We start from the raw sequence: 69468 nt of genomic DNA, 5'->3' as shown, positions 1-69468 counted from the left end.
CTTCAGTCTAGACTGAAATATCTCCACAACTACAGGGTAGGGCGCGGTGACATTTTGCACAGGCAGACATGGTTTCCAGACAATGAGCCCTGTTGACGTGATCATCAGATTTCTCCTGCTGCTCCATCATGGTGTGTGTGCTTGTCATTTAAAGGACAACGTTGAAATAAGTCACCAAATAGTGGATGAAGTTGGGCTCATTGGTGGCTCCCCCAGGATGAAATGTAATGACTTCAAAAGCCCTTTAACTTCTCATCTAAAATTCTAATCTAATCTAATGTTCACTACTCTGTGATAATTACTGCTAATTGGCAGATGTTAGCTTCATTTGCATAATTCTGAACATGCTAGTATGTAAATTTTCAGTGTTAATTCAGCTCAAGGCGCCACTTGCATGAATGCAGACTCCGTGTCTCCTCTGTTATACAGACTTTCCATGAGGGAGTTTTCTCCATCAAACCCTTTTAGCTTCAATGAGAACAGATGAAACCGACAGGGAAAAAAAAGAAGCTTTAATTAGAAATAACGAATATGGAAATACAGTTTAGAAGACAGATTTACTCGCTCTTGGTTTGAACTGCACTTTGTTTTTGAGACACAGCATCCTTCATGTTGTTATCTAACTGTGACCACACAGTTAGAAAAATAGCAACAGCATCATGCCATCTCTATGATTGAAATGTTCAACAGGGTCAGAAAGGGCATTTTCTACACAGGGAAGCATTGTTTGTCGTGGTCAAAGGAAAATGTGTCTCTCTATGCCGACATTTGTGGATCGGATTCATGGTTGAGGGAAAAACATGCTGTTTACAGAGATTAATGCCATTCCTCCTTCACTTTCAGTTACACTCACACACATCCATGCTATCAGCTCTTGATGGGAGGGAAAAGCGGGAAGCTCAGCGCTGAGGTGGGCGCAGTAGTTGAGTCATGAGGTCAAGCTGGGAAGGACTTTCCAGTGTTGCTGATTGTCTTAAATTTGGGGAAGTTTTTCTCAATGAGAGGAAGAAAATAGATCACATCAAAATCTGCAAACACCTCCCACATACACCAGCTCCAGTAAATAGTCCAAAGAAACCACACAGAGGTGCAGGGAGCTGCTGAGGAAGCAGGTGACATGAAGACAAGGACTCGGGTAAGAAGCTGAAGGAGACACAGCTGCGCTGAGACACTGCAGTGTGTGTTGGATTAACATAAAAGCATTCATTCAGGGAGCGAGAGATGCATTTAACATAAACATATAAGACACCAAAGGAAAGAAGGGACAGCAAGAGAGTAATGTTCTTAAAGTCAAGAGTTATATTTGTAATTTCATGAACATTTGAAAACTTAAAAGAATGTGTCCTGGGTGAAATTTGCTATTGTGTTTTGTTTTGTTTTTTTCAGTCTCACTGAACCATTGAGTCGGGCAGCTGCACTTTTTCAGCACACATTTGACTACTTTTTCTGTCCTCCCAGGATGGCCCAGCTCAGGGCCAGATGGGGAACGGAACCCTGAACCTGGATCAGGGAGCCTTCAGAGCTCCAGAAAAAACTGACCCACTGGCCAGGCGGCGCTCACGACCTCTGACCCGCAGCAGACCGCTGACCCGCTCGTCCCTATCGTCCCCCACACATCTCCACGCTAGACGGGCCAGGGTGAGCTGCACTGTGTGTGTGTGTGTGTGTGTGTCTTCAGGTCAGTTTAGCTTGTGGTGAACCTTTTCTGCACAATATAGATCACATGACGGAAAGCTAACTGAACAGTTGTGTGTCCATATGTCACAAAACCAACTTTCTGCATTTGTTTAGTCACAAATGCTACGAGACTATAGTCGACTCCAGCTTCTGCTGTGAGAAACCGCTGTGGTTTATCATATCATATCATCTGTGACATGTATGGAAAGTGATTTACAAATAAAGTTTGATTGAACATCAGGTTACCATCACCAGCTTTTCAGTGCAGACATAGCTCTGCTGTTTTTTGCAGTGTGTAACACTTTTCAGCTGCTCCTGCAGACAGAAGCTTTAGAGAAATGTCTGTTTGATATAAGCTGATCACCCAAGAAGAGCGTTTGACGTTGACCAAACTCAATTTAAAACATCTTTGAGTTGCTTCTGAAAAAGCTCAGGCGTGCTGTGAACTCTGCTGCGTGCCATCAGTAAACAGCCTTTCTCTTCCTAAGCATGTTGATCTCTCACTCCCCCTTTCCTCAGCCTGGTTATTTTTCATGTCACCCAAAGCTCTTTACAGGAAAATAAATGTTTTCTTCACTCACTCGCTCAGCTTTCTCTTAAAATAACCCCCAAAAAACTCAGTTTACTGGCACCCTTTCATCCGTCATCATCCTCCCTCTCTCTGAGCTTTTGGACTGTCTGCTTGTTTCCCGCTGTTGTGTAAATAAGGTGAAAGTAAAAGGATGAGCCAGCTCTGCTCCATCCAGCAGTGGCAAGGTCACGCTCTGCTGAGTCAGCATTGCGGCAAACAGCAGAAAAACATCACAAACGAACCAAAGATCAACAAGTACAAGTCAGACAAGAGATTAGGTAAAACAGACGAATGGGCTTAATCAGGCAGGGTTCAAAAGCCCACCAACCATCTTTTATTAGGAATGAATGAATGAATGAATGAATCCTGCAAAGCGAAAGCTGATCAACCAGCCTCAGCTCACATCTTTAACATCATGGAGTTAACTCCCTCGTCCTGGATGTGGATCCGCTTGGCTAGTTGTTATCAGTTTTCCTACTTATTTCCAAGTATTGAAAGTTAAGTTCATTCTTGATGTTGTTAATATTAATATGTGATGCAAAGCACTGGAGAATAATCTAGTAAGTCTATGTTTGCATATTGTTGAATCATAAATGAAAAACTGGGCTGAATGTAATTGAAAAGTTTTGATTTTATTTGTAAATGTCTGATACATAGTGTTGTTAAAAAAACAAAAAAAAAAAAAAAGGAGAAAAACAAAAAGAAAAATCTTTGAACTACCATTTTCAAATGTGCTAATCATCAAACAAGCTCTGATCTCTTTGAGAGCCGACTGTGTCGGGACGGTCGAGCCAGATCTCATGTTTCTCAATAGAGGCGAAGCAGCAGAGCCTCATTGTTCTGCTTCCACAAGAGACGGGACGCCTCTGCAGAATATAGTGGAACATGTCTTTGGTTGGTAGCTTGTCCCAAAGTGTCAGAATTATTTGTGTGTGTGTCAGTAGAGAGCAGCAGGGGCCGTGGGATCAGACTGATGCTGAGGGCTGGGTTTATTTTTCGCCTAACCATGACTGATAAAGCACAGCTGTCCAAACCGACATGGATACACACACACACACACACACACAGAAATAGGTAGCTGAATCTCTCCGAATTTAGAATATATATTTTGTCTCATGAATTTCTATAAGAAATGAAGTAAGTCAGACATATTTTATTGGCTGTCTTCTTATTTGTGTTACTGTGTGACCTGAACGTTTCACTGTTTGTGTTTCATAAGAACACTGTCCAGATCAAACAGTGAACCTGGACCTTAGTGAGATATATACTATATACAATATGTTACTTTTGCATCTCCAGCCTTTCAGTGGGATGTCTAAGAGGTAGAGTCATCAAATCTTTACAATATCAGGAAGTGACACATCTGGTAAGATTTTTGTAACTTGCCTTGTGTTACTGAACAATTGTAGTCATCCCCTATTTGACGTGAAACCATCGAACTAATCAGACTCCTGATGACACTATCTATTTAAAGACCCAGAATTTTTAGGCCTTTGTCTGGTTAAATATTCATACAGTTTGAAAAGTTAATGAGAACAAGACATTTCCTCATTCGCTGCTCTTTCAAAACCTTAAAATTACCACAGGAAGTTTCAGACTCGTGAGACTGAATGTAAATTCATCTTTTCCCGTAAGTCTGCGTTTGGCTGACATGAAACGACAGGTGATAGTTTGTGACCTTCAGCTTTTCTGTACAAGTGCAAAACTGCAAGTGGCTCATTTGGTAACTCCCGACCTCCTTGTGGGGATGTGGGGTTTTCCGATGACAGTGGTGGCTCTCATGATGCCATATCTGTCCTGAGACAAAGATTCATACTCAGTCTGGTTCAAACACAAGTTCCCTGACCTTTGACAACTCCTCTGGATTGTGGGACTTTTTCAGGGTATGTGTGCGTTCATAATGTACTCCTCATGATCAGCCTGAGCTTTAATTTCCTGTGTAGTTTTCAGTCATGTGTTTGCTGCTGATGAATGTTACTGTGCCTGCTCTGAGCCTCATTATCTTCCTTTCCTTTCTTCCTCTCGTTATTTATTATTTATTTTAGTCAGTTGTTTTTTTATCATCTATTTTGATTGACATATTATGTTACATCCAGATGTCACCTCATCTTCACATGCATATTTTTGTTATGGCCGATTCCAAGAAATTTGGTTAATATTCAAACTTATAAGCAAAACAGCTTTTGATATCATCATGTGGCATAAACACCATTTCTGTTTCTGTTTCTGTCAGCTGAGTGAGATTCAGAATTCAGTGTATCATTATCTTTGGCTAAATTTGAGCAGTGTTTATCGTCGTATGACCTGTCTGTTTAATGTCTTACTTTTATTTTGGTAATTCATGTTTTTTTTCTTTCTTCTGCTCTCTCTTCTTTTATTTCAGGCCACCGCAAGGATCGCCAGTGGATCAGCAGGTATGATAACCCTAAAGTGAAAGTGTGTGTGTGTGTATTAGTGTGTCAGGAGAAGTTTGTGTTCATTCAGTATCCTTTCTGTTGGATTGTTTGCATTCCCACTTTAGGATAAATCTGGACTTCTGGGAATGTCTCCCACAGGATTCTTAGCCTGAAAGTCAAACCTCAACCACCCAGAAGTAATGACATACTGTTTCTACTATAACACACACACATAAAGCCTTGCCTGGACACAAACATAACATATGCATATTCAGGTGCATAAACACAGATATTTGGCAAAGTTAAAGCAACAACACACACACACACACACACATTGTGGTTTGAAGTTATGACTTGGTGGAATGTGTTGTGTGATAATACACAGAAGCTTATCTTCTTTACCGGAACAAAATCAAAGCTACTCTGAGTTTCAATATCTCTCGTGTTAACAGGAACTTCAACGTCATTTTTCTCTTTTGGTTTTGAATTTCTGTCTGTCTTTTCTCTCATGTTCCCGCAGCATGTGACTGAGGAGTCTGAGAAGATGATTAATGAGTCCAACTCTAACCCCGGTCCATATCTCTTATCCTCCAAAGTGTGTCTCTTTTGATTGACACGCACAGGCGACTGTTAAGTGCATCCCAAGGAGATGTCTTGGTGACAGGGCTGCATTTGCTGCGTGGCAGGATTGTTTATTTTTGTATGTGTTGTCTGTGTATATGTGTGTGTGTGTGTGTCTACATACTGTGACAGTGGGGTGTGTCCAGTGTTGCACAACCTTCAGCAGCGGTCACATTACCGTCAGTGACAGTCCATAGTGAAGTGGTGCAGTATGGGAGTGGGGGGTAATGACCCCTAAGGGAGGTCAGAGGCGATGCCTTCAGTGTCGTAGGACAAAACGTAGTGCTTGTGTAAGAAACATTTCATTCAAACACGACAGCTCTGAAGGAGGAGTGGAGATTAGTTTCAGTGTTGGGGCTCTCGTGCTTCAGGTTTTGTTTTCTCACTTAAGTTTGTTTATTTTCTTCTCTGATATGAGCAAACACTTTGAAAGTGTGACGGGAATCCTGTCTAATCAATCAACGTTTCTCCGCCTGTGTGGTCTGCGTCTCAGCTGCAGAGCCACCAGATATGATATGCACATATCTCTGCCCACATAGTTGACATTCACTCTGCTCTCTGCCAGATAAACGCGGAATTCATACCTGCTTTGTGCTGGGGGGGTCTTCTTATTCTCATCTGACTGCATTTATCTAGTCACCATCAGCACATATATTTGATGTGCTTGTCTTTTTTTTTTTTCCCTCAAATGCGTGCGTCTCTGTGTGAAAACGCACATCAGGGGTCTTGTGTTTTACAAAACTAATCTGCCCTCCAACCACTAAGGAAAATGTTTTAATCCCCGTAAAGATCAAAGGATTTATTCTCAATTCATTTTTTTTTTTTGGGGGGGGAGAATTAATATGTAATCACAGATGAATATTTTTTTTATAGATGCTTAAACACTATTTGATGTCAAGTTTGTGCGCATTTCAGTGATTGCTTGACATGTAGGAGGTTGTACACGTGACTCTAGATTCATATTGCTGACAAGACAGACAAAAGGCAGCCTCCTCTTACATGCTGGGGAGCAGAACACCAGGGAAGATGCTGAACAACAATGACTGGTTTAATCACTATCACTGTAGTTTTTAGCTGTCAGCAGAACCAGCAATGTTTGGATTTATCAGCAAATAGCCTCCTGTTCAGGAATTCTTGCTGTTTGGTACATTAATACAGAAAAAAATGTAGATTTAAAAAAAAATAAATAAATTAGTATGTTAATGTTGTACATTAAATAGTATCAGCCTCCCAAATGTTCACCAGACACACACATCTCTGGGAGCAGGCGTAGCGACACATTTAACCAGAGAGGACGACCACAGATTATTTAAATCAGAAGTGATAAACATGACCTGCGGTTTGGACTCCAGTCAGATGACTTGGATCTGAGTCACATATCCAGTGACTTCAACTTGACTTTGGCTTTTTTTGCCACAGAGGCAAATTATTTCTGCATTTCAGTTTGAATATTTTGAAGGCAAAGAGATTGTTAATTAAGAAAGACAGTTTATGTCCTCCTGCCTCTAAATTAATCAACTATATGGGAAGTACATGGGCCACAGATTTAAGCTCTTCTCTTTGATTGAGACTTGGTTCTTCATTTGTTTGTCAAATTTAATTTTCTGTTTAATGACAGCGTTTCTACAGATGCAGCAGTCGTCTGAATCTCTGATTCAGTGGCGTGCAAACAGGGCGACTAGTCTCAGGCTTTTGGACTAACGTATCAGAAATTGTGGTTTCATCACGAAATTCCGATAAAAATGAAATTTGTTTGCCAAAATCGAAACAAACAAATGATTCTGTTGTCTGACTTTGTGTAGCTCTAAATCTCTTTTTATGCCCTTTAACCCATATTTATTGCATACATTTGCGCGGATGTCTCGTTGTTACATTTCATTATGGGGTCTTTTAAAGCTGGCATATGGATGTAGTTTTATTCCAGCTGTTCATTCCACGTCTGTTTTCAGAAAAAAACTGTATGTGTGCACTACAATAGCTTTGTTCTGGTAAACATGACCACCCATAAATATTTTAGATGTGTGCTGCTATCTTGGAGCAGCTGGTAAGCTAAAATGACCTTGGCCAGTACTGAACACACAGTTTCTCTACATTTTCACTCAAGTCCAGGATTATAAATATGATATAATCCCCCAGAATTTACACATTATTATAAAGTGCTCTGGGAGGCTGCGGCTCATCTCGACCTATAGCCTGTGAATCCCCTTGTATGTCTGTAATATTTTTTTAATATGTCTGCCTGGAGGGATTCAGCTGATTTATGGGTCCTGTTTTCCTAGAGGCAGCATCATGGATGACGATAAACCTATTTAAAGTCTTTCTCTTGTTTTAGTTGTTAATAAAGTTGCACAAAAGTACTCGAAAATTGTCTTTGGCTTCGTTCGGGCCACGTGTGACTGTGATTGTTGTGACTGTGAGGAAATCACGGCTACAGCCGCAGTGTGTTTCTGCAGAATATACCCAACACAGATATGCAGATCATGTAAATCTTTATAGCATCATAGTGGCGACTGGTGTGAAAATATGTGTGTGTAGCTGTGATGCGTGGACCCACCGGACTGTGGAAGTGGATTTGGCTGTGCTCCCAGTCTCTGCCTCGGTTTCTTCCTTCACATTTCTCTTTTCATTCTTCCTCTGTCTGTCTGCCCTCTGCCGTCTCTTCTGACCATCCAGACTGTAACTTAACCCTCCACAGATTTATTATTATTTTTGTTTCCATATCTGTTTTCCACTTTGATTGGTTTTACCGTAACTGCTTGCTGTATTCCAGTCTGCATCATGATTAATCATGTGTGGAAAATTCATGCAGCAAGATTGGTAAATTCATCAAACACACAATTAGTATTGACGCAATGACTTAACACCAGTTTCCTAAACCGTCGTCTTACTAAATCCTCAGTTTAGTACGAATCATGAACAAAATATGAAATAAGAAGACCCTTAATCTCGGGGAATCTGTTTTTATTTATTTATTTTTGGGGGTCAGTATTCTTGAACATCTACGATCATCAGTGTGCAACTATCTACCAAGTTCTAACCAAGTTCTACAATAAGAAATAAAAATATAGCTTAAAAATGTATGACAGCAGGTTTAGGATATTTTCTTAACATCAACAGGAACATCTAACATTGAAAAGACAACGCAGCAAAGGGGACGTCCATGCACATACAGGCTAGTGATGCCTTGATTCATCTCCGCAGCACAATATCAGCCAGTGCAGTGAAGCGGAGGAAAAAGACACAGTGAGTGAGGTTTCACTTGGTTACAACACTTAACTCCTCGGTCTTCATGCTTCGGTATAATTACACACTGATAATGGCTGCCATGTTGGGAGCATCATAATGATAGCTTGATTGTCACAAAACATCGTTATGTTTGCCGGCCTTTAAGCACCACAAATGTTCACATGAGACTGTAACGCTTGTGTGTTTGCCAATGCATGCATGAGTGCATATTCTTGTATCCTGTACACACGTGTGTTTGTGTGTGGTCCTGCAACCCAACACTAGCAACGAGAAGAGGCTGGAGGAAGGAAGTCAGCCTTTGAGGTTTTTCCAGCTAAAATGCTTATTTTAACAGCTAAAAACCTCATTATGTGTATCGCTCCTAAGTGCATTTAAAATGAGACACTCAGCAACGCGGCCTCCTATCAGCATGTGATCTGCACTCCCGTGACCTGTGGAGTTTCCTCTTGTCCATTAGCTATTGTTTCTCCTCCCGGTTCTGCCCCAGGTCCTCCTGCCTCCATACCAGAGGCTGAACCCCCGCAGGCCTCCACACTCAGCTTTCAAACCCCCACTTCTTCCCCCAAATACGAGGCCTACCCTGCCCCATTCAGTGCCGTACTTTGTACCTTTGGCTGTATCTTCTTTCCTCCACTTCCCATCTGTATCATCTCTCCGTTTTGGTCCTTGGGCTGAGACCTTTGCTTTGTGCCGTCTGGCCTGAGGCGGGCCGCTGTGATAGCCATCTCCTGCTGCAGAACCATCCAGTCTCCTGAGCAGGAGGTGGATGATGTCAGCAGAGTTTATCTTCACAGGCTCTCACAAGGAAAGTTGTTGTTGTTATTCCAGCATGTGGGGGACAGACATTCTGAATTAGCTCCTGACCCACTTTCCTCCTGGCACATTTCTCTTGAGGAATTGACACGAACAGCATTCCTCTTGGGCTCGTGCAGAAATATTGACAGACATGTTGATGCTCTTGATTCAAGCCTATGTGAGCAACATCTCTATGACACTGCTCTTTAGATTCAGAGCATTTTTTTGACCGTATGGATCCTAAAATAGTAAAAACATGTATTAGTTTTTCGCTCTACTGTGCTTAAGTGAATCCTGCTGATCAAACTCAAATGTCAGGCAGGAAAATCTGAATTGTTTCCACTCAGGCCTTTTTCCTTCTTCCATTGGAAAATCAAACGTGTTCAAACTTTTAACAAAAAATGACTTCAGGTTGTTGCGACCTTGGCTTCCTTCTTGTCTGATCCCCAGAGACACCATCACACATCCCACCTGCTTATCTGCTCCCTTGTCGAGTCTTCAGTGCCGTCAATCCAGACGTTTTATTTACCTCACTGTAAAAGTTTACAATCATATAGAAGGTTTGGTTTACTGTTAAATATGCATTTCTCAGTGAGCCACGTAGTGAGACGATTAGGTGTGTGCTCTCAGGGATCACTAAAAAGATAATATGAGTTAAGAATTTAGGTCAAGGTCACACGGTGCCATCTGTTCATCGGTTTCATTTAATCTGTCTTTTTTCCATTTTAAGCAGGTTGCTGCTGCTTACTGCAGGTTAACAAGCTTCTGCCGGTTTCTTTAACGCCCCTGGATCCTTCTTTTGCATGCGGACGATTCTCCGCCTCGGTTCCTCATTTGTTTGGCTTTGATTGGCCTGAATTGAGCAGTGGCTTGCTGTTTGGAGTTATGTATGCGTGTGTGTGTGTGTGTGAGATTCAAGCTTCGACAGTAGAGTCAAGTGAGCTGAGCAGCTTGGCCTGAATGAGTGTTGCTGAAAATAGAAGACAAGAGACCAGGGAGACAGTGGCAGGGATGAAGAGGAGGGAAAAAATGAGCAAGAGGAGGAAGAGAGGAAGGGAGGGTGCACGGTGGCTGAGCAGGAGGAAGCTGGGAGAAAGGAGCGGGTGGTCACATGACCTGTTAAATCATTAATTAGGATGAACTCGTTGATCCAGGCTCTTTCTGCAGTATAATTAGACATGTGAAAAACTGTGACATTTATTCCACCACAGAAATGTTTGGAAAATATCTGGGATTCGATTCTGGTTTTTTTTTTATTATTATTATTCATCTATCATTTTGAAGTAGAAATCCTGAAGTGGCAGGTGGTTCGGAGTGGGAGGGTTCACAGGCCAGTCGGTCCAAATCTGAGCACCTTTGTGACCATCACAACGAGCTTGTGAAATACAGATTTTTTTTTTTTCAATCTGGCTCATCATTCTGCTCATTTGACACAATTTCCTAACCTCAGATGACCTGGTGTTGGAGACAGGAAGGGAGGAAGAGAACTCGACCCCCTCCCCGCCCCGCCCCTGCTCCTCCTCCTCAGCCTCCACAGAGGACAGCAGCCTTCCACCCCTGTCCATTTCTGTAACCGCTGCAGGATCTGATTGCTCTCCCCGCGGAGACGCCCGTGCTCTGCTGTGTATTTGTTCTTAAAATCAGATCCCGGGTCTGTCCAGAACATGTCCATTGTGCTGCTTTGATTGGCCGTTTGAGCGCTGGAATGTGTTAAGTTGGTGTTTTGATTGGCTGCTGCCACTGCGAGACAGTTTTCCTGTGCTGTTCTCCGTCTCTTTTTCTCTGTTTCTGCCTGGAGTAGCGCTCTACCTCAGGCACCAGCTCACCATCTTTGTATCTCAGCCTTTAACATCACAGAGCAGAAACACTAAACCGACCCGAGCGTTTTCCAGTTTTCCCACAGAAATGTTTCACTTCCGACCTGGGGCCTCCTTCTACTTAGCTAGAATGAGATCTTTAGAGAATTTTTCCATTTATTTTAACATAATTAATTAATTATAGATTTAACTACTCATCAGACATATAGACAGATGTTTCCATCAACTGCTTGATGAGCGTTAGCAGGCAGTTTTTTTTTCTCCAGTTATTAAAGGCAAATTAAAAAAGCTAAAGAATTTGTTTGCTGCAGTGACTACACGTTTTTATATTTGTTGTTGGGTCACTGAGTGAACTGATTAGTCACGCTCTTTCCCTTTCAGAAAATAAGCAGAATATACAGACCAATCTGCAGACCATGCTGGTCCCCAATGATACAAAATCTGCTTCTTCCCACCTTTGCAGTTTAACAGCCTCGCGTGAAACTTTAAGCAGCGACCCAGCAAATGTTTCTCGCTTCCTTGAAAAGGAGGATCCATTTCCCCCTTTTGAATTTTTTTGAGTTGTAAATGTTCAAAGGGATTTAACACAACACAAAGAATGTCAGTGATACTTAATCCTCTGCTCCTCAGAGTTACATCAGTGATCTGATTATAAGCCAATTGTGTCTGTAGTTGGTTCGTGATAATGTGTTAAAATCCTTTAATCCCGCGGCCACATGAATGATAGTGTTTGCACAGAGAGCGCTGGTCACCAGGTCAGGCGTGAACTTTTCAGCACTTCCACACACATACATGAGAGTATCTGTGCTTGGTGTTGGGGTTTGTATTTCATTTTATGGGTTCTATGGTTAACACTTTGGTGTTTATTCTGTTTGGTTGTGAAATACCTTATGTTGTGTTAAAACCACATCTCTGTTCACATGCAATCTGTCAGAGTATATTTCTGTAGCAAACAATTTTTTATTGCTCAGACGTGCATACTTCTCCTTTCCGAGAACGTTTCTGCTAAAATAATATCCAACAGGTGATTTTGTTTCCATCTCTCTGCGCTCTGTGACATAGCTGCACTCCAAAACCTGGAACAGATTTATTCAATGGACAGCCTGACTATATTACAACCACAGTGATTCAAAGCAGCATCCCATCATGAATTTTGTTTAGTCGAATAAAGAGAGACAGGAAAATTACAATACAAGCAAAAGACGTTTTGAGAACTACACACTCAACCTTTCTAGCATCAGCTGCTGAAATATTATCTCAGATAGTGACTGTTACCTGCTAGCCTTGATTTTATTTTGTGTTTCATATCGAAATCAAGTTTTTTAAAACATGAAGCCACTCCAGGTTGAACCAAGGAATAACTTCTTCAGCAGAAGATGAGATGTGAAGCATCATAAAAGATATTCTCTCATCCTTAGCTTCGCTGACCGTGGTGGGGTTGGTGCATGCTGTAGGTTTTCAGCTGGGTTGATATTTGATACTGATGGGGGCCTCAGAATATGATTCACTGATCTGCTGTTTCTCGGTCTTTCTCTTCACTTGTACATTTGTCTGTTTGTGGCAGACAGATACTCCGTGTGTGCAGGAGGCGAGAGACCGATCTCTGTCTCTGTGCCAAATATCTGAGCTGTTTCATGCTTTTGTTCAGGAGGATTTATATCAACATTGTGCCACATGTCTCTGGAAGATCTGGCGTTCTTCATGTGCGCGATGCTGCAGATATAAGATGTAAACTGAAATAATCTCCTTGCATGTATCCTGCATGATGCCCTTCGAGACCATCGCCGGTTGATCTCGTGCCATTTTAAAACTACACGCATGCTTCATTCCCACAGAAGATGATTCTCTCTTTGCTTCAATCTGCAATTCCACTGCCTTTTTTCAGTCCTCTCCTCAACACGATGAGCACTCTTCCACTCAGAATCCAAGCCTGCACACCAGCATCCAAAACCTACATCATCTTTTTTCAAGGGAACATCGGCATCATTGCTCACAAATCAGAGCCCTGTGCCTGCATGCGATGTAATGTCTTGCCAGCTGGAGAACCAAACTCACAAATCGAGCTGATTCAATTGTTCTAGGTTATTGCAACTGCTGTCGTGCTGCCTTTAAATATCAGCCTATGACAGAAAAGCTTAGCTTTAGCCATATTTGACCAGAGCTGAAGCGTCAACAGTTGTGAAACTGATTAGTTGATTGACAGAAAACCAATTTAAGTAAGAAAATTAGAAGATTCTTTGGTTCTAAATTCTTACTGGATATTTAATAAAAATTTTTGAACTGTTTGATGGACAAATGAAGGCACAAGAAGAATTCACTATTTTCTTACATTTTATAGATCAGTCAGATTAGTCAGTAATAATAAATAATCAGCTGTTGACATCATTGATTGTGGTACTTCTTCGACGTTTTCCTGTGAAAAGTCTGCACACAAACTTCACAATCAGGATGTATGACTTTGAAACCGAAACCAAAGTAAAAATAAATCTGACACTTTCATTTCATGAAGTTAGTGACGCAGCTTGTTTCTGCCTCCTCCTGTCCCCGTCTGCTCCTCGTCTCGCTCCTTTAATTCCTCCACTCACCTCCTCATTGTTTATCAGTCATCGCCTTCGGAGACTTTTTCCTGCCTCATCACATCGCCTGCCATGAATCTCTGCCTGGTCTGTCAGCAGTGCAGCGTAGGAATATACATCAGCGGGGGGTCTGCGCGGCTGCAGCTCAGTGTTACTGGACACCAGGCCATCTCAGGGGCAGGGCAGGGCCAGTTGGGTCATGAATTCCTTCTCCTCTAACATTTGTGCTCGATGTTTGATGGGCGAATCAATCCAACTGCAGAAGTTAGATTTCGGGTGAAGACTGAAGAAATTATTTCCAGCTCCGTGTATGACAGTCAGTCAAAGTGGTGCCTGGTGTCCAGATAACCTCGGGAGCCTGCTGACTGCTCAGGATGTCGGACGTGTTTGGACAGGCTGAAATGTTGAATCAGGTCTCTCTGTGCACGGATCCATGCTGACCTGGAACTCAACACCACAAAACAGGACATCCGACGGTGTCGAGCAGGCGGCAGCTGAGGAGCGTCCCTGCCGGTCTGATCACTCCGTCTGGCATTCCTGGGATGACAACGGCAGAAACTCAGAGCTCAGAGTGGAATTCCCAAAAGTCTTGACCTGTCATAGAGACACACAGAGAGGGAGATACTTCAGACGGCTGACGTTTGCACACTTTCACTGCAGCATCTCTGCTGCAGCTCAGTCGATCCAAAAGTCACATATTCTGTCATGTTGTAATGCAGAAATCCGACGCCTTAAATTCCTTTGTCCAACTTGTGGTGTTCTTTTTCTGCTGAATGAGACGTTGTCATCTCAGAAAGAAATGTCTCTTTCTTATAATGTCAAATTTCAAACATTTACTGTGTCCATCACGTTAACTATGAGGGTTAGTGGCTCTCTTTCATTGTTTTAAATTGCCTTTTCCTTTGGTTTTGGCTGATAAGATTAAAAAAAAGGAGCTGTTTTGTGTAATGGTTCTGACCTTTGTTAACTCGTAGTAGATATTTGTCTTTACATTTGAAGGGAAGTTAATCATCATTCTCTATAGTGCAGCACAACATGTCTGGGGACGGTTTGCACAGCTGCCATCCGAGGTCAGATTTGAGACAGAGTGACCAGAGATGCTAAGGAGAGCCTTTCTCTGCAACACAACTCAGATGCAAGCTGTGTGCACAAGTGTGCGGCACGGCTGTGTGTGTGTGTGAGTGTGTGTGTTATTGGTGTGTGTCAAGGGATTGAAAGAGATCTTTGTTTGGGTGAGTGGGTGGGTTTGGGTTGTGGAGAACATGTAGGTTTAGTGTGTGAGTGAGTGAGTGAGAGAGAGAGAGAGAGAGAGAGAGAGAGAGAGAGAGAGAGAGAGACCTACACGGGCAGTGGGGAAACCGCCTCTCACATCTGGCTCGCCTTGTCAGAGCTCCAGCCTCTCATGCTGAAGTTGTGTTGAAACATTTCTGCACCTTCGCCTCAGTAACAGATGACGGATGAGGGGACCGAAACGCTGCATCAGTGAGGCCAGCAGCCGGTGCGGGGAGGTGACGCAGCGCTGAAGGAGCAGATTTCCAGGTGAAGCGCTGCCGACCACTGCGGCAGCCCGGAGCTGTGGTTCGGATTAAACGGGAAATATGCGTCCGGCTGCGCCGCAATGAGCAGCCAGAGGAAGCCTGCCAAGCTGCAGCTGCGGCGGTCGATCAGCGAGCAGCTGCGGGACTCCACGTCCAAGGCTTGGGATCTGCTGTGGAGGAATGTCCGGGAGAGGCGGCTGGCAGGTCAGAGAGCCGAGCTGAGACCTGATGAATATTTATCTTGTTTATCTTTTGTCTGTCACTGTTTGGATTCGTCTTATCTCAAACATAACGGACTAAAGTTTATCCGCTGCAGTCTGTGTTATGCTCCTGTGAGCACGCGCAGCGCGCGCCCCGATATTTTGGGAAGGTCATTGTCAAATTTAGTGCTGAAGGCGGCGGAGGCACGTGGAGGACCGGGGGGGGGGGGGGGGGGGGGTGTCCGGACAGGAGGGGTCCGGACAGGAGAGGTCCGGACGGCCTGCCCTGTATTTGTTGTCCCAGTTCTCCGGCGGACGTGTCCTGATCAGGACCAGGATTGAAGAGTCCGGGTTCAGGTTTCCTCTAAATGCATGAGGTCTAAATATGCTGAAGTGCACGCCAATGCAGCAGGTTTATTTATTTATTTATTTATTTGGGGGGGGGGGGGTCAGCCAGTTTGGCTCCGTGGCCTGGATGATGCGCAGAGTTAGATGTTTCGTCTCAACTGTGCGTCAGAGGGTGAGGAGGGTGAGGAGGGTGAGGAGGAGGGATGGAGACAGGCAGCCAACTGCAGCTGTCTGCTTTAATAGAATTACTGAGATACCAACCTCTTCAGCAAATGAAGCGACCTTATCGGTCCTGCACACGCAGCCAGCACAGATGTCAGTCAAAGCCCGAGTGATTACTCCCAAAGTGCCACTCGGGCTTTGTTTTAGCTGTTGCATGATGGGTAATAATTAACCCTGATGAATATTGCTTTGGTGATTAATAAGGGAGGAATATTGGTCAAATGGAGCATCAGAGGACACCTGCTGTTCCCCTAATCTCCCCCCTGCCCCCCCCCCCCCCCTTTTATTTCTCATCTCTTTATCCATGTCCTCAAAACCAACTAAACCCCCACAGCCACCCCGCCTCACCCCACTGCTTAACCCATCAGCTCACAAGGCACAGGGTTCACATCTGCCTGGATCAGAATTGGAGATGGAGATGGGGGTGGGGGGGGGGGGGGGGGGGGGGGGGTCCTAAAAATGTGCACATCTGGCCTTACCGTTATGCTGGTGTTCGGTATTCAGCAGTGAATGAGTGAATGTTCCACTCTGAGACTGGAAAATATTTAAGTTAGTCAGTTATTCACTGAAACTGTTGACTTCATGTGTTTGGTTTTCTGAGCCGGTGCCGACCCCAGAAACGTATCATTTCGTGCAATATCATAAAATTATATAAAAATTAAACAATGTAGGTGCACGAGGAAACAGTAACAACCAGTGTGCGGCAGAAATAAGACCACTGGGTACTTAATAGGAAGAGAACTATAAATTACAACTGCTCAGATGGATGGATGGACTCAAATAGACAGATGGGAGTCCTGAAAAGCCGAAATATATTTAATTGCATCTGTGGTTCAATTCAATCACCTGTGTGTTTGTGCGCGTGTGTGAAAAATGAGAGCTCACAATAGCACCTGGATTTAGCTGTAATCCCTCAGACTTTCAGGTTAGCGGTGGGGGTGGGATCTCCCTTTGCGTGTGGGATTTGTGGGTCTTGGTTGCTTTGTTGTGAGTGGTAGTGTGTGTGCGTGTTTACATGTATGTTTGGGTTTGCATCAATCTGTCACAGCCATGTTGGGAATATTCAGCAGTGACTGTTGCGATCTGTCTCTGTGTCTCTTTGGGCTTTTCTGCTGGTCACAGTGCGTGTCCACCAGGAATTCAGAAACCGCTTCGATCTTTCAGAAATAATCTGAAGGCTGTGTCAATAAATTAGGGACAGGCACAGTCAGGTGGTTCAGTCAGCTTTTGGCAGCATTTTAGAAGGAAAGATCTTTCAGTGTTTTTCCACAACAAATGTTATTTACAGCGATGCTTCCTGTACAGCTGCACAATATGCCAGATCCTGCTGTTTGGCTTTTGTATTGGATTAAGGAAAGAGTTTGATGAAAACTTGTTTACTGCTATTCAGATTTTTTAAATAATTTCGTTGACTCTTTTGAGACTGAGGTTTTCAGAAATGGAGTCCTTTGGCTGTAACTAAGTCTGAACTTGGCTTTGTTCCATTATAATATATATGATACTGGATATTGGATATTTTCACTTTCCTTCACCTTTACTCATATGACTGTAGCAGGTTTTTTAGTTGGCCCGGCCATCAGCAGGGATGGTTATTATATTACTGAGTGACTTACTACAGCCCAGTGCCAGTCCATTTACACACATTTATTTAGCTCAGTATCGATTTACTGTGTCAGCCTGCTGTGAAGCTGCACCCATGGTAATGTTAGCTCAGTGCTTGGATTGTGTTTTCACCTTCTTTACTTAAGTCAGTTTATGTAGACTGTTATATTTTATTTCTGAGATTGCCTCCAGAGGGCAGTCTAATCCAATCCAATCAAATTAAAGATTTAATATTTCACAATCTCACTGACTTCATGTGACTGAGCATAACTCTGGGATGTGATTAATGCACATTTCTGGCCTTTCATACCGTTCTGAGCCGTAGTCGGAAATGCTGTGAAATCAGGTGTGTGCATCGATGTATCTGAGAAAGGATGACAGCCTGCTGACCTAAAATGGACTTTGCCATGAACTACTTTTCTCATGAAACCCCCATTTCCACCCTCACCCCCACCTATTGCACCCCCAAAATGAATTAAAATGACCCCCCCCCCCCCCACGTCCAGGCACGTCCCCGTTCAGACAAACAGGTCAAAGCAGGAACTTTTGTCCTCCTTTCACTGCATTCCATACGTTTATCAGCTAACTCAGCTACTGCATAGCATTAGCTTTGCTTACTGTATCTGCTATACAACAGCCCCTTTTTGGATGTGTTGCCATCTGAGCCCCGGGTAGGGAATGTGGGTGGTGCATACATGCTGGAGCGGTTATGCTAAATAACACGTGGTATGAAGTTGATGGTGTGGATTTAAGGGAACGTTTCTCAATGGCGATACAGTTCTACTCAGCGTTATCAACAATAGCTTCGGTCCTACATACATTCTTTAGTTCAGAGTCACACACCCACGTACTCCCCATTGTTCTGCCCTTTCCCTTTTTACACTGGGACATGGCCGTTGGGACAGTGATTTTCTCCAGGCCTGACCACAACTCCAATCCAAGATATGCCCTACACACACACACACACACACACACACTTGCACACATGCGCGCACATATGACCAAGGTATGTACCAAACTCTTGGTTTGGCAGAGGTTCAGGAAGCAGACCACTGCTCCCTGAGCTCTCATGCCATTGGCTGCTGGTCATATGACCAAAAGGAAAGAGTTTGTGAAAGCAACAGTTTGTGAGTCGTCCTCCCATCTCAGCTGAGAAATCACCATGTGCTAGTGTGCGGGGGAGAAACGAGGTTTGTCATCTGAGTCAGGTGGTGTGATGAGGCTTGTGTGTTTGTTTGACTATGGTGAGCTGAAGGGAGGAGGCGGGAGGGGAGCTGATTTGGCTTCCAGTGAGGGCATGTCAGAGGCAGGAATTCACAAAGAGCGTTCACACAACAACTCATCAGGGTGAGAGAGAGCAAGGCTTGTAAGTTAGTGAGGATTGCACCTTTATGCTATGGAGGTGGAGGACAGCAGTATGATCGGTATGAGTGTGGCTACTTCAGCACACTGTGGAGGTGCAGACCAAGCAAATACTGTCAGGGAAGAAGACACAGCAAACAGCAATGCTGAAACGGTGGGCTATGCAAACACAAGAGAAACGGCCAGAGGCGAGGATATTACTGGTGCTGCTGTTCTTGGAAAAATAAAACACCCTACAAGTGCAACCATCGCAGGCGACGTGGGGGACAAAGCTAAAAGCGCTGACACTGTCGATTCTGAGGAGATGTCGGACAGTGCTGATGTTGGAGACAGTGGGAGTATGGAAACTGATGACACTGCGGACAGTACGGACAACAGGGCCAAGGGCGGCAGTAACGACTGTGAGAGTGATGGCGACGGCACCAACGAAAGCGCCTGCCTGGAGGCCATGACACCTGACGGGCAGGACTACTACCTGAGGCTGGGTGAGACCCCCAAACGGCGCTCTGCCCTTCGTCTCTCCCGCATCATTGCCCGCAAGCAGCTGCTGCGGAGGCTGGCACAAGGTAGACACAGAAAGAGCTGTGAAGGAGTTATAATCTGTTATGACATCATGTGATTAGATTTGTGACTGATTTGGATCATATTTCGAGAAAAAATATAAATATCATCTTATCATCATTGCTTGTATTTCTTCCTCCAAATTTGGTGTTTCTTACAAAATAGAGATGGGAAAAGTTTAGGTCCAACACTGGCGTTATCATTTTTTAATATTTGGAGTTAATTGTTGAAGCTTTTAAGTATTCGGCAGGTTTTCTTTCCTCCTTTGGACAAAGAACCTGCTCATCTGCTTGTCCCGTGGTGTGGGTGCAGGTTCAAACAATGTTCGCTTTGTTGAAAAAAGTTTTTCAGTTTTAAAACATAGACCTCTTCAGTGAGAATTTTTCTTTTCAGTATTTCACCTATTTCACAGCAGGGAAATCAAGACAAAAACTCCCAGAGGAATAATCCGTCTATCGTTCGTTTCATTAGGCTTTTTAAGGATTTTGACTTGCACGAGCTTACACACTTAAGGCTTCCAGCACTCCCACGTCCTTTTGGCTTTTCTCTGCCGGACGCATGGTTCCATTTCTCCTCTAAAGATGTCTTTCATAACTCTGGGAGAAGTCATAACAAACCCTAAAGGACTACATTATTGTGTTTTTGTTTTCGTCTACCGCTCCCCTACCAAACTCATCAGCTTTGTATTCCATGGTTACTTCCTTAACTTCCTGTCACATGACTTGCGTTTCCCGGGGAGTAAACAGAACATCCTGGTGTTCATGAAACTGCCACAGCAGTCTTGGGCTGGTCTGCTGGCTCCTATTATCTGAGCTGAATTAATTGTGAATTAACTCTGGGGTGAGTTTTTTTTTTTTTTTTTTTTTTTTTTTAAAGGGGGCAGCACACCAGTCTGATAAAGGATCAGAAACGTGTCAGGTCTTGTGGTGGGTGTCGGTTCTTCTTCTCCCCTGCTTAAACTTTGGAAAGTGAGAGAGAAATGAGTGTTACAGCTGCTGAGGAATGTAGACGGAGGAGCAAGTTTATGCCTGTGTTGGGTTTGAGCAATGGTATGACTTATTTAACTTTCACTCCCTGCCTCTTGCACTTGTGCATACTTTTTGCATCTTCTTCTGCAATCATCTCTTCTGCCCCTCTCTTTTTCACACACACACACACACACACACACACACACACACACACACACACACAGTTACATTCCACTTCTCAGCAGCTGTTCGACTGTCGGACACACTTAAATAAAAAAGAACTCAGTGACCCGACCAAACCTACATCTGATTCTTCTTAAAAGCAATACTTTTTTGGTCCATATCTTATTCTACATGGTTTCCCCCACTACATACATTTATTTATGTACAGGGTTCGTGTGCAGATGGGTGATATTTTACAGCAGCTGTTGTCAATATATTTACAATCACAGCACGACACTGACCATGTGTGACACCGCTACACAATGTTACGCTGTGTGTTTCCTGCCAGGAACCAAATGAGAGCTTTGTAGTGAACACAGTTGAGCGTTTGGCAACCAAAAAGCCCAATATTTCCCTCTGGAGTTAAAAGCGGTGTGAATGTAACATAATTGTCATCATTGTCCACAAACACAGCTCATAAGGCAGGATGATGTTGGTGTGTGTCTGGATGTGCTAACCAGCCACAAACAAGTCAGCCACATCAACTTGATATGATGGACGAGTGTGATTACAACTTGCTTCTGCTCTCTGGAAGCAGCTCATTGTTTGTGAGGTTACAAGCAAATCTAACACAAGGTCCCTTTCCACTGCTGGGACTTTTGAAGATTTCAGTCCCCCAGGAACCGGAATTTCTTGAGTCTAGGGGAGAGATAGTCTCATCCACAAACAGTCCTCAGCCTGCACTCTGATGGTATAGGAGCTTTGGGGGTGGGGCCGATTGGTCAAGGATGCGTTTTCAAAACCACTTAACTGGAAACATATTGTTTTACTTGGCCCTGCTGTGGAAAATTCACAATGCACTGGAGGAATTTGTTTTCCTGGGAAAAGTTCCTGAACATTAGCTTCTTGGGAAATGCAATCGCTGAGTCCCAAATCCACAATAAACAATAAATAATAAATATCAAAGCTAAGCAGGTTTTCACGGCACAGTCTGTTCACACTGGAAAAATGGCAGCAGAGTATATTCCTCATGACATAACAGTCAGCAATCATACTAAAAAAGAAAAAAGATTTTGTTGTTTTTTTTTTTTTCTTTCTATTTTCCCATGGTGCAACACACAAAGGAAATTAAGGAGCTTTTTTTTTTTTTTTTTACAGCAGACATATTGACCTGTCTTCGCAGGAAAAGCACGTGATATAAATGTCATTCAGTCTCAAAAGCCTGAAGGTTGCACCCACCTAAATATCTAAATATTACAGTCATATAATAAAAGTACTCACAAGCATCTTTTTGCCTTTTGTTAAGTTTCAAAGCAATGTGATTATAAAGTCATTTCTGGTTAGTATAAACTGGAGAACATATATGCATACGTGTTATGCTGCAGTGTGTACATCACGTATGATGGAAGTGAACTCCCCTGCCAGGATGAGTCAGGATCTGTCCAAATGGTCATCCCCCAGTTGGCATTTTGAAGGTGATGAAGAGCGCCTTCTTCATCTTACAACATCTCTCTGGAGTTTTTAATGGATTGAAATAAACTGCCTTTAAAATGATGGTTCACCTCGTCTCCACACTTATCAGTAATAAGTGGAAGCTTTTTTTTCTTACAAGCCCTCGCTGAATTGAGTAACAGCTCAGTATCTATCACTCACTGACATGCTCACCAAAGCTACTGGTGCTCTGCCAAACCGCAGGGCGCTGCTGACTGCCGCTCCAGGCTAAGCACTTAATGTTTTCCACTCAGGTCAGATTAGTGAAAGGCAAAGGGAATAAGATGTGGCACATACACACAGTCATCTCACTCGCCTTCTTCCAGCCATAGCCTGAAGCTGTGTAGCAAATTTTTGGAAATGCAAATACACTGCTGTCTCATGCTGCTTTAACCCCCTCTGCTGGAGAAAAAGTGACACAACCAGCAAACACAGCCCAGTCACATCCCTTTTTCCTTGTCCTACGTCATCACTCCTATTAATACAGTGTGGTAACTCACCACGGTGCTCTTAATGATTATGGCTAATTGCGGCCCATCACTTTATATCCCCGGCTCGTCAGTCCTCAGTCACTGTGCCTGAACCTGTGCTGATGTGGTGCCAGCATTGATTCTGTTTCACAGCACATTTCTAAGGACTCAGCATCATCCCTGATGAACCGCACCGGACAGGACTGACATATCCCTCCCTCCCTGACTTCACCCCCCTCCCTCACTCCTCTCATTTCTCCACTCCCTTCTATACTGTTTTTTTTTTTTTTATGACCTTTAAACATGGGGGACTAAGTGCTTTAGCTTATGTGGGAATATGGCTGCTTTCCAGGCATCGTGTGTGTGTGTGTGTGTGTGTGTGTAATACGTCTAAGCCTGCTCAGTTTGTGCCTGTGTAGACTTCACAAACTTTTCTCCGCCCCTTATCAGTGATCTTCTTGTTATGTAATTGATCTTGAGTTAAACAACATTTTAATATACCAGGCTGCTGCTCATTTTTCATTCGTGGACATCTGTACAGTAGTCCCAGCTGAGTTCCACTGACATGCTCAGTCCTGGGACTTCCTGTTGCTGTTCTTAGCTCACATGCCGCTCTGGACACTCGGGAGTTTCAGCACAGGAACTGATGTCATACGAGGCACTTCAGGGTCCTTGAGAGCCAGTACAAGACAGACATAACACTGAGAAAAGGCTGTCAGAAAGTCAAGGTTACTGCTGCAGGATGAAAATAGAAAGCTGGAGGAAAGAAAGGTGAACTAACACCTTAAGAAAAAAAGAAGCTGTCAGTACGTTGGGGTGCTTTGACTCAGTGTGTTATATAACTTAGTGGGCACCCTGTTATGTAATGAATTACCTTACAGCTCCTTTTGTCCCATACATGGATGTCCATATTCACACACCCACGCACAGTCAGACACATACTCACACAGACCATCTGTCTACCTTCCCTGCTGTTGTTCTGGTGGCTTGCTGCCTGTTGTCATATATTCTACACTGCAGGAATGCAGCAACATGGAATAGGCTGCAGGAAAAGCACGGTAGGCAGCTCGGATTAGCGCTGCCTGACTGCGTGCATTGGTGTGTCTTGTGGACCTCTGATAACATGTTTGTGTACTAATTAATCTCTTGATTAAATTCTGCACAGATGAATAGAAGTGCTTTGTTCCCACGTTGACAGGAGCTTTGCCACTTGACACCTTTGTGCACAAACACAAAGAGGCTTTGGCAATTACTCATGCACAAACACTGTGCTGAAGTGTACCACTTTATCTGGGGAATACAGAGCCTGTATGTGTAGTGATTACTTTTGAAATCAGCATTAGAAAGGTAGTGCAAATGTTATTTGTAGATGTAGCATGTAACAATTTTAAACCAATTGTTGATGTATCACATTTGGATTTCGTATTTCCACTTTACATCCCTAGTTAGACCAGACGGAACGATTCAGATTTGATAAGTGAATATTTAGGGCCAACATATTGACATATAAACAGACGTAGATACGCTCACACCTGAAGTCATCATGTAACCCGAATTCACCAAGAGAACATGTAAACAGAGAGGCCAGAACCGTCTTGCTGTGACCACTGCGCCATACGGATCCCAAATTTAGCTGTTGGTAGAAACAGTTTTGGACGATGGTTTTTGAAAATGTGCAAACAAGCTGATATGAATATGATAACATCTTGACGTCTGTCTGTGGCTCACTGGTTCCTTTGCTAAAGCTGCTTTAGTGCTGTAGTTTTTAAGCAACTCCACTCAAACAGAAATAGACTGCGCGTTTGTTGACTTTATGGGACCACAACCTTGTGTGTGGGATTGCCTGAAAATAAACTGCAGCTTCTGCGTTCGCTGCAGCAAAGAAACATGTCAACCTGTTCAGTTTGACCGTTGTGTTTCTGATGGTTGTAATCTGGGATAATCTGAATATTTTCGAAATGTCGGATTCAGTGAATGAGCAGCGGCTGTGGTATGTCTTCCTCCCTGCAGTTTTCTCACAGGGTCTGTCCATGTCTACTGCCCTCCCCGCCCCAGCTGTCTGTCTGTCTCATCCTTTTCACATTTTCTCTGACTCACTGGGGGCAACATCTGGACTGTGCTAAATGTCTGACGGGGTGTGTGCGATGTATGTGTGTGCATAAACACTGCACCCTCCCACACACAGATCTGGTTGCTGAAGTATTGTACAGTAAACTGCTGAAGGAGGACGAGGTCAGAGTCTCCTTGCTCGCCTTCCAGGATGGGTTTGGCTGACATGTGAAGCTAGTATCCACCAGCTGACAGTCTGTGACCTCAGGGGGCTGGCTGATGGAAACGCTGCTGAAATAAGCCATTTCCTCCACAGATTAGATGTGACACTATCAGCTCTGGTGATGGCAAAGAAGATGTGGCTTTCCGCTGGATCAAAGTGGGAAAAAAGGATGTGAAGGTGATGAGGGGATTGAGGAGGATGTGTGAGGGAGTTTTTTTTTTTTTTTTTAGTGGGAACATTTTTGTTGAGAGAAAGATGAGGTTAAGACAAGGGGAAGGGAGGTAAAGAAGAAATGATAATCAGGATGTCGAAAGAGATGGACCCGAGAATGAGCACAAAGGAAAAGGCAAGAAACTAAAAAAAACAAAAAAAAAAAAACGAGACAAGAAGAAGAAAGTCCCGAAGCAGAGAGAGCTGTAAAAATAGAGAGATATTGTATGTGGATCCTAACAAAGCAGAAAGTGTGAGAGAGGAAGCTGAGGAGAAAATTAGAGGGAAGAAAGGACCTGCATGGGGCAGGCCGGTAGAAGGAGGCACAGTTGTAAACACAAGGGGGGTTGGAAAGGCAGCGAGGAAGGAAGGCACAGAAAGTTGCCACTTGATGGAAAGCTGGATGGCAGTGAATGGATGTGTGATGGGACGGAGAGGAAACTTCAGTCTGAGCAAAGGAGAAAGAAATAGCAGTATGTCATCACCATGAAGGCTTCGAGTAAGTTTTCACTTCTCGGTGTTTCCTGCTTCTTGCTGGAATTCTGGTTTCTATCATCTATTTTAAGTGTGTTGCTTCTTTCCTTTTCTTTTTTTTTTCATGATCTGCCCATGTGTTGCCTCATATGTGATTTAGAGCGGGGAGTTATGCTGAGAATGTTGGGAGAGGGAAGTAATTGCTGGATTGCGGTGACAGGATCATTTCCCGTGATCGTTCTCATCTCTGATGGTAAAGACGGAGACGGAACTTTGTCTCCAGTGTTTCTGCGCTGTTCTCTTCTTTGCCGGGACCTTCAAACCAATGAATGAGACAAGTGAGGGTGAATGAAGGGGGTTTGGAAAGAGGTATGATAAAAGGACGGTGACATGAGGATGATGCAGGAATAAACGTCAGGATCAGAATATGAATCTGGTTCATTGGGTTATACTTTTTTCAGAATTTGTTGCAGAGTTAGTGCAACAAAAGTAAATGTAAGGCAAGAAGGTAAAGAACTGCTTAAGGGATGTTTCTCGAATTTAAATGCCGCTCTTGGTGGGTTTTTCTTTTTAATATATTTTTAACTTTCACAAACGGTGTTATATTTTATGATCTAATGAACGGATTTGCACCAAACATGGCACAGAGAAGAACCCATTAAATTTAGTTGTGGATTAAAGGATCATATCATGGAATTTCCCATGTTCATGGTTCAAACTGTTCAGTTTTTCAAGGAATAATCTAGGCCATGGCATTAAAATGAAATCTGACATATTAATAGCGTTGAGATCTATGACTTTGGTTTGATCATAATGTGGATCTAGTAGCTTTCTGTAGGACTGTGTGGCCTTCACAAGGTACATGCCCTCAGCTGACAACCATTCTCATTACTGAGAGTGATGTCGCTGTATTATAATTGAGGTTAATCATTTTCAACTTGATAATTTTCCCTAAAGCTGTTTCTTCTTGTTCTTTCTTCATTTCTGCTTGTAGCTTTTACAAGTTACTACAGTTTGGCACATATATGTGTATCCTGTCTGTATCAGTGCGATGGTGAGAAACATTGGGAGTGCATTTGGAGTCTGCAGTGTTTTTCCTCTGCAAATCAGAATAATCCAAATATGTTTATGAGCACAGATCTCTGCTTTCATCCGTGTCCACTAAAAAAGAAAGCATACATATACACGCACACACTTGCCGATCTGAGTGCTGCCAGTTTTGCAGTCTGAGCGATACATATGCAAGCGGAAAAAAGTAGTAAAACAAATGCCTGTAAAATGTCTCGTAATGCCGCCGGCAGCACCTAATGGGGTGTGGTGCCATGTGTAAGGCCTGTTAAATTTATGCAATAACAGCTGAAACCTGGCTGCTGGTTCATCTGAGTGGACGCAGTGTGAAAGAGCAGGATATTTCATGTTAAACCGTGTAAACTGCTTCCTTTGTCCTCTCAAGAAAATCACCGTCCCTTTCTGGCACACGTCCAGCTTTTCCAATCCCATCATTCCTGAGAAATCCTAGAGGAAACTCTAATTCTCTGAGATGTTTCTCCCACATACGCTAAAAAAAACTGGGAAAAGGAAAACAGAAAAATACAATGATTCATTCTTTATGTCTGTCCTCGACTCTCCATCTATTTATATTCCAAAGAGCAAATTATTAACACAGCTCATCAAGCTGTGCATGGAGAAGACATCAATCCGCTGGAATTCCAGGAGGGAAATTTAATAATGTGGGACTTTCCTCCATTAATACGATGTGATATTAGCTCCTTTACTCCTAACTGGTTTCAGATTTTGTATTGCACGCTAAAACCTTAAATGCCAAATCTATGCTTGTAATCAACATACCTCTACTGCTTTATTTTTGCTTTACAGAGATTGAGGCTAAGGAGGCCTGCGATTGGCTCAGAGCAGCGGGATTTCCACAGTACGCCCAGCTCTATGAAGGTAACACACACACACAAACACACACAGAATAGCCAAAAACCAGAATTTACCCAGCTGCCTTGCTTCACATAAACACTCAGCTTTTAATTTCTCTCCTTTTGTTCATCCCTGTTTTTAGTTTTCTCTCTGTCTGACCTCTCCTCCACCTCCTGTCTTATTTTTTCCATCATCTCAGTTTCTCTCTCTCTCTCTCTCTCTCTCTCTCTTTGTAAAATTCCTTCATCTTCATTACCCCATCTTCTTAGCCAATGTATTCTATTTCCAGGCTTCAGTTCCTGTCCAGAGGGAGGGGTCATGGGAAAGGCCTTGTTATCACTGCTGGGACTCTCACAGATTCTCCTTCTCTCTCCTTTCGTCCACCTTTCTCCGTCTACCCTTTCCTTAACTCACCCACACGTTTCTGTGTGCTTGTGTTTTCTCAGTCTGTGTTCCTCCATTTGCCAGCTTTCTACCTTTCTGGTAAATCTACATGCATTCATTGACGCAATGGTCATCAAGCCTCATACAGTTGAGGCACAAACAGGAAATGGCCCCAGTAATCCAAGAAGTAGCTCTTAAAATCCAGCAGTGCATCTTTAGCAGGACGCACATACCCAAACACACGGACACACACGGCACTGTTCTCTGACAAAATGCTGTGAGTTCCAGTAATGGGGGGTTATGGATGCCGACCTCTGGGACTCTGTGGCGGCTCCATGGGTTCACATGATGCCTGCAGTCTGCCACCACACACAGAGAATCGCCAAAATAAAAGCCTTGAGTCATTTTGGCATTGTCATTCTGTGGACGTTATTTTGGGGTTAGAAAATGTCTGTCTGTCTGTCTGTGTGTTTTTTCACCAACTCCATTTGCAGATGACAGGTACTAACTGTAGCAGCAGCAGCCGTCGTGTCTTCAGACTTCACAGACACCAAACTGCTATCTTCTCTCTCCTGTCTGTTATTAACTTAACGTGACATTTGCTCTTTTTTTAAAAATAATTTTTCCCTCCCAGATTCCCAGTTTCCAATTGATATTCCATCCGTGAAACGGGACCACGACTTCTTGGACCGGGATCTTGTGGAGCCTCTATGCCGGTAAGGACATGAAGATTCATACGGTATGCTTACACAGCCAGGCAGATGCAAACCTCATTTAACACCAATAAAATCCCAGAATCCTTTGCTGGTCCCACTGGCTCCTCTACTTCGACTTGTCCCTGCAGCCTGGTGCGAACTGTTAATCATTAGGCGTCTGACCCCGACCCTTAATGAACCCCCGCCCCCACCCCTCTGTCTCCCTCTCAGACACCCATCCTTTCATCTGGTCACCTCCCTTCCCCAATGCCACGCTCTGATCTCCCATTCAAAGAGAGGACACCCTCAGGGGGGCAAAACAAGGGGGGTGTTGAAGGGTGAGGGTAACATGGAAGGAGTGAGGGGCTGCCAGTGTTTTCGACCAGATGACTTCGAGTGTGTGTTTTAAGTGCCTTTATACTTTCTATGATCTCTGTGTTTCACATCTCCCATCCTCCTCTCATTGACCTTTTCCTTGTGCACACCAGCACACACCCATCTCCTTTCTGTCACTCCTTTATCTTTTCCCCCCTTCATGCCCCCCCAACCCCACCACCACCACCACCTTCCCAGCATCTGTGATTGAGGGGTGGGTAATTATAGCGTTAGTGATTCCTAACAGTTATACTGCGAGAGAATATGCATCAGACCCCCTGAGATGTGTCTCAGGAGCTATAAAACACAATTACAGGGAGGTCTCATATTTACCTGACGTTTTTCTGAAGTGTTTAAATGTTTCATTTTCTAGTCTACCGACGTGATAACACGCACTGTATGAAGCATAAACTTCTAAAGCTGTATGAATATATGTGTCAAGAACTGTTTGTACCATCCTGCAGCACAAATATAGGGTGTGGAGACTACAGCGACTTCCTCTGTATATTTTCCAACTTGAATGTTACTTTCAAACAGAAAGACAGTTGATACGACGGATCTCTGTTTCCTAGTGGGGTTTTCCTGGTTTAGCAACAAGAAGTTCTCATGAGAGGATAGAGAAAGTAAACAGCGTACAAATGACGATTCCTCATCACATTAGAGGCTGAAATCTTTCAAATGACAGAGGCCATAAGCCCCAAAACATGTTTTAGTGATCCTAGCACAGACAACACCCTCCCATCCAGCTGCTGCTCACATCCCTGCAGTTGCAGAAACGGGGAGACAGTGGGTGGGAAGGATGGGTGCAGTCTACAGACAGACATTTTTTGTTCTGAGGAAGTTGCCCCCAGCACTCCAGAGTATGGAAATAAAAGGGAGGGGTGGGAGTGGGTGATAAATGAAGGGAGTTGGAGGGGGGGGGTTCTCCTTGAGTCAGTGGAGAGGTCCCAATAGAACGATGCTTGAGAAGGGGAGGGCTGAATAAATGGAGGAAACACAAAGATGGGAGGAGAAAGGCAGGGTTGGGGAAGAGGAGAGGATAGACAGGGACAGAAGAAGACAAATGAAAGAGTTTATCAAACCCAGCAGCTCCAGCGTGTTTGATTGACTGTGTTAATATGTTTCTGTGTGTGTGTTTTGCAGACGTCTGAATACTCTGAACAAGTGTGCCTCCATGAAACTGGATGTCAGCCACCCCAAAAAGAAAGTAAGTCTGTGTTTGTTTTTTTTGTTTTTTTTTATTTAGTAGTTATAGTCATAGTTTTACTGCCTCGGCTTTATAATACAGATCTGCAAATGTGCCGCCATTTAGTTCAAAGGGGATTCACCATGTGCTGCTGCTCACATTGAGTTCACATCGAATCCTGGTACATTTGCATTTAGTCCAGTTGGCTCATGGCAGAGGGGAGTTTTGGTAATCAGACTGGATCAATGAAGACTAATGGCCCTAAACGGACTCATGAACCCTTATGTATGATTCCCAGTAGGAATGATGGCAGGGGCAGTTATCCATCCAACCCACACAGAAAAAGAAGTAAACTAACGATTAATGATGTACACAATGAAAACTCAAAAACAAAAAAATATGTTCAAAGAATAATTCCCTTTAAGAAATGTTTATAACCCTCGACTGTGCACCTAATGCTTCCTGTATCCTTCCGTAGGGTGATGACTCTGATGAAGATGACCCGTTGGCTATCAGCAAACGGTGGACATTTGAGTGGAGTAGCCGGCGTTGGTCTCGTCTACAAGACTTCTTGTTGGACAGCACCAATGAGAGCAGCCCGACAGGTCAGGGGGAGGGCCTGCGCAGCACAGTGAGCAGTGAGAGCGTGCTGACAGACCTGAGCGAGCAGGAAATCACAGAAATCTCCTCACTGCACAGTGAGGACTCTGCCTCCGCCATGCCCGACTCTATATCTATGGCATCCCTTTCCGCTTCCTACCAACCACCCAGGGATCTTCAACACTACAACTCCCTGCCAATCAAGAGCAGCCGCCATGGGCAAGGAGGGCGGAGCAAAGCCAAAGAGTTTTTGCGTCGTATGGAAATGATGCGTACCTGGGGCCCATCGACCAGGCGGAAAAGCTCAAATCGCAGGCCACCTTTGGTCATCAGTGGGCCGGTGTTACAGGGGGAGGAGCCTCAGGCACTGCAGATGCTCCAGTGCACTCCCATTTGTCAATTAGAGAACAGCCCGAAGCACAACCACCAAACTGATGGCGACACTTCCGCTGCCACGCTGACCGATAATTGTAAAGACCAGTCCTCGGTGAGTGTGAGTCCCAGCACTGAGACGGTGGCGCCCAACGTCAAGGAGCCTGTGTGTACAAAACCTCGCACTGCCAACAAGAGAAGTAGTATGTATCTGGAGGACATGGAGCTGCCTTCTCAGGGTAAGAGGACTGAGGGGCAGGGCCAGTTTGGCAGAAACCAGTTTCACTCGTATGAAAACCTCCTCATTCACATCCCCAAAGACCATAAACCCGGCACATTTCCCAAAGCACTATCCATAGAGAGCCTGGCTCCTTCCCCTGGTGACAAGAACAACAACCCTCAGACCAAGGACCCAACTTCTCCACCCAACACTAACCGGGGCGAGCTCTGGTGTGCTAAACCTCTTTCCAAGCCCCCCTGTCCTAGAGCGCCACGGGGCAGCAGGGTGAGTGTGTACGACAATGTGCCGGGCTCTCACCTCTACGCCAGCACAGGAGACCTCCTGGACCTGGAGAAAGAGGACAACCTGTTTCCTCACCTGGACGACATCATCCAGCACGTCAGCGGCTTGCAACAAATAGTGGACCACTGGAGCCGCAGCGTGCTACCCGAGGGTGAGACAGGCGAGGGGGAGGAGGAAGGGGAGGGCCGGACCACCCCGAGCGAAGGTGAGAGAGATGGCGTCTCCTTGAATGACACTGATTCAACAGGGACCAATCGGGAAAGGCGGGACTCTGGAGTTGGGGCTTCTCTGACAAGACCACGGTGAGTAGCTGCCCAGGCATTTTAAAGATACTTTGGGCTCATTAAAACTCGGGTCTTGTTTTCACTGCTCTGGCATTAATTTTTATTGGTACTGAAAACATTTTGCTCAACAAGTTCTTGGAACTTGCATTATCCCTACAGAAAAGTCTAATAAGACAGGAAAAACACTGTTGGGCTGTAAACAAGACAACACTTCAGCCTGATCATCTAAACCAATTTATTTGGAGCTAAAACTGAGGGTGAGGGCTTTTAAAATATCAGTAATAATCTTTTAAATGCAAATGAAAAGTGAGGTTCAGTAACTAAAGTGGGCCAAAGCTGAATCTCCCAGTTTGACTGCAATTCAAAGATATGGACAAAATACTAAGATGTCTAAATACTAAGATGCCAAAATTATCCTTGACCTGCGGTCTTTAGAGGTATTTAGATCAATGGAAACAGACTTTTCATCCATTTTTCATGAATGCATTTTCTCCACTATCCCAGTCTACGATGGCCCAGCTTCAGGACCTCTGATCATCTCAACCAGCCAGTTTCTTCGCTGCAAATCAGCAGCCAATCGGCAGGCCAGCTCAGCCTGCTGCAAAAGTTCTCATTGCTCCGCCTCACAGCCATCATGGAGAAATACTCAATGTCTAACAAACACGGCTGGACATGGTGGGTATACACGCTGCCTCTCTGCCGCATGAAAGTTTGTTATTGCTTGTCTTTGTCCACATGTTTTTCTCCTTTTCTCTACAAAGTGACAGGAACTTCATGCACAATCAGCGCATTTAAAAAACAGCATCTGCCTCATGCACTGCTCTGATCCTTGAAGCGAGCACGAGGTCGTGGATACTGAGAAATCAAAGGCACCAGTGTTGGTCAAAAACTGGCTTTAGATTCCCATCCGCAGAAAAACACCAGTCACCATGACCCTCAAACACAAGAACATCCTTGTGTTAACGACTAGTCCTGCTCATTTTTATTATCCCCGAGAGGGAAATTCTGTTGACCAGCATTCACATGAAGAGAGAGATAATGAACGCACAGGCCACTCTTTCTCCCCACACTTCCCTAATTGTTTGCTGTCTATCGCTCCCAGGTCTGTGCCCAAGTTTATGAAGCGCATCAAGGTGCCAGACTACAAAGAGAAGAGTGTGTTTGGTGTTCCCCTCATCGTCCATGTCCAGCGTTGTGGTTTTCCACTCCCTCTGTGTTTACAGCAGGCCCTCAGCCACCTCAGAACTCACTGTCTGGACCAGGTTAGAAAACAGGCTTTTACAGGGCTGGATTGGAGCCTGAACATTGTTTCGTCATAGTGCTAATTCTCTATATTTAAATTTAAAATACAAGTCAGCTGAGATGAAGCCTTGTGCCTTATATTTTCCTCCATCTCTCCCCGCTGGCTTTAACTTCCTTCCTTCCCATCATTCCTCCCTCAGGTGGGATTGTTCCGCAAATCTGGCGTGAAGTCTCGCATTCAGGCTTTGAGACAGCAGTGCGAGCTTTCCCCCGACTCTGTGAGCTACGAGGACCAGTCGGCTTACGACGTCGCAGACATGGTCAAACAGTTCTTCAGAGACTTGCCGGAGCCTCTGCTAACGAGCAAGCTGGGAGAAACCTTCCTGCATATCTACCAGTGTAAGTCGACTCCGAACAGCAAATCCTGTGGCGCGTTGTTGTGGTGTGCACAAATCAGCGAAGCTTCCACTGCCCAGCTGATGTTATCTGCCTCAGCCGCCGACTCCCCGGGCCGCTGTGGCCTGTGAAGTGGTTTGGATGTGGATTTCTACAACCAGCCAATGAAATAATGTTAATGTTCTTTGGTACTTTTATTTTCTTACATAGCAAACATTTTGATCAAGTTTTTTTTTTTTTTTGTAAATTCTATGTTCTCATTTCATACTGATACTGATCTCATTTGTCCACCATTCCTTTTTTCTTCAGATGTCCCAAAGGAGCAGAGGCTGCAGGCCGTAAGAGCAGCCATTTTGTTGATGCCAGATGAAAACAGGGAGGTCCTGCAGACGCTGCTCTGCTTCCTGCGTGACGTCACTTCCTTGGTGGAGGAGAATCAGATGACGCCGATGAATCTGGCGGTTTGTTTGGGACCTTCGCTCTTCCACCTCAGCATACTGAAGAACGAGACGCTGTCACCAAGGTGCACATCTGTGCTGCCGAAGGCACTGATGTTTACGGAGAAATGTTTAACTATTAATGTTTGCTTTTAATTTGGGAAATACATTTAACCATTTGAAATGAATTGCAAGTTGTTTACTAGTTTTTTCTTTTTTTTTCTTTTTATGTCTCACGGGGTTGTCTCATCCCTGTTTTCTTAAGAGCTAATTTTTTTTTTTTTTTCAGAGCTGTAATACTACTTCAGTAATGTCAGTCAATATTACTGCTGTCATTTCTACAATATTCACTTCTCTTCCTCAGTTTAATTTTCTGCCAGGACAATACAAAGTTTCCCAATTTTTTATTGTTCTATAATCTTGTTTGGCCTCATGGCAGACCAAGTCATGTGTCATCTGTCCTGTGCAAGCCCTCACATAATTTATGTTCTTCACTTCCTGTGTGGTTTCTACTCCACAAGGTCGATCCAGAGAAAGTACACCACAGGCCGCCCTGATCAAAAAGACCTGAATGAGAACCTGGCTGCCACTCAGGGGCTGGCACACATGATCACTGAGTGTCAGCGTCTGTTTCAGGTCAGGATTTGTGACTTATGGCACTTTTGTGTTTTGTTCCATGACAGGGAAAACGGTAAATGACTGACTGCAGCTGCACAATTCATTGTTTTGACAAGGCAATAATGTTTGACCACATCTTTATATGTGAAAGCAGCAGACAAAAATAACATGAAGTGAAGAGAGGTTTCCCCGGCTGAGTTGTTATTATCCAAGGACACCGTATAACTGTCTGTGAGCTCATTTCTAAAACTGTACGTCATCATTACCTTGAAATTGTCTGTGTGTATTTATTGCTGGAAAAACTTCTGGAAGGTCTATGAAAAGGGACTTTTTGAGTTTTTTGTGGTTTTAAGAATTTAAGATAACCTGACTCTTCTTAAACCACAGAGGATTCTGAACTGAACTACTTTTAATGTACTCCTAGTCTAAAGAAAAACCTTGAAATATTTTCAATGAAAGGTTCTTCTCGAATGACAATATTTAAAAAGTTGAGGACATAAGGTACTAAAATATAAAATTTCGTCACCAAAACAAATAAATGTTTAATTGGCCCTATTTTGTCCTGAGCTGATGTGATGTTAGGTGATGTATACTGATACACGTCCTCTGGATGTTCTCTAGATACCAGAGGAGATGGTGACGCAGTCTCGCAACTCCTACATGGAAGCAGAGCTGATGGTGCCCCCGCTGGACGAGCTTTGCAAGGCTCATGAGGAGGAAGTGGATGAGGACGACGAAGAGGAGGACGAGGAAGGATCCTATCATGCACACTTAGACAGCCTGGTCCAGAATCTGCTGAAAGAAGCCAGAGATAAGAGCAAAGGCTGGGTGTCTCGCTCAACTACTGACCATACTGAACTCGCATTTAAAAAGGTGTGTGGCCACTGAGCACCGCTGGAATATGATGGGATTTTGAGAGTGGTAGGAAAGACAGACGGAGGGGAAGGAAAACAGGAATTATATGGATTTATGAAGGCATCTCACTGGAACAACCTCATTACACAACATTTTAACACTTTGCTTTACGTGCACATTGTTAGTCCTCATCCTGAGCAAAACATGTATGCAAAATCAAATTATGAATGACAAGAGAGGCCATAGAGCTCCCATGTGCACACCACAAATCTGACATTCACCATGTGCATGTGCTTTAGGTGGGGGATGGAAACCCTCTCAGGCGGTGGCGAGTGTCTGTGGAGGTGTCCGCGGCGCCTCCCGAGGTGCTGCAGCGGCTGCTTAAAGAACGCCCTCTGTGGCAGACTGAACTACAGCACGAGAAGGTTTTGGAGACGCTGGACAAACAGACAGATGTGTACCAGTACTCCTGCTGCAACATGGCACCTCAACCCAGCTGTGACTATGTGGTACTAAGGTCAGTATCACCAAATTTCAAGTAGAAACTACTATCTGAAGAATTTTCCATTTATATGAGCAGTACGTATAATATCAGCTCACAGAATCAACTAAGCAGTTATAATTAGCTGAATTTTTTAACCAACCTCTTGAAATGTAGAGGAGCATTTCTTAATGAACGTGTTTTATTCAAATGAATTGGTACCACAGGTTGGAAACTGTAAATTAAATCTTGAACTAAAAACACATTGTGCACGGGGATACGGTGACAGATATTTTTCATTACTCTTTGATGTTGTATGTTTGTATAGAACAAATATTAGTAGTCATGATACAAATATCTAACACTATCACATGGTGACATTAAATGTGTAGCTATGCTCACAGCCTCTCTTGCCCCCCACCAGATCGTGGCGCACGGACCTATGCAAAGGCTCATCTGCGCTGGTGTGTGTGTCTGTAGAGCACGATGACAGCCCACGCATGGGAGCGGTGAGGGGGGTTGTACTGGAGTCCCAGTACCTCCTCGAGCCCTGCGGGACGGCGAGGACGAGGCTCACCCATATCTCCAGGGTTGACCTCAGGTGTGGGCAGATTTAAAAATTCTCCTTTGGTGAAGGTTATAATCAGCGGTGCGATCACTAATGTGTGTTATTTTCTGTGCTTGCTACAGGGGGAGATCTCCAGAATGGTACAACAAGGCATTTGGCCATCTGTGTGTTAACGAAGCCCAGAGGATCCGCTCCTCTTTTCACCATCTTGATCAGATGAGCACTGAGGCCAAGAGCTGAGCCCCCGGAAATGAAGCTTTTATCTTGGGTCGGCTGGGCCTGATGCCCAGTGACCCAGGAGGGGAATCATCCAGGCAATGGACCTTGGTGTCTTTTCATGCTGCTGAGCCACATTGATCTTTACTGTACCAAACTGTACTGAGTTACAGTCATTCACACACACACACACACACACACACACACACACACAGAGTTTTTCGTCATGTATTTGGCGTTGACAACATATAACTACTTATTCATTTTCCAAGCCATTTTTATACCATAGAAGAAATATGGGTTTCCAAATATGAAACCACTCATGTTCTTTTACTAGCTATGAAGCTGATGTTTCATATAAATGGCTCTTAACATAATTGGATGGGGGGTTTTCAGTATTTATTGCCCTGAATCATTCTTCAAAATCCTCATCTGAAAGTCTTGTAAAAAAAAAAAGAAAGAAGATGAGCCAGTGAAACAGACTGCATCAGCAGGTCTGATCATGAGTGGTCGCTTTAGTTTCAATGTGTAATCTTCAAGAGCTTCATTTGATATCAGTCTAATTGTTACTGTAACAGATAATCTAACTAGAGCAAACAGATTTTTGTAGTACACTATGTGCGATCCAAGTTGGCATGAATGTTACTCATATTTAATCTAGAATACCTGTATTTGTAATGATTACTTAGAGAAATCTATCTTTGCGCCATCTCTTCCAAGTGCCACATGCGTCTATCCCGAACACAAACAATTTTGGTTTAAACCTTTTTGACACTTTTAATTCATATAAACTGAACAACAGGTTCACCCCTGTTTTTTTGATTAAACCATCAAAGTCAAAAACAACACTGACAATATCTGATGATTACACCTTATACACAATTATTAGTTGATTAATCTATTAGTGAACTAAGACAAACTGGACCTCCCTGACCTACATCAACACAAATCTGTGGCGCCTTCCAGAGATACCGAAAGGATAAAACATCCCTGTCTTGGGGAATGACCAGGATCAGTACAATCTGGGTACATGACAGCACGTTGTGAAAAGTGCACTAGTTTCTAGAAAAAACAAGTACGCGAGGGATCTGCAACACAGAAAGATGAAACACTCACCAGGTATAAATGTGGATACATTGTGTTGGATATTATTGTTAATTTACTTCTCTGTCACTATTTTAAGTGTTAATCTTATCTAAATGAAATGTTATTTTAAAGTTATTATTGTCATTATATCTCAGTATATGGTATCGTTATTGCTTTTTTCTTTTTCTTTCTTTTTTTGCTGTCATGTTATACAATGTCTAAGACATTTGACCATTTCACGGCTTCTGGGAAGCATGTTTGAAATTTAGCATGTGTGGGCGTGTGCTTGGGTGTACCTGTGTATCTGTGTTTTAGATATATACGTACAGCCTGTATTATAAATACATACGTACATGACGCTTTCTGTGCCAGCAGGTCAAACTTCATAGCTTTTCTGGGTCTTCCTATCATATTGATATGCTGACATGTGAACTTTCAACACAACATCCTACAAAAGTAATCGCAGACTAAAGCTTGCTCTGCCATGGTGCTGCCTTGGCTTTTTTTTTTGTTGTTTTTTTTTGTTGTTGTTGTTGTTTAAGCTGCAGGCAGTGTTGCTTTGTTGTTGCTATGATACAGTATCTCTACACTGCCACTAAAATCCTGTGTGGATACTGTTTCCTGGAGAACAGAGTGGCACGCGTGTGTATGTGTGTGTTTGTATGTATGCATGAGTCTGTGTGTGTGTGTGTGTGTGTGTGTGAGAAGAAGGACAAAGAATGAATGAGTGACTTTGACACAAGCCCTCCCCGGCTGTGTGTGGAGAGGCTCCAGATCGAGCTGAGTATCTGATTAATGCTTGGTTATTTCTGACGAAGTGACAGAAAATAGAACCATTGTTTCTAAACATGAGAATAAAAAAAAAAAAATCTGGAGAATTCAACGTTGTCCTCTCTTTGTGGAAATATTCCTCTGTGTGACATTATTGCAGCTAAATCATGACTAGTTTTCCTGCTTTGTCCTGTGCTGTTGTGACCATGCAGTGGTGCTGTTGCCCTGCTCATGTCTGAAGGTCATGACTGTGGAAAAGTATGCCAAGGAAAATATTTTTAGATAAGTGAATGAATGAAAATATCTGGGGATTCACCGCTGAGGATGTTTTCACTCCCTGTGTCCTTTCAGTGGATGGATGGTGGAATCCGAACCACCACTGCTTGGATCAATACTTAATCACATTTACCTACTTAGCCGTGTTACGTGGTGACTCCAGCAGAGGACGATGAAGGTGTATGAATACATGCACTGCTCTTTCCAGCCTCTCTGTAAGACAATGTGTCAGCTCGCTCTGAAACAACACAGAAATAAATGAAATGTTGCTTTAACTTGTACCTCATTTAACAAGTCAGTGATTTCATCTAGGATATAGAGCACGCTGTTGACAGCTCCTGAATGTCAATGATCCTCTGCACCATGGGAGTATTTTAGCTCCACTACTCTATAGGTCCAGACAAATGAGCAACAACATGCTACAAAGAACACGCACACACAAAGATTACTTACAAGTTGAATGAAGCATTGTTTTTCCCAGATGGATCCACATCTATTGTCGGAGCCGAAGCAACACCAACATGAGAACAAATGTTGACAATGAGGACATGATTTATGCAAAACAAAATTAGATTTGACATGAAAGTTCATACAAACTACACGTTCATGTAAACTACAGGTGGCTGCAGATCATCAGCTCTCCTACTCAGGATGACCCAGCAGAAGAATTTAGAGTGACCTCTTCTGGAGAGAACAGGAAGTGAATCTTCACAATCCCATAAATCTTCGTATCCATGTTAAAATGTTAAATCAGCTCTTTCTGTCTGCAGTTTCTGAACACATGGTCGAAGTGGGATGAAAACTATGTTGATGGGCGTCTCAGATACCGTAGTAAGACTTTATAACTCATTTTATTTTTCGTTGTCACATTTGGCAGTGCCATTGATTTGGGGACAAGCGTCAAGCATTTTGGAAACTACAGTTCCCATAATTTGGTGTTTCGTTGGATGAAAACAGGAAGTAAAAAGTTGACATGGAGCACGTGAACTGCGGGGCACAATTTGAACCCCATTTTAGTTGTGTTTGTTTATATTTTGTAATCTGGTGTCATGAAAAGCATCCCGAATCAAATATCAGGTGTTGGTGTTTGCATTACATCAGCGGATTTGCAGACAACTCTTAACAGAGTCTCTTGAAACTGGAGAAAACGTTAAAATGGGATTATTCTCAGGGAAGTTCGGCGAGAAGCGTCTTCTTCAACGATTTTCATGAGACTTCATTGATGTTTTTTTTTTTTTTTTTCCACGATGGACATCGGATGTATCATCGGAGACGAAGTGTAAGTCAAATTGTATCTAAATGTTTGTGTTCTCCCTCAGTGTGTTCAGATCTGACTGTATTGTGACCCTGACCTCTGCAACTTTGGCAAAAACTTCCTCATGGGTGATATCTGAAGTCCAGAGACAGAAATAAAAGAGCAGCCAGAGCAGTAAAGACATTAGATTAGAAAAATACTTCCTTTAACAGTCAAGTTCTAACTATTAACATGATGATAACACCAGTGAGAATGAACATGTATCACATATCTGACTTCATATCCAACATCCGTTCAGTGAATTAAATGGAGATAAGGGAGCCCAGTTTCTCATGGCAATGTGCTATTATCAGACTTATTCTGAATATAAAGAGCGAAGACTAGGGCAAGTTATAGTTCACCTATACTTCTGCTTTTATTGCCCATTTCCCGCCAACCAGTGTGCACTGTGCACTGTATGCATGGATATATTTTATATATATATGCAAAACTAAAACCTAGTCCATGCATCGGTGCAAACATTTAATGATGAATTTTTCGTTTTGTTTGAGGAGTATTGCTTGGAGTTCATCCACACCATTTTAAGAAGACCGCTGATGTTTGCAGTGATGCTCTTTGGAGGTTTACTGCTGGTGCTCTTTATTTGCACCACGTTCATATTATGCAAGCTGGGCAGGGAGAGAGAGAGTGGCTGGGAAAAATAAATGTGTCTGTTCTGAGCCTGGATAATCCACTATCTCCTTCCAGACGACCATGATAAGGTCATCAATGAATAAATTATCCAGTGAATGAATTATTAATGAGGCTGTGTTGGCAGCTGTGTGTACAGTGCTTTTGAGTGTATGACTTGGTTTTGGCGTGCAACATAAATTTGTGAGCCGTGTTTGAAGCTTAAGAAATAAGGATATAATGAATCTGTCAGTTCATTTACACATTATGTGTCTTATTTGCAGAGTTTCAGATGTAGTTGATCACATTTGTTATGTTTAGGGTTGCATCAGAATCTGCAAAATTAGAAACTTTCCCGTGGAATTTTTTATTTTTTTTATTTTTATGAATTAACCAGAATAAAGTGGGATTTTCTGAATTGTAACAGGGAACTCATATGTAGCTGGGGGAAAAAAAACATCTTCCAGCATTATCTTGGTTAAAACAACTGGATTTGATCCAATTTCAGTGTACATTCAACAGAAAGTGCACAGAAAGTGCCCTGCTGCAGGACCACTGAGGCCACTCCACTGCCCTGAATGTTAATACGATTACTGAGGTACGACCACTTAATCTATTCAACAAACAAAAAATAAATCAAAACATGGTCATACTTTAGCTCGCTAGCCAGTAAATTAGATATGCTACATGTAGGCTAGCTAACACCATTTAACTCAGTTTAAATGTGCTGGTTTAAGTGTGATGCTGTTTTTCCTCCCAACAAGAATGTGAGTTATTCTATTAGTCGAAAATACTATCAGAATATTTTAGCCAACTATTTATATATTTATACATGCTCTCACATTACCAATTTTTTTTTAGATTTTTATTACTATTCATTCATTCATCCTCAGCTGCTTATCCGTTTCTGGGTTATTATTTTGTTAATTTTCAAATTGGAAGTCCAAAAATGTAAAACTGCAAATACCCAAAAAAAACCCTGAGTGAAAATTCCAGTGGAACGTTTTCAGACTATTTATTATCCCTTTGCAATCCTAGTTAGTTTCAGGACATGAGCATGAACACAGAAGGATTAGAGGGGCCTTGAAGTTTAATGTCTTGTCTTTTTATTGTGATTTTCCTATTAGATCACTTTAATCTGATTGTAATGAGTTGAATACCGCTCATGCTATTCTTCTTTTAGCCGATCATGTTGAAGGAGTTTAACAGCAGCACATTTTGCTATAGCAGCTGATAATGTTTGTTCTCGCTGGTGAAAGTCCTGAGCCATCGTGGCAGTGAATAATATCAGTGTTGAAACATGGAAGATATGAGGCTCTTATAATGGGCCCAGCTAAAGGCAATATAGCCATTATTCATGTCACCCATTCCCCATGTTTTTGATAATTCAGTTTGCTGTTGGATGCTCAAACTAGACACAAACTCTTCCTCAGGTTCTCTGGCCCAGACTCCTCACCAGCAGAAACTGTAGCTTGTTAGAAGCGTGAGAAAACAGAGTCACAGAGATAAGCATCTCATTTTCAGAAAAATAATTACCCAATGATCCTTGGAAACACTTTTAGCTGCCCTGAAAATATCCTCAAACTCGTTAACTATTATAATGAAACAAAAATATTCCCTATAATGAAGTAAAATGTCAATTATATACTGCATCTCCTGTAAAGCCAGCAAAAACAGTGACAGATTATTTTGTGTAAAGATGTGGAATATTGGAGAGAAACATTAATATATAACTACATAACAAATTAAAAAAGTGTTGTTTTTATTTGACATTTCAGGCTAAATCCTTTGGATCCAGAAATAAGATTAATATCTACCTTTTGTTATACTGTTTGTGATGCAGACTAAAAGATAAGAGTCCACGAAGACGCTGTTTATATCATCACAAATTGGGTGGTTTAGCTTCCTAATGACCTTCCTGTTTTTTTCCAAAGATTCTCAGGTAGTTGCATAGCCCTGTGACTTGAATATAAAATGAAGATAATAGATGAGTCGCCCAAACCAGGACTAGAGCAGAGTATGTCATCATTTCAGGATTTGGAATAACGTGGTACAATTCGATTTTCACATATGTAATTTAGGAATGAATAAAACATCATATAAATCACAATGTGCTATTTATCTTTCCCACCTTACCAAAGCAAATACCAAGCACAGTACATGAAAAACTACTGAAATTGTATAGTAGGACGTATCTATTATGCTGCTATATTCGGCCATTGATAGCGTTACACATCCGTATGCGTTGGAAGATGACCTAATGCCACTGAAAGGCATCTTTGAATAAAATGCCCACTTTTCACACTGGTCATCAAACTCTAGCTTGTAGTTATTCCCCTGTTTCTAAAGCTAAAGCATAGTTATTGAATAAAATATCTAAATTCGATGTTTCATTGAACTGAACCTTCCATTGCAATAAATGCAGCATTTCATCCAACAGTAGTTCAAACAGGACAGATTTAGTTTCTTTGGAAATCTTGAGATCTTCAGTAGAACTTTTGATGAGGTCATCAGGGCTTGAATAATGCTTGTCGACACAACAATTGATTCATCAGTGGGTTGAAGGTCTGTGGGTAGAATAGATCCAGCCAAAGCGGTTTGTTGTCATGAATAGAGACAATAATGCATATTCTGCTCACAAGCAGACATCATGTTTGTACACTGCACATTTTCAGAGCCTGCCTTGCAAACAGTACAGCTTTCAGGGAGATATACTGTATTTAGGCTGTATTTGTACTGTATGACCCCTGACAAAGAAGTGGCTCTATCATCCCTGACTGAAGGGAGCGTTACTACAAACCAGTTCCTATCGCCACTCTGATAATGAAAATGAAGCACTGTGACCTGTTTTTCTCTCTTTTTTTAATTTCACAACGAATTTGCTTAAATCTTTATCAACACGCTTGTGAGTTCATCTAGAGGTCTTGAATGCGATCCATAAGCCCAAAGATCGTCTAATCTTTTTAAACAATATTGGAGTGTGTAATCCTTAAAACATGACAACACCCGAATATTGAGGTTATTAGATTTCAGCAGGGTAATGTTTTTCCCCCTCATGCTCTCTTTCCTACAGATGGATTTACTTTAAAATTTTAATAAGCTACTTTGTGGTGTCCTTTGAGGACTGTCCCCTGCAATTCCAGCAGTATGAGAGTTGCTAAGTAAATGCGACAGGGAATACAGGCTGCTTGTTGAATGAACACAGTCACAAGATTGCAGAGGATCTAAGTAGTAGAGTGCGTTTTAGTCATTTAACAAGTCTAATTTTCATTATATACAAGAACAAAATTTCACATTTCTGATACAATTTTAGCAGAGATTTTAATAATTTTCCAAAAATGTAATTTTGTTAATTTTTCCATCATTAGTTGGTTTTTTTTTTATGGTCAGGATTCTCATTTCAGTGGTAAGAGTTGTTTTAGAGTCCCGATGACCCAAATCCAGCAACAACTCATTCATTCACTCATCTTCTTTGCTGGAGCCAATCCCAGCTCACACTGGCTGAGGGTTGGGTACACCCTGGACAGGTTGCCAGTCCACTGCAGAGCAAACATACAGAGACAGACAGAGACCAACAGTCACTCACACTTGGACCTACAGACAAGAGTCACCAATTAACCTAAACATGATGTGTTTGGACGGTGGGAGGAAACCAAACTCCACACAGAAAGGCCCCAGGCCCGGGAACCGAACCCACCACCTTCTTATTGTGGGGCAACAATGCTAACCCTAACTATGCCGCAGTGCTGCCCCCAGCTACAACTAACCCAGTGAAAAAAATCCACAAAGAAACAAACTAAATTTCTCCAGTAGTAGGTGATCCAACCCTTTCTGGTGGATGTCACCTCTGTTTCACTCTCCCTGGTCCGGCTCCCCCTCTGAAGCTCCAGCATCTTGATCATCAGCACGCACAAGGAGTCGTCACACTACCTCCAATACCTCCATCTACAAAGGTACACTGGAGCAGAAGGGAAAATGACTGCCTGCCTGAAAAAGTACTGCATCTCTGCTGGAGTCGAAGGAGGGGAGGGAGATAGATGAGGTGAAGGCAAGATGATGAGAGACAGAAAGGGTGGTGTGTGTGGGGGGGGGGCAGTGTTGGTGCTTTCACCCAATCACCGACAAGATCCCAGTTAAGACCTCTCTTTCTGTTAAAGAAGTCTTTTGTGGAATCATGACAAAGGTGCAGAAGAAAGCCTTTGTCTGGAAACAAAAGGGAGTGTGTTTGTGTGCAAGACAGAGCCTGACATTGTGGTAGTGTGTGTGTGTGTGTGTGTGTGTGTGTGTGTCCATGCAAGCCAAGACCTAAGTGTGTGCACATCTGTGAGCAAGCTAGCATGTGTAGGTTTAAGAAACTGCTTGTCTGAGTGAGAGGGAAGTGTGTGTAACACATCCAGGCTCTGTGTGCAAGTTGTGCAGTTTACAGACTGTGTGCGACTGTCTCCTTCATTTGCTTTGTGCTGATGATTGGGTTGTGGGGGGGGGGGGGGGGGAATGAGATGGCCTCTGCTCATCTGTAAAATTCTCTAATGATCTCACGGCTGCACATCCACGTGCATGAAGTGTGAAAAAACACTCACACACCCAGAAAATGTCACTGCCTTGTCACCCCCACCTTGTCGCCCCTTTCAACAGCCCAGCAGCTCAAGGAAAATAAGGAGCGAGGCATCAGAAGGACTGCCGTCATTGCCTTAATGAAAATACACTGAGACAGACACACACACACCCACACAGGACAGCATAGGCAGAGTGACGAATCGGCTTCTGCAGCTTCCCTGCTAATGGAAATCCTACCCAGCAGATGTGTCCTGTTGGAAGAACACATGGAGTGTGAAACAGGCTTATGTACGCATTCAGGTAGTGAACTAGTGGCCAAGGCCTGTGCAGTCACCAGTGGAGGTGTTTGAGTGTTTGTATGTGAGAAACACTGCTCAACGAGTGCGTGGCCTAAAAATATTTGAAGGAAACAATATTCAGTACAATTCACAGTTACGGCTGCGGGAGACTGTAGCGTCATCCAGACTGAATTCATGGAAGCTACTACTAAAAACAGATACTTCAATATACAGCAGCAATCATCTGGAAAAAAACTAAATCGAAAGAAGTAATTCACTAAGTTGCCCTCATGCCACACCATGCAAATAAAGTTTAATTCTAGGGTAATAAAATGGAGCTTTGTGAAACACAAAGCATGAAGAGGAGAGGTAATAAGGTGAGAGGCTGTTTGCAAAAATAATTGCAGGACAGAAAAAGAGGGGTGAAGTAACCAGAGAAAGAGGAGGGGGAGAGTGAGAAAACCACACAAGAAGAAATTAGTGTCAAGAGAGCAATGCTGCTGTGCTTAAGAAGGAGACAAAGGTAGAAGAGTTAAACTAGGGACAGCCGTAAGTGGGACAGGTGGATGGCTTCTGCATATATAAACAGTCTCTGTCTGGATGGGCTCTCTAAACCACATGAACTTCATCTGTATTGTCCCTGCACTGCACCCAAAATAGACCCCCCCCCTCCCCACCACCACACACACACACACACACATGTATTATATATTTGTATTTGTGGCTGCATTTTTCATTTTTATTTATCTGCATTCAGTTCTCCTTTCCGAAATCCATGTTGTGGGAAAAAAAAAACAAATAAGCAGGCACACATTTTCGAAAGAAAACAAGAAGTGAAGTGATAATCAAACATAAACATAAAATAGAAACACCCAGTTGTTGGTGATGCTGTGCTCTGTATGAACCCATGCATGGATGGCTCCATGTTATTCCGCTTCAGCGCCCTCTCAGAAAGCCCTCCAATGCGCATGCGTGGCCGGAGCACACTACCGCAGACAGGGGGCGTCAACATGGCGCTCTCTCCTCGACGACCGACCGCACTTACTGCAACCTGCCAATGAGAGAGAGGGGGGGGCAGAGAGAGAGAGAGAGAGAGAGAGAGAGAGAGAGAGAGACGGAGGGGGGGGGCGGGGGGCAGAAGCGTAGGCTACCTCTCTGTCAAACCTCCATCCTTTTTTCCCCCAGCCATATGAGTCCCTCCATATTTTCAGGAGGATAGGGTGACTTCAGAGGATTTTATTTATTTATTTATTTTATTTAAGAAAAAACAAAACAAAACAAAAAAAAAAAAAACAAACCAAAAGAAGAAGAAGAAGAAGGGGAAAAAAAAAAAAAAAAAACTCAAACGCAGCCTCTTCCTTCTTTCCTTCCTGCGCATTGGATGGTTTTTGTGCAGCAGCTTGCAGAGCAGGTGTGAGAGACAGCGGCGGCCGCTCCTCTCCTCCCTGTTTCTGAGGGGAAATGTCGAGCGAGAAGCCGGCTTCAGCACCGCCGGGCTCCGCTTCCTCGCTCACGGACACAGACCGGGACTCCCACCCTGCGCCGGGCTCCGCCGCTCAGCAGCAGCAGGTCGCAGCGGGCTCCAGCTCCGCCGCCGCCACCGGGGAGAGGATGGTGTCCGCAGCCGGCTCTATGGTCCTCCCGGCCGGCGTGATCAACCCCGCTGTCCCGATCAGGAATATCCAGATGAAATTCGCCGTGCTGGTGGGCCTGATCCAGGTCGGGGAGGTGAGCAACAGGGACATCGTGGAGACCGTGCTGAACCTGGTGAGTGGAACCGGGACCGAGTTCGGAAACACAGGCAGCCATAGAATCACTGCGCCCTCAGCCGCTATGTTTTATTTACGATGCCTCACTCCCTCTGCTTGTGGAGCTTTCAGGGGATGATGTCATTTGTTTGTTCGTAGGAAGGATGTGGGGATGTTGTTTTGCCTTTAAAAAACAAAAAAACAAAAAAAAAAAACAAACAAACCGTGGTTATTAATATTTCCAGCAGATAAATAGGAACTAACACGAGGCCGCATGCTGAGGGAATAAATAAAGCTGGAGCAGAGCAGCTGAATGAGGCATGTGACCCCGCCGAGGCATGGAGGGTCTGACCACCGGCCATTGTTGACTAACTGACCCGTTTGCGGTACAAAAGGCAGGCGCAGTCCCAGTGTGGTGGATGGTAGAAAGTGTATGAGGTTTTTTTTTTTACCCCCCTTACTGACCCCGACATGTACCCCGGAGTGGTGCATGGGCAGCTGGTGACAAACGGCGAGCGCCAACTATGTTGCGCACAAGAGCCAAAACAGAATAAATCCCGTTTTCCTGATGGGCGAATGGAGACAGGTACAGGCTGGAAAAACAAATTAACACCCCAGAGACAAAGGCCGACTAGCACTGTGCTATCAATCGACATATGTGTGTGTGCATGAGGATGGCTCAAAATTATGCACAGGCCTATTGTTGAAGGCAGGGCCCCGCAACCTGCGCGCAGAGCGGCGACGTGGAGGTGGCTGTGACTCGGTGAGCCGTTTGTGTTTGCTGTGCAACTGCGACTGTTGGATCTCTAGATTTCGGATTTATGTTGCCACCACGCCTCCCCTCCTGCACTCCGTCTTTCCATCTTTACTTCTCCGTCGGAGGCTGTGCGCGACGCCGGGCCTGCAAAACATCAGGGGATTTAATTCATCTGGCAGGGAGGGGGGGGGGGGGGGGGGGGGGGGCATGACTGGCGTTTCCAGTTCCGAAACTGAGGGGAAAATGCACAGCAGACGTGGCTCTGGTGGACTAAAGCGTTAGGAGGATATGGGACTTGTGTATGTTGGATGCTGCCAGGCTGTTTTCCCTCCTCCATGCATCAGGCAATGGCGTGCACTGCATGATGTTACATATCTGCCATGAATCGGGGGTGGGGGGGGGGGGAGGTCTGGTGATTATATCGTTTCTCCTTTGAGAAAGAAGTAGATTAATGTGGACCAAATGCAGAACCTGCCTTCAGTGCAGTGTTGTCTGTTCAGGGTTTCGTTGGAGCCGGTGTGGCCTATTTACTCTCTGGATGCTTGGAGCAGGACAGAATACAGCTGGGCTAAACCCCCCCCCCCCCCCCCCCCCCCCAGTCAGACGATGAGCTGTCCCAATTCGGGGCTCCTCTCATCTCCCAATCGATTATTGGTACTACACGGAGGAGCGAAGGCTAGAAGGGGTGGGCTTTGCTGGCTTCCTCCGACCTTGTCTCCATCCCTTACAGCACGATCCAAAACCCCCATGCCCCCCTGGGTGCACAGGCTGATAACCATCCATCCTGCTCCACAGCCTTCTCCTTCACTCTGGAGGGGCCTGAGAGGAGGGATGCTGCCTGCATAGACTGGCCTGGAAGGGCAGCGCCATGCATTTAAAAGCAGGTGGAGAGGAGGAGGAGGAGGAGAGGGGGGTTGAGGGAGGGTGGGGGAGGAGAAGAGAGAGAGAGAGAGAGAGAGAGAGAGTGGAGGAGGAGGAGGAGAGGTGGTAGGATGCTGCAGTGGCTATGTGCTCAGAAATCACCAGCTGATGCAGTGGAAGTGGGAAGGACTCTGGATTGGTCCACAGCAGATCAGTGAAAGCTCACCAGAGCATTCAACTGAAATGTATTCCATTTTACATAAATACCTGCGTTCAGGGCCCGCGCTTCATTTGCGAATGTTGTTCTGATGCATTTACACACAAAGGCCTGGTACGTCTGACAAATTAAAGCAGTATGTGTTGGCCTTATAAAGCTTTACTTGCTAAATCCTGAATTGAACAATCAGTTCTGGTTGCAGGGCTGCCAATAGCTAAGCCTGTTAGGGAATTCTGTTGCCCAGCTCCTTAATTAAAAGAGTTGAAACAAAGAGGTGTGGAGGCAGGAAACCTCAGTGGTCATGCCGCTGGTACAATGAGTCCACTGTGACCCAAAAGCTGATCCATTATTCCAGTCAATGTGGGAGACCACATTAGCCACATTCTCCATCCACCCTGGCTGTATTGATCACATCCCACTGCGGCTTGGTTGAACAGATGGCTTGTCAGCTGGATCAGATATGGCGACTGTTCTATACTATGTGATGCTGGCCTTTTCCGAGTGATGAACTGTAGAGCTGTTGGAATGAAAGGAAAATAAGGAAAACAAACAAAACAAAAAAAAAAAAAATCTACTTGGGCCAGAGGACTGGCTGCACCGATGCTGATACAGTGGCAAACAACTGAGCAGGTTCAGTTTATTGCTACTGCTGGCAGTGTGGCCGGTAACACGGGGATTGTTATTGTTTCTAATATTGGAATAATAGTATTTCAAAATAAAAGTGAACATGTAGATACAGTGGAGGCAGCGCATGCATTTGCAGTGTGTATGTGTATGCGTGTGTGTAGGTTGCTGGTGGCGAGGAGCTCAGCTATTATCATCAACAAGGCATCACTGTTGTCAAGGCAACAATGCTCTCTGACTGCCTGCCTCCAGACGCTCGACCACCTGGTGTTGCTTTCCACTTCCGGCCTTCAGTCACAGTGCTCCACCACAGCGTCTCTCTCCCCTGTCTGTCTGTCTCCTACAATACACAGATGTTTTTATGGCTTCACCAACTGCACGCCTCGCACCAACACTAGGCAGGGAATAACTGGAGAATATGAAGCTCCGTTTATTTGTTGGATTACCGTAGAGAGGTCTAAGTTCATGAGCAAATTCATGCCTCCAAAAGATACAACCTCATTCAGTGTTTTGATGATAACGTAGGTGTTTACTTGGGTTGAGATGTTGAACAGAGCATACGATTCACATCATTTTAATGTTTAAAAAAAAAAAAAAAAAAGAATTTCATGCAGATGTCATGGAAGCATCTGTGTTTTTTGCTGTGTTTCTCAGATCTTTTTTTTTTTCCCTCCTGCCTTTTTATATTTACATCAAGCAATTGGGATACCATTTACATTATAGATCAGTTGTTCTCAAAGAGATAAGGGCTGTGTGAGGAACCTGGAGGGTCGTGAGATGATTAATGTGACGGAGGGACAGAAAAATCGTTTTTTGACTTAATGGAGAATCAGCACTTCCAGGCCGCAGATTAAGCAGAACAAAATCTCTTTTTGTTATTGATATGGGAACAGCGCACGCATTCAGCTGGTGTGTCATGGGTCCCTGCTTTGAGTTCACAGGCCAAAAAGGTTTGGGCTCATTTTTGTAGCTGTAACTACAGGGCTGGGTATTTTGTCGTGTGATGATGGGGCCATTTACAACATGTACTGTCCAATTTATTGGTGGTTCTTTGGACTGAAAGCCCCAAATTATTCTAGTTCATGGTCGCACACCTCTTGCCAGAGCTGTGGTTGTTTTCTCACACGTGTTGTAATGAGGGATATTGGAAGGCGTGATCCAGGTCAGGAGAGATGTTTGCTGAAAGATGGAAGAGGGTTGGCTTATGATCCATCTGTTTGAACTGTACGGTCATATCTATTTTCTATTTATTTATTTCTTTTATTTGAAGAATGGTCGGTATGTTTCAAATACATCCACAGGCGATGCTGTCAGTCCGTCTGCCTAAGTACAGCACCAGCTGTGCTTATTTATAGGCAGCTTTATCTAGTTGTAATGCTTTTTTTGAGATCAAAACGGCTGTGTTTGTCTGGCAGAAAAAGAGATTGGTGGCACAGTCTGGCTCACGCTAGGTCTTCACGCTGGCTCTTTGCTTTTGCTTCTCTCTCTCTCACCTTTCCTCTTAGATGCAATTTCTTCTGGCAGTGTCTACCCCCACCTGAGGCTCTTTAGTGGCCCCACTGAGCCTCTCTTAGCAAATATCTCATTATTCTTGTCCACGCACTCCACAGTCACCAAGGCCACATGATACCAAGTTCACAGTCAGCAGAGTTCGAGTTAATTCCACACACTGAGTCCAACACAAACACACAAACACACACAAAACCCAAAATATATACATGTACTGTACTTACCTAAAAGTTCACATATTGACACAGATGCTCAATAATTTCCACTCATAGCAACCCACTGATGTTTCTCTTTTCCTGTAAGACCTGACCAATAAAAACAAACAAAAAAAGTAAAATGAAGATGACAAAAGGGATGGAAAGTAAAAAGAGGACAGCATTAGATAAGGCTGCTTTTGTGTTTTGTCATTTGTTCAACACTGTCTGACACTCTGCCTGGAGTGCAGTGGCTTTGACATGCTGATCTAGACTACACAGATTATTATTATTATTATTATTATTTAAAAAAGGAGTAGGTCACCTAATTTTCCAACATATTATGAGACTTTGGGTTTTTTTTTTTTTTGCCAAGGGGTGCTCTAAAACACCAATACAAAACAGTGTTTAATTGAGCTGTTTTCATAGCATGCCTTGTGGTTTAGGACTCGGGGCATAGGCTAACTGTCTCCTTGCACCACTTTAATTTGCTTGTATGGCCATGCTGGGGAATAACAATGTGTCATGGTGTGCTCACACAGCCATGCAGACAAGTCTCATAACAAGCTTCCAATTAATAGATTTAAATAGTCTAATAATGAATGTGAGTCATTGCTAGCCTGTGTTTGGTGGACTTCTACATAAGTTGCTAGAAGTTTAATTGAAATGAACTGCTTTATAAAAAAATCTTTTCTCCAGTTCTGGGGCATAAAGTATTGTATGTAATGAGTGATTGGCCTGGTCAGAGAAACAACAATGGCTTCATGTTGCCATGGTCCTACTTGAATGTCTTGACTGGCATTTCTTCAAGCTGCGAAAAAGGATGTCTGCTTTCATGTTTTTTGATAAGTAAATTAAGTGCTCTTTGTACTTTTACTTTCTCCCTTTCCCTTTTCCCTTTAGTGACCCTGTTTCTATTTCTGATTTTACTGCAGAAACAGTGAAGTAATGAATTCACCATAGATTTGTAGGACATTCATTGGTTGCCATTTTGACAACTGACTTTTGCAGCCATGTTTTAAATAAGAAATGATTGGCAGTTGCAGCGCTACCTGTTTTATTTATTGAACCACTGACGGTGAACTTTCATGAACTCTGATTCAGCAGTCAACAGTGTAAAAATAGAAAGGCTAGTCCAGACTCAACATTCATTCATTCATTCATTGAGTTGCAGCACTAATATTTAATGCTGCAACTAATGATGATTTCTATTCTGGTTTAATCTGCTATCTACAGTCTCAATCACTCATATATTCAATAAGAAAGACATAATGTGACATCTTTACATTTCTTGTTTTGTCTGTTTTATGTAATAAAACTTGAAAACAGCCAGTTCACTGTCACACAGGACAAAGAAGAGCAGCAAATCTCTACAAGCTCAAGATTTTCAACTTGAAAAATGAAAGATCTAACAAAATAGTTAATTACTGACTATCACAGTTGGTGATAATTTTTTTTGTTGATTAACTAATTAAATAATCATTCTAGCCCTAAATGTAATAGAAATTATGGTGGAACTCTGAATTAACTGCTCCTGTATCGGTATTCCTGAAGGGGACACACAAAAATTGACCTCAAGCTAATTCTGCAGCAAACAGAAGAACCGTTAAATTTCACGACAAATATGAGAGAGGGTTCACATTTTGTTCATCTTCACAGAGTATCTGTATGAGATGATGTGGGGGCTTATTTCTGTTAAAGATTAGCTGCTCTGATGCTGCAGAGAGAGTTCAGATGTGCCCAGGGGCTGCAACCAGTGACCGATGTTAGCTAACAGTGGCAACCGGGCCGCTGCCGACCGACAAAACAAAAACATCTCAAATTGTTTTTATATTGGGTGAACTGTCACGCACACACACAGTCACTTGATAGCAGCACACACGCATACATCCTGCATATGCTTTCTTGGAGGTGGAGGAAGGAGGGTGTGGCTTCCTCTGCAAGGTCATGAAGGATTTTGAATGGCTATCTATCACACAGCTGGACTGTCCTGACCCCTGCATGAGCCGGAGAGAGACAGAGAGATGTAGAAGGATGGTGTGAGCAGGAGCCTCATTTTTCCCTGCAGAAACTGTAATAGGAGTCGAGAGATAGTGAACTGAAATGAGTGAGATGATGGGAGGGTTTCAAAGGGGAAAATTGAAAAGTCTGTGATTGTCCTTAAGGTTCTGTTTCCTCTTTCATGTAGCAAAGGTCCGGTTTTATGTTGTTCAGTGGGGGACTGATGATTTCCGTCCCCCCCGTGGAGCCTCATCATGCTGTCTGTATCACTGTGTTCCTCTCTTCTGCTGCTGCTGATTGAGAAGTGAAATACGGTACGAGATTCACAGACCTGCGGAAATGGGAGAGTTGGCACGCTTTCTTTTTAAAGCACAAATCCTGTTTAGAGACAACCGGACATTTTGAGTTTTAATTGGAAATTTTTTTCATCAGTTACTTGTCACACTGTGAAATTAGCTTTTACTGACTTGCTAATAGAAAGGGTTGATAGTTCCTCTGTTAGAAGTGAGGGCTGCACTTGTAGCTTGCATGCCCAGGCATGCTGGGCAGATCCAGAAACTACAGTGTGATAAATATCTGGGAACAAGTAAAGTAACCATTTAAAAATCTAAATGTTAAGACGCTTAAAGGACAAACTTTGTTGCTGCCAAATCCTCTTACCACCAAGATTCTCCCTGTAATGATGTTCTTTGGAGCCAAATTAGACTCTTTAAGGTGTTATGCTGATTCCTCCAGGTTTCACAATGATTTTTTTTTTTCTGACTTGCATTATAACACAGTTTTTGTTTGCCTCTCTCACCCATCTGAGCAGTTAAGCATCCAGATTAAACCGTTCACCTCTCTTGTCTCAAAGCGCCTCAATTCTGCTCCACTTCTCTAAATTCCTCCTCATCCATCGCTAGCTGCTATTTCCAGATGCTGGGATTTCTCAGAGGGATAAGCCATGTCAGATTTTGCGTGAGGACCTTCTGGGAAATGAGAAAAGCACAGACGAAAATGTCCCATTCTTGCTTAACGACACCTTTTGTTACTTTTTCCACCCTGTTCCTCCATCTCGCCATTCTTTATCTTCCCTGAGCGCATCCATCTCCCTAACCCGTCGGTGTAATCTCATCCCTCACTCCCTGACTGCCTGGTTGGATGAAGTGGCTGCTGGATGAATGTGGATGATCCCTATTGTGAGGAGGTAATGGAGCTGTCTGCGCTGCTGTTTCTTTTACAGACTCTTTTCTTCACTCACTGTCTCCTTCCACTCATCTTTGCAACATTTCAAGCTTAGAAAGTCTTGAGGGAGTCTATCTGCTGTTAAGCACATGTCGGCCACCGTGTCTTCTATAGCCTATAGCTTCTGCTAATGGAGATGCGGAGCTGAAGTGAAAAGAGACGGGAATGACAAAGGACCTGCAGTGGGAAAGATCTGCGGCATTCTTACATATTTGTCCTTTATGAAACTACCAGAATTTAATAATAGAACCAGTCAGTGAAACGGCACCAGTGTCTGTTTGAAGCCGGTCATATGACTACACTGCATTGTATTTCAAATAGGGATTTAATAAAACCTGATATTTCATTTACCAATGAAATGGTGTGTAAGCAGGAGTAGGCTAACAAAGTGGCAAACCACTGTTGTGAAAATATTCATGATGTATTCATGTTGTTCATTTATATCCAAAATATTAATGTTGTGAGTGGGGTTGTTCTGATTCCAGTGCGGGTATTGAAATGCTAAAATATAGTATAGGGAACCGGTGATGACACAAGTCTATGCACCAATGCAATATTTTTTATCTTAATAATGAACTGGATACTTTTACTATTCAGACAATAATAATAATAATTCCTGGAAATTTCTCTGCTGAAGAGGAAGTAACATGAACTTTTAGCGAAACATCAGCAATTTTCAAGGCTTAGATTTTGAACTAGTGTAGGAATTGTTTATTTCTTTCATAAGCGAAGGCCAAATTAGACAATAGCTAAATTCTTTGCATACAGCAAGAGCGACCATATCACACACAGGGCCAGTGGTGCCCGGCTGCTCTTCAGTTTTTAAGGGTGTCATGTTGGTATTGGACAAAAGAAAAATGAAGATATTGGAATCAATATTTGGAAAGAAAAACTGAATGTGAGCTGTGGCTACGTTAGCTTAAGATAACAGTAGTTTTTGTGAGCATTGTGCGTAGAGTTTTGTTACAACAGACGTCAGCTGGAACAGTTTTCACACACGGGTAACATTTCAGGGCATGAATATCTTGATAATGTCTTTTTGTGAAAGAAAACTGAGCCTGATTTCTGTGAGCAGATACGGATTTCTGTCTTTGAGATGCTTACAAAAGTTTGAGTTGGTTTGAAATGCTCTTCACTTTTGTGTCTAACTTGTGTTTACTGTAGTGATGCCTGTTAAATGCAGAATATTTCCACTGTAGGCCTTCTTCATGTATCCAGGCTTATTTTATTCTTATATTGGCTCACTGCTGAACTGTTAAACCAAATATTAAGATACTGAGCTTGTTTTATGCTTTAGCGCTTTCAGTATCAATCTTATTTATTTTTTGATTGCATTTGCACATAATAATTGCACCATTAGTTTAGGTTTTACTAATCTAAAATCATACTTTAAATCTGCTATTTACTTTGAAATCCTAAAGTATTCATAGCATGATCACCTGATCTCTGCAACTTTAACCAGCTGATCATTATTGGGGGGTTTCTCCATAAAAAACATCCCTATACTACAAACTGGTTATTTAATAAATCGTAATCGGCCAAACAAATTATTAATTTTAGCACTAATATTCTTATAAAGGCTCCAGAAAGCGTGTGTGGTTAATTATTCTTGTTTTCTACCTCTATGCTCCTTGTTTTCTCATGATTGTGAATGGCCGGTTCATGTTATTGTCAGGGGATCTTTTGTGCTTTTGTTTTTTTTTTTATTTTTTTTTATTTCCAGAATCTGTTTGTTTGGAGAAGAAGGGATTGTCTTTTCCAAGGAGTCTTTATTCCCACATTTGGATCAAAAACACTGACGAAATATTTTTGTGGCTGTGTGCGTATCTGTTTGTTTTTGTGCATTTGTGTGTGGTTCAGTTTGGCAACCCAACAATGCACTAATCTCCAAATTATAACGAGCTGCTTTGTTTGAATTACCTGGTGTTTGTGAGCCGGTGAGTATGTACGCCCTCAACATCCCAGAGAGTTGATAAATGAGTGTTCATACAAACCCTTGCTTTCGTCTCCTACATTTCATCTGCACATTTTCGCTGGCAACAAACGCAAACACACCAACGCACATGCACGCAGTCAAAAATACACACCGCTCCCTTCCTTCTTGTAGCCCACATTATTGCCTGGCAGGGGTGATTTTAAATTCATGCTGGCCTACTTCGCCTCTCTCCCTTGGCTCTTCACACACACGCGCATACATGCATACATACACACATTTGCTTTACTGTGAAGTATAGCTAGCTGTGTAGCTATTCATCATGCTGCATACTGCAGTGGCTGAAGGTTGTGTTGAGTTGTGTTGTGTTTTTCATGTGTGTAACTTTGCTATTCAACGACTACCCCTAATGTGATTTTATACCTTCGACATGCAGCATCTTACTGGTGAACTCACACATCTCGTGCAGCGTGAAGAGCAACATCAGTATCTGTCCCAAGTACTTTACTCCATATTAGATCTACACTTGCTATCAAACAAAAACATTCTCTTCTTTAGGTTTTTTGACGTCTATCTGTATTCTGCACTCAACTATGTCTCAGGTTTGCATGTTCTTCCCATCCAGCAGACTTCGGCTAAAGAATGCAGATGGGAGCAATGATCCCTTTAGGGATTCCATCAAATAAATCCACTTCAGTAATGAAGAGGGCTGTAAAGTAAGGGGAGGGTCAAACGGGGATATTTAAGAATTCAGGGAAGTATTTTTCATAAGACAGGGCAGCTTGATAAGAAAAAGGCCTTGGAAGCTTTTTGTACACTCCAAAATGAACTAGCTAAACCGACCAGACAGTGACACATAATGCTTCTTTGCTCTGTTTCCTTGCCTCCTTTTGGAGGTGATACTGTCTGACTAGCACTGCAGTAGCATTGGCTTTAGCACACACAATAAAGTCGAGTCTGTGTCAGCATGGGAAATAAGAGCAGTGCCCTAATCTGCTGTGGAGTACTGAGACTGCATTCGATAATAACCTTCTGGATGAGGGCTGGCTGATGTTTGGAAGTGCCGACTACTTAAATTAAAGCAGATTGTGACAATGTTTGGCAGCGTGATTAATCTCAAACAGTTTACTTCATCTTGTTTGTACAGTGCACAGTTTGTCTCGTTACCACAGCTATTAAATACATTGAAATACATCTGCAAGCACTTTATGAATTGCTATCCTTCAGACTAAGGAGTTGTATTGGTTGTTCAGTGTCTTTATTCAAAGGCTATCACTAAAAGTAATGTATGTCTTTACTGTAGCAGTCCACCTCTAAGTCATTGTGTCACCAGTGCCAGTGTTATTGAGCATCTATATCCACAACTGTTTCAAAGTCTAGAAAAGAGCAGTAACACTTAATAAACAGGGAAGGAGGAAACTTGGAGTGATAAACAAAAGGCCTAACATCTCTCTGTGCGTACACAAACTATCATGGCAGTCCATTCCTGACCCACTGAAGTTATCTTTACTAGTGCCAGCACCACTTCCAGGATTTAATACCCATCAGCACTGTGCCAGGTTTCCCCTCACCACGCCTGTGAGTGCTTTCACACCCACAAGAACTGAAAGAGAGTTGTGTGTTGTGGGTTGTTTTGTGTGTGTGTTTTTTGTTGTTGTTTTTTTTTTGCAGCCAATACTAGGCAGTGGTAATGATTCACTGTGCTACCTGCTGGTCCCTCTCCCTGATTTATTCAGACTCCAGTTCCAGGAAAACTATTAGGCTGCGCTGCAGAATGTGGATGGAGTGAAAGCCAAGCAAGCTAATGTATGGGGCCGAAAGTGCCTTGCTTTTTTTGGGGTTACGCACGTCACCAAAGGGGCTCACAGGTGGAAACTTCGGCCATACGATGACCTGAAAGAGTTTGTATTCGTCTTAGTCCTTATTGATCATGCATGCTTATTTTCCTTATGTCAGTGGCTTTAGACATCGTAATGCAACTTGCCTGAGGAACTGGATTTGCACAGGGATTTCCTTTTTTTAACCACCAAACCTCATATTTATGATTTATATATTCACTGTTTGTTCTCAGAGTTCACTCACTTTCCTCCTCCATCCCAAAATTTATTTCAGACTTAATTTATTATTATTATTATTATGTTCATAAATCTTCTTTAAATCCTTTTGAAATCTAACATTTATTTTCTTTTCCAAGTGTTTGGCCTTCTTCGACAAGAGAGTCGAAACTCTCAAGGTTGCAATAGTATGCTGGGGCTGTGATATTTGAGAATGGATTTTGCGTTGATATGACCTTTTGATAGGAAATTGTTTTTTTTTTTGTGAATGAATTTGACATTTGACATTGTCATCTGGGGAACCAGACTTTCATTTCAGGCATGTATCTCAATAACATTCACTGTGCTGGTGCGTGCATGTTTTGATATAAAACTGATATAGTCATTTCTTTTATTCCTTCAGTTGAATAAAACTAGAATTGAAGATATTTGCTACCAAAACCCAACCGAATGACAGTATTGGATGATTTCACCAGCTCTGTTTGCGAACATAAATGAAATGTCTGTTCATAATGAATCCATATTTCAGTCCCTTGTTCACCTCCGGAATAATAGAAGTTTGTTGCAGATGTGAAGAATTTGAATGTTAATTCACTTACAGCCTCCATTTCAGCCGTTTAAGTCTTACAGTATGCGCTTAGCTTGTTTGCATCTAGTTGTTATCCATTGGAGAAAATATCCTCCAGGATGATGACACCATTTGTAAATTATTCCAATGTATTAGAAGCTGGATAGTAAAGTATTAATGTATCAGATCTCCTAAGGGTAAATGCAAATAAGGCAAACTTCCTAGCATAAAGAGAGAAGAAGCTGGTTTCAAAATTATGGTTCATGTAAAAAATGTGAGTTTTGGTCCAAATGTGCAGGCGATTTAAATCTTGAATACGACTTGATCACTGCAAATGCAAACTCTCAATGATTCCTTTTCATGGTTTTTACTTCCAAAGCCCGAGTTTCTGAGAGCTTCTGCACCCTTACAGCTTTGTCTGCTGCACTTCAAACAACACGAGCTTCAAACACATCTTTGCAACTGTCCAGTGTGTAGGACGAGTCTGAAGTAAAGCTGATGTAGTGACAGGCCTGCAGCGCAGACGCACCTTGATCGAGAAGATGCTGGCGCTTGTTCTTTTGGGCCAGACGTTTCATTATAACCACATTAATATGTGGAGAGCTAACTTTGGTTTTAGCGTCATGTGTTTCTATGTGAATTACATTGTGTGTTTATCTGACTTGACCTGTGATTATCTTGTGTGTACAGTATGTGTGCGCACTGTGTGTGGTCTTTTTGCACTGTTAAACAGACTGCGTCACACTCTGCTAGCCTTTCCAAACCCTATTTTGTGTGTGTGTGTGCGTGCGCGTGCGTGTCATTCCCGATCCTGTCTTATGATGATGGATTACTGAGACTCATTGGAGCTGCATGCTGCCCCTCTTATCCTCCGTCAGCTGTGGCTCAGTGGAACAGTGCTCCCCATTGTTTTATTGAATGGTGAACACATACATGGCTTTCTCTGTGTGTGTGTGTGTGTGTGTGTGTGTGTGTGTGTGTGCCTGTGCACATTTGCTTGTGCTTACACACGTGCAGACACACATCCTATCTGCTGCACCACATACACTCAACCAATCCAAACAAACAGATTAGTCATCCTGAATTGCCACCCGCCTGGCCTGAGTCAGGTCTGTAGGCTTTATCTCCTGACCTTTGAACTTAGCATCAGCTTGTCTGCACCTGCTGCATCTCACAGACACACTGACACACTCATATATATCAGCTGAAAAGGCTACGGCCATGGAAGATAGACCACACAATTTATGTACTGCACCTTGGCTGTTCTGATCAATCAGACCTTCTTGGTTTTCAGTGAGAATGAGGAGTTCGAAATGACGTGTAAATCTTACCTCCACTTTCTTGTCAGGATTTCTATCTATAGCATTTTCACTGAAGTGAAAACAACATGGAAGATGCCCTGTAGGACTACACATCCTGTCAGCGTCTTTGAAATGAGCGTATTTGAGTTGAGTCAGGGGAACGGGTGCGAAAGCCTTGTTAAAATACCTTATCTCAGCCTTGAGTCCTTCCTTCTGAGGCTCCCGTGACATAAAACACAAGGATGCCCTTGGTACTGCCTGCCTTCAGGAAAACAAATGGAAAGAAAGAAAAATTTAGCTGCCTCTTGTCCTTGACAGAATCTGGCAGAAAAAGACAAAAAAACAAAGGAAGGGGGTAAGAAAGACAGCAGCCTGACACTTTTACTCCTAAAGCTCTCCATTCAACAGTCTCCTCTCAATCACAAACTTTAACTGATGCTTTTTTCTATTCCGGCCTCTTAGTTTTTATCTTCACTCTTCTTTTTCTGTGCCATGGCATTTTGGAAGTTCTCTCACTCTCCTCACTTCCTTTGCCCACTGGTAATAGAAGTTGCCTTTGGAATTTTCTATTAAACCGTAACACTTAAAATCTTAACACCTTATAATTAGTCTGGACAGCCTAGGTGTTTCCTTAATAGAGGGAGCTGCGGGTGTTCCCTTGCAGCATTTAAATTTAGACTTTGTCTGAATCTCTTGACTTATGCCAATGCGGTTACTGCGACCTGTGACTGACCTGTGCTCATCTGGTGATTCAGTTTCAAGTGTTGAATGATTCGAGGTTGACAATCTTGTATATTTTTTTAGGAATACCCTTGATAGCAGATGGTGTTGAATTGAATTTCAAATTATAAAATCAATATTGTCAGAAAGCTTTTTCATTTCCATGAAGCTCTTTATCTGTCACTGCAAATGCCAGCTTGGGAGGTACTTTACATGTTTACTCTCTTTAGCCATGTTTATTCCATCACCTTGCCTTCTTTTCTGGGGATGGACCCATCTAGTGCCTGATGACAGTGGATGTACCGCAGCAACTACAACTGAAAAAGCTATAGCTTGAGTTGATGTGTTGTATGAAGGAGGATGTAAATTTATTCATGGGAAAGTGCAGTGGATGATTATTTTAGCCAAGGGCCATGATTCTGAGCAATTCTCCAACTCTGTTAGTCTCAAGCACATACTTTCTGTCAATACATTTAAATGCTAAAATGTTTTATGCAAAGCATATACACAGAATTGAAATTCTTGAAATCCCTCACAGTGGTGGGTAAACAACGTGGGTAAATGGCTTTTGAAGGCATAGATCCCAAATCTGGATCACCACCAACATCTAATCAGTGGTTTATTGATTCACAGCCTCCCACATCATAAATTCAACAGAACTATATCATTTTTTTTAAAAGAACAATGACAGACAAACAGACTCAGTTTAATGCCAAACCTTAGATGAGTCATTTGTACATAGTCATGTGTTTACTGGTTGGCCTGTAGTTAAGTCTGTTCACTCCCTCTGAGGGATAGCGGTCTATTATTTTCTCTCGTATGTTTGACAACCTCTCTACTGGAGTATCTTCTATTAAAACTGTCCATTGTGATGCAAATTAAATTCACTTTAAAATGCCATTTTCTTTAACAGATGTTTGGTGATTGAAAGAGCTCTATGAATCTGTAGACATGCGTGTGTTAGGGAGAGGGATGTGTGTTGTTGTGTTAAGACAAAAAGGGTAATTTTTTTTTTTTTTTGCTTGTCGCCCAATAGCATGTGACAAGGCTTATTGCTAGATCCGTTACTAAGCCACTTTGGCCAATCAGGTGGCAGACATTTTAAACTGCAGTTGGATGAAGTCAGAGTTGTGGTCACTTAGCTGCAATCCTCAGTCCCACAGTGTGTGTGTGTGCATGCATGTGTGTCTGACCTGGATGGGTTTTTTTGTTTTTTTTTTTCGTTTCTGAGGATTTCAGATGTGAACAGCAGTTTTGTTTTGCAGTGGTTAATGTAATGTTTTGCTGTCACGGGCTCTAAGCCCTGGAAAAATGTTGATGCCATTAATACACCAATTAGTGCAGTTCCAGTTTTCAGCCGTTTGTCAGTGAATTTTGAGCTCTTGAAGGATTTCTACTGTATCACGAGCTGCCCGCTGTGCTGAGAGCTCATTTCATTCACACCTTACTGCTCGCATTTCCTTTCTGCTGTTTCTGATGCCCAACCTCACTTTCTTGTGGTCCATCTGATATATAGTACAGTTAATCTCCTTCTGATCTTTTCTTAGTTTCTGCCGTTTTTAAAGATCCTCAGCCTTCCACTCTATTTAAAACACTTTTATTTTTGCCCCAAATTCTCATATGCTAATGAAACTGTGGCTCATTATTACTGGATTATTTTGGGGAAAAAGCAGTCTATCGCTTCCGTTATCTTCTTCTACCTGTCCTTTTGTTTGCACTCATGCTGTCATTCATGTGAATCGCTGCTATTGTAAGCATTGAGCGCGTATGTGTGCAGAAGCGACAAACTGGATGAAAGCACGTGTGAATGACTGAAGACTCAAGACTTTTTGCAACGAATAGCTCAGAAAAGACTTTTACCTTTTGTACGCTGTGTGTATGTGTGTAAGGTTTGTTTTGAGCTTGCACTTGACAAGACTTGAGTCAGATGTAGGGGGCGTGAAAAGGCCCACTGAACTGTCCTGCCATGAACTGAAGACTAGAGGCTTTCATAAAGACAGATCTCAGCAGGTATTACAGTCTTATCGCTCCTTCTCTCGTTCTCTTTTTTTATCCAGCGCTCCCTCTTTGGTTTTTGGCGGTGTTAATAAATACTGACAAGCCAATACATGGGAACGCTCAATAGCTTAGCTGTTTCTTTGATGTATGTATAGACGCACATTGGTGGTTATTTTTGTGGAAAATCTTCCCAGGGTACAGCTTTTGGCACAGAGAACACAAATGTCTCCATGTTGAGTCTTGTGGAAGTGCAGCACGTACACTTATTTGCTAAATTGGAGGGAGCGGTTAGTTGATGGAACATTTTCACCTTCCCTGTGCTGCGTCCTTGACAGACTTACAAAGGTCAATGAAGCAAAGCCTCTGTGCCCGTAGGACACAATGTTTATGCATACATGCCTTTTTGTATGCACCAAATTAAATGAAATGACTCAAGGACCGATCTAAATGACATTTTTTCATGCGGCGCGGTATGGCTCATACATAAAACGTATGAAGACAGGCAGAAACCTTGCCAACTGCAACTTTGTGTTCATTTCTTTGAAGATTTTATGCTTTTTTGCTCATTTATGTAAAACACTGTATTCATGCCATCTGTGACTTCATGTTTGCTCTGCACGATCGTTTCTAACGTATATTTTTAGTTCGTCCTTACAATATTAAGGAGGCAAACAGAACAAAATTGTATTTGGCAAGAAATCACAGTCTTGATCCTGGAGTACAGAGAATCAGGGCTCTAAACTGAACCTTTAGCCAGGCTTTTGCTCTCTGTCCATGTGGGTTCTCAACTGGCTCTGAGATTGGATGTTGTGTGCGTGCAGAACAGCGTCCAAGAGAGAAGTGAGTTTGCTGCATAGAGCTGCTGTGTGTGGCTGACGTATTAGCTTGTAATGAAGTGCCATCTGCACTGCCCTGCAGGGAAAATGCAATGTGTGTGTAAAAGAAACAAAATGCCATGTGTATGTGTTGTGTTTGTTTCGTTTTCTGTTGGCAGTTTGAATCTCTCTTCGGTTTGGTTTTTTTGTCCTCTGTTGGTGCAGAATATATACGAGTGGTGCGTCGGGGGGGGTGAAAGAATGTGCTTCAGTATCAGCCCAATCGTTGGGAGTTTTTTGGATGCAAATCATGTCAGTTTCCCATTATATAGCCTCTTTAAACTCACACAGGGCTAACACAACCTACAGCCAGGGCACTGCAGTTTTTTTTTTGTTTTTTTTTTTTAATTCAGGAAGTTTTTCTCTTTCCAAAAAGTAAAAGATCCACGCTTTTTTTGAGCTAAATGAGAAACACCTGTCAGTTCACACAATGGACTGAGATACTTCTGCTTGTGTTTGACTGCATAAGCAACTCACATTTAAATGACATTTAAATTAATGCTAGATTAGATTGTCAAATTCATTAGATTTTTTATTTTTTTTTGCACTGTATAGAAATAGTATTTTCAATCTTCTTTTGAGCTGATTCAACATCAACCATAATCTAACTTTCGTAATATCCAATATGGATTCTCCATAATAATTCCACATATGCTGAAAGTGCTACTCTCTGTGCCGTTGCAGTTTTTATGGCATGGAGAAATATCTGCTGTCCACCAAGTTCTGACATTTTTAGACATCTTTTTACCGGCACTTCCCACAACCGCACATACACAAAACAAACCTCCTTGTTTGTGTCTTTCTGGCCTAAACCAACTTTATATCCCCCAGTGTGGATTTACGTAATCACTAGTGTATTTTTGTTTTTTATTTTTTGTGTGTGTATGTGTGCTGAAACCTGGCTTCTCTCTGCATCTTACCTAAAACTGCTCTGCTGTGATTTCTGCTGTGGACTTCACTTCTCTCCCTTCATCTCTTCTTCACTTCACGCATTACAGCTTTGATGTATACCGTACTCTCACTGCTGATTATGGTTGTTTTGGTCACTTGAGTGTATTTTTGTGTGTGCTGGCTGTGTGATTGTGACGTTGTTGCTTTGAGTGGAGTGTCATGGTTTCATGAGTGGGGGCTGTTTCTCGTGCCATCTGCCATCTCTGTCGACATTGGTCCAAAGGCCCATGGGAAATGCAGTCAAGGGGGGCCCCACCCCTCCACCTCGTTTGGCTGTGAGCTCCAGTCCGTTAACACGTCATTTCTGATCACAGTCACAGAGAGACAGAGCGTATACTGCCCTTTTTCCACTGCAACTGTGCGCTTGACCACTGTCACAACAGTTAGCGTTAGGGCTTCAGCTAATCATATTTTGTTAGTATCCATTTATCTCGTGGTTTGTTTGGTTTTTTGTTTTTTTTTAGGGGATTATTAAAAAAACAAAGCTGTGAAAAGGGTAAAAAAAAAAATGCTTTATGATTTAAGGCGGATTTATTTGTTTTCTTCGTAAACAAAATGATGACTTAATTTTTCTTGTTTTGTGTGTCTCAGACTCAACCACATCCAATTAAAAATGACAGAAAACAAAGACAAGCAAAAAAAACTTTCCAAAGCGAGGTTTCTAAAAAGCCTGGTTGTCTGATCAAGAGCCCAAAGCCCAAAAATATTCACACTAGTCTGATGTAATAAAATGAAAATCATGACCCAGCAGCACATATTTGGCCGTTCTAAATGACAAATGGCCTAAACTATGATTTGATCATTAAAGCTGCTTGTGATTAATCTGTGGATCAACCCATCAATTAATTAACTCATCACTCCCATGTCTCAGTGACTCTCATTATAATAGATGTGTTTTTGCTCTGAAGATTCGTGTCACCTTTATTATTAATGCCCACACGGATCCTCAGCCTAAAGCCTTGGAAAATCAATATTATAAGAAGTTTATCCTGAATATAAATTGGTGCCAGTGATAAAATTAACTGCAGCTCTTATCAATGTTGTTTACCAAAAATTAGGTCATGCAGAAAACATGGTGTGGATTATTGAGTGTTTTGTGGCCAGTTTAGCCCCAATGTAATCCATATCTCCTTAGAGATTTGCTACGGTCATCATCATCAGCGTGCTAAAGGCTATGGGCAATAAAACCGCTCTGCCATCCTGATAATAAAGCACAACAGCATTCAGCCGCTGTCTTGCCCTCGTTTTCTCTTTCGCTCCGTCTCTCATGCTCTCTCCTTCAAACACACACACACACTTTCTCTTCGCTATGTCCTCCTCTGTCCAGCCTCCCTCCTCCTGTTTCCCTTTTGCAGTTCGCACTGTTCATTCTCTTTGTTTGTTTTTCTCCCTTTCGTCTCCCTCTCTACTTCCCTTTTTTTTTTTTTTTTTTTGCCCCCTTCACTCTCCTTCAATTTTGCTCTCCTGTGCTCTGTTGAGCCCTCTCGGCGAAGCGATAAGTGTATAATCTGTGATCTCATGTCTAGATGGGCCTCTCGTCTCCTCTTTCACTCCACACACAAAGGGACTGAATGGCCACGGCGCACTCAGGGGACACAAATGAGTAATGAACCACACAAACACACACCCTCACACATACTGTGACCAAACAAACACGCACGCATCCCTGCACCTCTCCAGCACACTCCCAGAGGCTTTGAAGTTGCATATTGATGATGCTAGCTCCAAAGGCTCAATTGAATGTGCAGAAGCAGAGGAGGTAGCTATTGACCAAGCTCTTGCCTCTCTGACCCGTCATCTCTGACGGCCGTAATGAGCAACAGGTGCCTCTTTCGGCAGCTTTGGCTGCGGTAGTCATCCAATATTCAACACTCAGTCAAAGTAATCAGGCAGCGTAATGGCTCATTTGATGTGCCATCACAGCACTACATAATGGGCTGTGGTTGGTCTGAGCGATCGTTTTCAGTTAAATAATCATAACTCCAATTGATGGCGTGCTTTCTAGAATTCACCTTCAAAATTCTCAGGTAAGATATTAAAACTAGAAGTTTAATTAAAAAGTGTATAAATGATTATTTTTTTTCTCTTTTGGGAGAAAGCCAATGACAAATTGCTTAAATTACATATGGCGCAAGTGCCATTAAATCGATCATGTTACAGAGGTCTTTTCCATTTAAGTCACCTAGGAAAAGCACAGCTGTAATTTCTAAAAAAATTTGTGACAAAATTTCATTTAGCTTCTTCAGCTCCATAACCTGATGTGTGAGATTTTTTGTTACACAACACCGTCTGTGAAGCCTTCATTGAAACTGTTTGCAAACGGCCATGTGCTCTGAAAAGATACTTGGCAGGTGATTGGGTGAATTGATCTGTCTGTCATCATGTAATAGGCTAATTCAAGCAATCAGATTCTAGATTCTGCTTTTTGTGTCCTTAGGAATGATATAATGCTAAAACAGTCAGGTATTATTTGACCGCGGTTGAGATTGCAGATTATAATCTTGTATGGATGATTGCTTTAGCGATGAGGGTCATTTTTTAAAATGACTTTTTTAGGACGGACTGTGTCATGTCTTGCGCAGCTTCCCCTTCAGACAGGACTGTGTCCGAGCTTTGTTTCTGGTGAAAAAAGGCTCAGATGGACAGAGGGGCTGTTTGTTTTTCCAGGCCCTTTATGAGAGCTGATTTTGGCTGGTCGAGGTGCCTGCTCATATAAGCTCTTTGTGGTAGGAAGACGGTCCTGGCACTGACCCCCGCCCTCCTCAAACTCCCACCTCCCCGACACATCCCGAGGGATGCCAAACTGAGTGCCAACTTCCTTGGCGGTCTCAATGAGCAGCACTGCAGAGCTGGTCAGGACAGAATTGGAAATAAGGAGGACACAGAGGAAAAAGCACCGTATAAATGTGGAAGCACAGTTGTGATACTTCACACTAACTTCTTTTTATTTTAGTGACATGTACATTATTCGATGCATTTCTGTTTCAAGGTTCAGTGTCTTCTGTGTCCTTGAACCAGAAACAAAGTTTTCTTTACACTCACAACACAAGGACACTGTTATATTTCAGTATTGTGCAAGCTTGTTGATTTTCAGTATGACACAAGCACATGCTGTATCCATAGTCGACTCATAATTTGCGGGATGACATTCACATACAAAAGCACAAACACAATCCTCAAGTGTCAAATGTTCCGAAAGCTAGAACATTGAGTGTGCGGAAGAGGTTGTCATTTCCTCAGCCCCAACCTCTGGATGACAGGCAGTTTTTTGTTTTATTTGGTTTGTTTTGTTTTTGTGAATGGAACATAAAGACAAGACTGGTACACTCGGGGAGCAGTAATTGCCACAATGCTGCCAAAACAAATGTCTTCAACCAAGTTGCCAAGAAGACTGTGAGGTTAGCGTTCAGACCTCCCTGCCTCAGAGGAGATGACGTGGTACTGCCAAGCCCCTCTATCCTTTTGGCGTGTGGCAGAATGCGGGTCCCTGTTTATCTGCGTCTGTCCCTTTAACCGCCAGGGTATAGATTGGGGCGGTAAAAGCCTCTTGTGCATGCTCACTGATGTGATTGCTCTTGCCTTTTGAGAGCGCTTTCCCCAGCAGGACGCACGGAGTTGGTTGAAAAGAAAGATCGAAGGTTACGGGTGTTTATGTAAAAGCATCATGTTTCCCCACATAAAACGAATTAGTCCTCCTTTGTCCATTTGTGTGGTGATGGCGGTGGAGAAGTGTGCTCAGGCTGTTCACGATCTACCTTATTACCAGTAATGCAGCATGTTTATTTATACATCAATTAAAAATCCAGCTCAAGTAAATAATGGGCAGCATCAATCATCTTTATGGAAACCACATTAAATGGAGAACATATATTTTAATGTGACATTTTATATTGGAGAATATTTTCTCTGTCTGTCTGTCTGTCTGTCTGTCTTTTCGTCCTCTCTTCTGAAATGCTTGCTCCAGGAAGCTCTTGGCAGTGTCATCCCTGGTTTTAGCTGTCTTTCCAGATGCTGCTTCTGGTGGAGCACAGATAATAATTATCTGGGCACGTTTGTTTTTCTTCCACTGTGTTTCCTGCACTCACCCCACCGCCCCACTAACCCCCACCTCCTTATCCACCTCCCCCTGTTTTCTCTGTATTGTTGATCACGAGACTCTATTTGTTGCCGTTGTTTGCATCACCCCTCTCATCTCGCTGTGATGTTTTGTGCCCGGGTGGGAAGAGTAAGCAGACAGATTATGCTTGTGCTGTACATATGTGTGTATGGCCTGTGGATATATTTGTTTTCTGTGTTACCATTGCCGT

General features: G+C 42.9%; 2 protein-coding genes across 5 annotated transcripts in view; both read left to right on the top strand.

Moving 5' to 3' along the window:
* The first annotated feature begins 15036 nt into the window (after positions 1-15036).
* On the top strand, positions 15037-38681 carry stard13a (StAR related lipid transfer domain containing 13a). Of its 3 annotated transcripts, none has more exons than XM_029518892.1 (14): positions 15037-15441; positions 27455-27526; positions 28521-28602; positions 30100-30163; positions 30621-31939; positions 32426-32596; positions 33024-33183; positions 33364-33562; positions 33869-34082; positions 34518-34632; positions 35236-35487; positions 35769-35986; positions 36375-36551; positions 36641-38681. In XM_029518892.1, exons 1-14 carry the CDS (start codon positions 15318-15320, stop codon positions 36756-36758), a joined length of 3285 nt encoding a protein of 1094 aa, XP_029374752.1. In that variant the 5' UTR covers positions 15037-15317; the 3' UTR covers positions 36759-38681. The 3 variants fall into 3 exon arrangements, with proteins under 3 accessions (XP_029374752.1, XP_029374751.1, XP_029374754.1); XM_029518891.1 differs by lacking the exon at positions 15037-15441 and adding an exon at positions 18557-19537; XM_029518894.1 differs by lacking the exon at positions 15037-15441 and adding an exon at positions 25152-25604.
* An 8125-nt stretch (positions 38682-46806) lies between these two features.
* nbeaa (neurobeachin a) overlaps positions 46807-69468 on the top strand; it is an 85031-nt gene continuing 62369 nt past the window's right edge. For both annotated transcript variants that reach the window (XM_029519056.1, XM_029519055.1), the window contains exon 1: positions 46807-47393. In XM_029519056.1, coding sequence (XP_029374916.1) covers positions 47088-47393 — 306 coding nt within the window. In that variant the 5' untranslated portion in view covers positions 46807-47087. The remainder of the gene's footprint in view (positions 47394-69468) is intronic.

The sequence above is a fragment of the Echeneis naucrates genome, chromosome 14 (genome assembly GCF_900963305.1).
Source record: "Echeneis naucrates chromosome 14, fEcheNa1.1, whole genome shotgun sequence".
NCBI classification, from domain to species: Eukaryota; Metazoa; Chordata; class Actinopteri; order Carangiformes; family Echeneidae; genus Echeneis; species Echeneis naucrates.
The sequence above is the reverse complement of the archived record's forward strand: the minus strand, read 5'-3'. Positions and strand labels throughout refer to the sequence as shown.

What these genes read in the sequence shown, in the direction of transcription:
- stard13a (XM_029518891.1), top strand. Translation starts at nt 19,006, where the DNA reads ATGGAGGTGGAGGACAGCAGTATGATCGGTATGAGTGTGGCTACTTCA. An exon ending in CTTGTGGAGCCTCTATGCCG is followed by an intron (nt 28,603 to 30,099) that starts GTAAGGACATGA and finishes TGTGTTTTGCAG; the next exon opens with ACGTCTGAATACTCTGAACA. An exon ending in TGTGACTATGTGGTACTAAG is followed by an intron (nt 35,987 to 36,374) that starts GTCAGTATCACC and finishes GCCCCCCACCAG; the next exon opens with ATCGTGGCGCACGGACCTAT.